The sequence below is a fragment of the Talpa europaea genome (assembly GCF_964194135.1).
Source record: "Talpa europaea genome assembly, chromosome: 5".
NCBI classification, from domain to species: Eukaryota; Metazoa; Chordata; class Mammalia; order Eulipotyphla; family Talpidae; genus Talpa; species Talpa europaea.
In genome coordinates, this window is record NC_140071.1 from 8,443,054 (window position 1) to 8,515,142 (window position 72,089).

A 72,089-nucleotide genomic window follows, 5' to 3' on the forward strand; every position below is an offset into this window, starting at 1 on the left:
GCATTTAAAAAGAAGCATAGCTCAGTGAAAAGGAAATTTTAGAGTTCTCAATTGTGAGGTTATTTCTTTCTGCCAAATGCATTAGTCTCATTATAATCATTTGCAAGTTGATTAAGTTGATTATTATGATACCACGTAAGTGGTACCATAATTGCTATAATACAATTTGGTATATGAGAAGAAGGAAAGAAAGCAGCATTTTCCACTGGTGATTCTCAGAAAGGAATATGGACAAATTATAATGTATGCATTGTTCTGTAAGATGAGCATTATCTTGAAAGACAGACATGTGGAATGTTATAGTTTATCCCTCAGTAATTGGAAGATTCCAGTTTCTCTCCCTCATGGCTCCCTTCAATGCTTTGAAAATAAGCACTTGGGGAGAGGTGGAATTTATTTCCACATAGTTTTTCTTCCTTTATCAATTGAGTCAACACTTATTTTCAATGATTTTTTTTTTGATACCTTGACCTCAGTAATATAGGAGAGGCAAATTTTAAGATACATAACAAATAAATGGAGATTTAACCTTTATGCAGTTGTGATTAATTTTCTCAGACAAGCTTTCCACCTCTACCTATGATTTATGTGAATTATAAGTTGGCTATATCCTGTGGTCAGGACTAGAGTGGAGAGCAAGATGAAGACAGGAGAGCCAGGGGATGCAGCCTGTGTGCATATCCATGAGACGTGGCTGGGGAGAATGTTGGAGATTGACAGCTGGACTATCAACTGCAGACTTGTCAAACTCGGTCACCCAATTCAATGTTCTTTTATTTTCTTCTCAAAGTAAATTGTTTTGGCAGGTAAGAATTATAATATATCATATCATATCATATCATATCATATCATATCATATATAAATAATATAATATAATATAACATAACATAACATAACATAACATAACATAACATAACATAACATAACATAACATAATATAATATAATATAATATAATATAATATAATATAATATAATATAATATAATATAATATATATGAGGTGGAAGTGCAACATAGGAATATGGAAGGAAGTGAGAACGGTAGGAAAAGCTTGGCAAAGAGATAGCTGATGGTCCAAGTGATGGACCACACAGGTGACTTGAGAGCAGTGATGTTCAGTGGCACTTAGTAAAGCAGAGGTCAGCATCTTGTGGCAATAATGAGAGGAAGTGGTGATGACAGCATTTAAAAATCAAAGTCAATTGATCAGTCCACCACTAGTATCTTCATCTGGGGGATTGTGGCCCAGTGCTGGGGGCCTTTTCTGTGTTCTGATATTCTTGCCAGCATTATTTACAATAGCCAAGATTTGGAAAGACTTGAACGTCCCATCAATGGATAAGGTGTTTAAAGCAATTGTGGTATATATGAATTGGTCCATAGTTTTCATTTTTGTGGTGTCTTTTTTCTGGTTTTAGTATTAAGATGATTTGGTCTCATAGAATAAGTTGGAAGTGTTCCTTCTATTTTTTGGAAGAGTTTAAGTTTTTCTTAAATTCAATATGACTTGTTTTTAGATCTAAAGGGGACTGTACTATGTGCTCTTGAGAAGATCATAATATAATATAATATAATATAATATAATATAATATAATATAATATAATATAATATAATATAATATATATGAGGTGGAAGTGCAACATAGAACTATGGAAGGAATTGAGAATGGTAGGAAAAGCTTGGCAAAGAGATAGCTGATGGTCCAAGATCTTAAGATCTGTGGAGATCTTAAGAATAACAAGATGGTATCTACTCATATAGCATCTACTAGGTTCAGAAATCTTATTTTACTTTTTATAATAACCTCATGCAGTAGGTCCTTTTATTTACTTTTTCAAAATTTGAAGCTACATTTTATAGTTTATTGTTTAAGGACAATTATTTTAGAAATAGATTCACAGAAAGACTGAGAGGCTGGCACTCAGAGTTCCCATATACCTACTACCCCCTACTACATGCATAGCCTCCTATTTATCAGCATTCCCCTCTGGAGTGGTGCATTTGTTACAACTGATGACCTTCCATTAACACATCAGTATCACACCAAAAAGTTGACATTATGTACACTCTTGTTGTACATTCTCTGACTTAGATAAATGTAAAATGATATGTATCCATCATTTTAGTATCTGAAGTAATATTTTCACTGATCTAAAGATCCTTGAGCTCTGCCTATTCATCCCATATCAAACCCTCCAATATTTTTACTTTTTAAACTTTACAGGGGCATATGCTGAGACCTGTAGTTTCAAAACAACTGTCTGAGTTGACACAGTAAATAATGGAATCGTGTTTAGATCCAAACAAACTACAGAATCTATTGGAAATACTATACTATGGTGTGTTAATAAAGGGCTCATCATTTTAGAGAGTTTCAATTTAATGGCACATCACTGCTGGCTTAGAAATGAACTTCAATGCTATTCCAATAAAATTTCAATGTCATTCTTCAAAGAAAAAGAACAATTATTGATGAAATTCATATGGAATCACCAAAACCCCCAAATAGCCAAAGGTCTCCTGAAAAAAGAAGGGAATGGAATCATCACACTCCCAGACTTCAAACTAAACTACAAAGCCATAATCATCAAAACTGCATGGTATTGGAACAAGAACAGACACACAGACCAATGGAATCAAATAGAAAATCCAGAAATAAACCCACAGATTTATGGTCAACTAATCTTTGACAAAGGAGCAAAGAATATGCATTGGAGCAAAGAAAGTTTGTTCAATAAATGGTGCTAGGAAAACTGGGTCATTGCATGCAAAAGAATGAAGCTTGACTACTACATAACACCATGCACAAAAACCAACTCAAAATGGATTAAAGAACTAGATAGAAGACCTGAAACCATAAAATACATAGAAGGTAATACAGGTGAAATACTACATGATATGCACATCAAAGACATCTTTACAGACACATCACCCAAAGCAGTGACAGTGAAGGCAAAGATAAACAGCTGGGACTACATCAAATTAATGAGCTTCTGCACAGCAAAAGAGACAATAACAAAAACAAAGAGAAACCCCACCGACTGGGAGAACATTTTTGCACACAACACTAATGATAAAGGACTGATCACAAAAATCTGCAAAGAGCTGATGAGACTCAACAAAAACAAAGAAAATAATCCATTAAAAAATGGGCAGAACAGCTAAAAAGAAACTTCTCTGAAGAGGAAATGCAAATTGCCAACAGGCATATGAAAAAGTGTTCAATATCACAGGGAAATGCAAATCAAAACTACCATGAGATACCATCTTACACCAATGAGAATGGCACATATTAAAAAAACTAGCAACAACAAATGTTGGCGAGGTTGTGGAGAAAAAGGAACTCTCCTGCACCGTTGGTGGGAGTGCAAACTGGTCCAACCACTATGGTGAGCTGTGTGGAGATTTCTTGACCTACTAAACATAGAGCTTCCATATGATACAGCAATTCCAATCCTAGGTATTTACACAAAGGACACAGAAACATCAATTCCAAAGAGCACCTGCACCCTTATGTTTATAGCAGCACTATTTACAATAGCTAAGCTTTGGAAATAACCCAAATGCCCAAAAATAGATGACTGGATCAAGAAGATGTGGTTCATATACACCATGGAATATTTCTAAGCATTCAAAAAAGATAAACACATGCAATTTGCAGCAACATGGATGGAGCTGGAAGGGGATCAAGCTCAGAGAAATAAGCCAGAATGAAAAAGAAAAATACCGGATGGTCTCACTCATAGCAGGAATCTAGAAAACTTAAATAAGGAACCAGGAAAAAGAATAACTATAAGAAAGGAAAAATCAAAATCAACAAACAACTATGGGGCCTTCCCGGTGGCGCAGCGGTTGAGCGTTGGGTTGCAAAGCTGCCCACAGCCTCTACAGCCCCGGTTCGATCCCCGGCTGCATCCTGGCCCCGGAGGAGGGTCCCACATGGCGCACAGACCTCTCCTGCCGCCCGCTGCTCCCCTCAGCAGTGTACTTTGGTCCTTCCGCCTGCTCTGCTCCCTGCTCTGGCTCTGGTGAATTCTCTCACCCTCCCGCACTTCTGACTGTACCCAGTGCTTGTATAAATAAGTAAATAAATAAAATCTTAAAAAAAAAAACAAAAAAAAAAACCAAACAACTATGAACCAGAGACACTCTATGGGGGTTGGGGTGCGGATAGGAGGGGTTGGGGTCAAAATAAGGGGGTTGCAATTGTATGGGGAATATAAAAATAAAATTTAAATAATAAAAAATAAAATAAATAAAAAAACAATTAAAAAGAAATGAGCTTCAAATTACATACTCTGATAGTCTATGATTGATATCAGGAAGTAAAGAGAAAGAACAACACAATTTTAAAATTAGCTATGTCCTCATTCTCTTTTAAAGGTGCTACCAACTGAATAACTTTACATAATAAAATTATACACAATATCTCTGTATAAATGAATCTATACAAATCTTAAAGCTGACACACATATCCTAAGTTTTGTTAGGCACTCGTGAGTCTCCAGAGACAGAGTGGGGAGCAGAGCAGGCAGATCTACTAAAATGTATTGCTGAGGGGAGCAGCGTGCAAGACAGGAGAGGTCTGCTGCGCCATGTGGGTCACCTCCCCAGCCTGGGATGGAACTCAGGCCATAGTGGTGATAGCGCTGAGACTTAATCCCTATGCTACCAAGCACGCCCCTATACCCCAACTTTTAACAATCTGAAACTTTCTTCTCAAGTTAGTAACAGTTTTTATTTGTTACTCTTATACCATAGTATTTTGGGGGGAAATTAAAATATTCATGTACAAAAAAATGAAAAGTTATAATTAAAAATAAATTGGTTAATGCAATTGACTCAATTGTAAAACTAAGATGTCTTCAGGAAGTCAGGATTTTTTTAAAATTTTATTTTTTGTAATATTCATTAGGTGAAGTAGGTTTATATCACTGTATCTGGCCTCCAGTAGTATGTACTTTTACACCCTGCCCACCACCAGTGCCCCAACAATCCTTCACCATGTTCCATTGGGCTCTGGTTACCTTAGTTTTGCAGTTAGATGTTAAGAAGGAGATTTTTTAAATTCTCTGCTATATTTAAATGTCATAAATTAGATTCATAATTCACTTAAAACAGAGGTATGGATGAACAAATATTTTAAAAAATTGTTACTAATTTAAACTCTGAGTATTTTATATAACACATAGAATATTGCTGTATAGTAAAAAGATTTTATATTTAAATGTCAAAGCTCATTTTCTCATCATATTCACATGGTTATTCTAACAAGATTATTTACTCATTTTGAATAAATATGTATTTTTCCACTCTATGCTCAAAAATATTATCATAATTTTGAATTTATTCTTAATCTTGTCACGTTATTTGGTTTGGATATAAATTTTTCTCCTTAAAAACATGTTGTTGGGCTAATTAATATCAACCACCTTTTAAAATTACAAAGCTATTATGCTGAATATAAAGTGATGATTGTTCTTCATGTGTGAATTTCAATTGTTTGGTAATATTGTTTTTAGTGGAGAACAACAGATCCGGAGTAAGAGAACAACAGATGGATATAAAATGAACAAACCAAAATCAAGAAAATGATTATCTTTGAGGGTAATAGGAATCTAATTCATTCTCTGACATATTTATCTTTCTCTTTACAAAGCTTAACATGATAACAAATATATTAACAGGAGTTTAGTAATTGGCTTTGAATAACAAAATTTGTGCTACTTTAAATATAAACTAACAACCTTTCTAAAATAATTATCTTCCCAATGCTTATCCTAAACATAGTTCCAATTCTTTAACTTTAATCAAATTAGTCAATTCACATATTGTAAGCATTATATAGTATTACATGATTATAAAATATAGCCATGTCTTTATTATCTACATTCTAATTCCCAGTCCTGCTTCTCTGAGGCAATCACCCAACCTCCTTTATTCTTTTTCTTTAGTACCTCATTGTTCTCCATTTCATAATTTATTGACTGAGTATTATCAATTGACTTATTCGACAAGTTATTGATTTTAGAAGCTAAAGGTCCCTGATCTGTATTTCATTATCACCTATGACTTAGAAGTAAAGTTTCCTGCCAGTAATGATGCCTTTACTTTCCATATAAAGGTTCATGATGACAACACAGAACTAAAAAACTCTGTTCTTTGAATTCCCCTGAAAGGTACACTCTATGGTAGTCAGGTGTTTATGTACACCTACACATTAATATACATGCACTGAACATAGTAAATATAAAATATGTTTCTATAAAGACAAACTCTATGAGGTTTTATTCTCTGGCCGAAGTTCTAGCTAAACACTACACACTACGAAAGATACTACAGTGTGTTAGAAAGCTGGCATTTGATGTAAAGAGGACTACAAATAGACTACTTTTCAAGCTACACTGATGCTATTATAAAATGGAATTTTTTTTGTACATTTGCATTTAAGAAACATTTGCATTTAACACACATTTACATGTAGCTGCAAATCAAGTTACTATAACTTTTCTGAAAAATAGGGAAAAAGTGACTTTGAATTCTTATGAAGAATAGATTTGGGGGAAAATAAACTATTTTAGTAATGGAGAAAAAAATCCTTAAAGCAAATAATGAAAGAGGAGAAAGATGAAAAAATCCTTGAGGCAAATAATAAAGAAGAAAAAGGAGAGAGTGAAATGTTAGGATAATTTTGAACATTGATCTCAACCTATGGTTTTATAAAATATTTATTGAATATCCACTGAAATATCACCACAACTAGAAAAGAAAGACCTTCAGTGATTGATTTTTTTTCTTTGTTATTATTAACTGTATTCTGGCACGACTTGCACTTTTCAAGTTATTCTGAGCAGGAAGAGTCTGAATATTCAGACTACTTATTTGTAACTAAATACTACTTATTTGTAGCTAAAATATTTCTTTACTTTCATGAAAATCAATGACTTCTCTGTAAATTCAAAAATCATTATTTTATATTCTATATTTTTCCTATATTTATTGAGATGCAATCTGTTTTAAAAGATGTCTCTTCACATATATTGTCTCTGTATGTCTCTTCCCCTCTGTCTCTGTCTCTATTCTTTTCCATTTTGGAAAATCGATTTATGTAATTCATTATGTAAATTGATATAAAAGCAATAAGTAATATGTCCATCCCTGTAATTGGTAGAAACACCATCAATATGATTCAATATGCATTACTTAATGAGTGTTAGAGAATACTTCCTTAAAATCATAATATTACAACATCTATTGAACTACAAAGGACTTAGCTAATTGTGCTTAAGAGATTTGCCTTTAGAGTCAGGATGCTCTAAATCTGGATCTGCTTAGTTCCAAAATGTATTTTCTGTGTTACCTTGAGGAATAAAGAAACTCTCTGCACCTCAGTTGCTTTATCTGTGAGATTAGTTAAAAGATGTTTATGAGTTGGGCTCAATTCAGGGTGCATAATGTTGAATAAACACTAATAGAGTCACTAATATTATAATTACTACTTTGTTATTTCTTCAGAGATTAACTCAAAAGGGGACATAAGTAAACTAATTAGTTATATTTTATATAAAATTATGAGTTAAGGATTAAGCTGCTTCTGATATATAACAGTGAAAGAAGGTATTCCAATCTCCTTTCTAAACCATTCTTGAACAATGAAGACCTGATTCTTCTTTCAAAGATAAGAATTAAGGAACTCACAATCTAAATCATAGTTCAGCCCAAGGCACAGATTGGAGTGGATGCCGCTGAGATTAGATCCATTCTTTATCTTTTTGTTGATTGAAGCTACAGATCTAATTAAAAAAAAAAAATAAAGCAACCTCTCTAGGATGGTGAGAGAGCTGGGGCCATGTTATATGCTCTGTATCTTTCTTAAACTAGCAATCTCTACTCTCACCCCATAGCAATCTCCTTTTATCCTCCCAATAAAATTTGTGTGTGTTCTCCACTCCCCCCAAAATTGTTGCCTTGAAATGGGAAACTGTACCTCCTGTTCCTCTGAAATGGTAAACAAGAATACGCAATGACAGCAAGTATAGTGAAGAAGGTGAAATGACAGATGTGATGGTACAGTGTGGAATGTACATATAATCATGGAGGCAAATATTCCAGGACCTATAAGACATCCGTCCTGTGGCAAAGGATTATTGTTGGGATTGAACAATTTGTATCTTTCATCTTTGGTCACCATTGCAGAGAGGACACCTCTTTCTTCATAGATGTTCTAATATTAAAATAGTAAACCAATGGAAACAAATGCATGGCTATTGACAGATGAAAAATTAAGAACTATGTTTACAAATATACTGCTAGCAGAATTGTCAATCTTAAAACAAAGAAACCATGCAAAATACAATGGCATGGATGAACCTACAGGACATAGACATTGTATTAAGTGAAATATGAAGAACAAATACTGTACTTCATGTGTCAAATGTCATTAACAGGTAACATGTTAAAACACAAATGTCAAAGACAAATACTGGATGAGTCCGTTTATCTGATGTAGAGAATACAATGGTGGTTGTAATGACTGGGAGGGAGTGGAAATGGTCATATTTCAATAGACATTCAATCAGTTATGCAAGGTATATGGATTCTAGAGCTCTGTCTAACCTCTCAGCACCATGCTCATCAGTACTATATTCTGATAAAATTGAATTGAAGACAGATCTCATATTAGGTTCTTACCATAATAAAAACATTAATCAATTAAAAGATTCTTGTTACTTTGGACATCTCTGAGGACTACATTCTGTGTTATTCTTTGTAACTCACCTGATTCTTAAAATCTCACTGGGGTCTTGCAGAGTCCTGTAGAGGTTTGTTGAATTAAACAGTATCAATCTTGCTTATAATTAGTTTAGCAGAAATTTTTAACTTACATAAGTTAAATACATCACTTCAATATGTATAAATTACTTATGGGAGAAAATGTCAACTTACAAATAGACTAAGGGTAAATTTTTTTAAGAGAACATTAATCAAAAGGAAATGTCTGAGAATTACAATGCACACCATAAAACTTTTACCTACATTAAAACAATGATAACACTTTCGTGTGTACACATCTTCTACATTCTCAAATATATGCAAAATTATATGGTTAAAATGCAAAAATGCTCTAAAAATTAGTAAGATATTTGACCAGTGGCAAATATCTGATAAACTATGAATAGCTGTGCTTTAGTCCTAGTCTTTATTTTTTCCTTCCTCTTATATTCACTTACTAACTTAATATATATGAAATCTATAATGTATATATATATGCATGTATTAATATGCATACACGTTGCAATGACTAAATTTTATCATTAAAGTAAAAATGTTTAAAATAACTTCCTTGAATTCTTGGAAGAATGGTGTAATTTTAAAGCCAATATTATCTGCTTCTAAGAGAAAATTACTATGGTATGTATATTTAAATTACATTAGGAATTCCATATATGTGCATATATGCACACTTGCATTTATTTGTATTTGTATATAAACTGCTATTCTCAATTTTAAGACACTATAGAGTGTCATAATTACTCAATGATTTACAAAAGATTATAATAAACTTATTGTACATGTGTTTATAGCAAATAGGATACAGTTATTCAGTAGATCATAGATTTATAGAGACATGAGAACATATTATTCATATTCACAAATAATGCTTGTATAAGATGTAATACAAGACTAGAAAATGACCTTTTTATGAGGTGTTATGTACTTTAATGGCCTTTATTAGAATAGGATTCTACAGATAATTTCCTGAAGGGTCACTTGTTACCTGGGTGAGCAATTTCAGTCTTTCAAATTATGAACCTCATTCTAAATCTCTGCCTATTTGGTTGATGGTTGAGCAATTCTTGTTGAAGTCCAAAAATAACACTCAGCTGAATGCACATGGTCTGGATGAACTATATGGGGTACAACTGGCAAAGATTCAGAAGAATCAATTGCTCCGATTTCACCACTCAGTAAATGGACCGAAGCTGATGGTCTAAATTGAAAGTAATAGTTGGAATATTCTCCACTGGCTTTGCTCCAGAGCATGTAAGACAACTTCACTGAACAGTTTAAGGACTGGACAATTACATTTCAAAATTCAGTTAATACTTTCCTGAACTATTTATGTACTTTACATAATGCATTTCCACAACATAAATACATTTACTCACTGTGTACAGCTAATTGAACCATTGTTATTGGATGTCATAGTGATTGGAAAAAATGCTTCTAGCAAAAACAATTACTACACTAATTATAGCCTAGTACAATAGCCTCTTCCATTTCACATCTTTATGTTTATACTCCAAATTGTCTTATATGATTGTCATCCTAATGTTAACTGACTTACATCAGCAAATGTGGAAGCAACAATGACACTTCTTTAGTTTAAATTTTATATATCTTTACTAATCCATTTAATATAACCATGGATTTCTATGGGAATAATTTGATAAGTAGAAGCTAAATGATCCATGATTTATCATCAGTAGCAATGTTTCTTTGGATTTACATGTGAAATCAGTTATATTGGATTGTTCATAGAATTATTTTTTTTAGCCCAATTATCTTATGGAGACTTTTTGGTAAAATTCCCATAAATATGGCATATAATAAATTTCTGTTTCTAACACAATCAGGTCTTTTTTTCACTTTAGTGTTGTGAAAGAATGCATTTTGAAACTATGTGTATAAGGGTTATTTGTTTTCTAAAAATCTACAATGAAGTTCTTGAGCATCAAATTCAATACATAGTACACTAGAATCAAAAAATCATAATATATTTCACTGAGTACAAAAAAAGTGCCATGCGACAGAAGTCATTCCTTGGTTTCTGATGTATATCTGGTGCTACTTACCTGTCAGGTAGCAGAAGACATCCCTTAGGTATTTGCTGGAAGCTGAAAGAATGAAAAAGGAAGAAGAAAACAATTGATTACCTGGTATGTGACAACTCTATTTTGGAGAGAGACTGAATATAACAAGTTACTGAATTTAATGGTCAATGCAAGTGTGTATAAAAATAATTATAGTAAAAGTTTTCTAGATTTATAATATTTTAGCTAGTTGCCAAACATTCCTATCAGTAGAGTATGTTTCAACAAGACAATGTTAAGAAGCTATTTCAACATATTATCTTCAATTTTATCATTCTTCTAAACATCTTTTGAAAATGTAAGCAGAGATGTTTTATGCCAAATTTCTAGGGAAATTTTATTTCTTTATGAAATGCACCTTTGTGGCAATTAAAGGAAATTACAATATATTTGTAATCTTTAAAGTCATAAAAATTCTGTAAAAAGCTTGTAAAACGGTAGCTAGGGGATGAGAGATGAGATCGGTATGATGGTTTGGCAATTATTTCACAATATTTATAACAAAACTTTAAGTTTACATCTTAGATATGTACAAACTTATTTTTTAATTTTGCCTTTATTGGGCTTCATTGAGTTGAAAAATATCAAATTAAGTCCTTTACAAGGTTGTCATTTTGTTAGTCACATATATCTCCTCTTTAGAGTAATTTTTTGAGGTTTTTTGCCTATTTTTAGTTGTGTTATTGCTAGGGTTTAGCTTGTTTAATGTGTGTCCGTGACATGATTCTTGACTACCGGCTCATACATGGCTTTTATGTGAGTTTTGCCTCTTTGGCCTTCTTTCCCCACAGCTCCATATGCTATTGCAAAAGAGTTATTCTAGAAGAAATATGTAATTATATAATGTATTGTTATGCCAATGAGCTCAATGATCTTTATGTCACTTTTTACGAATTTTAGAATGAGAGCTGCTTGCTATTGTCTTGTTTCATTTCATTTTTACCTAAAGTGAAAACTCTAAAAAAATTGATGAGTTTTCACCCAAAAACAAGTCAATATGATCAAGTCTGGTCTATAATCTCACACATTTGTTATGCTTATTCAACTAATGATCCTCTAATCTTTTGTTCATTCATCCTAGAAAAAAAACTCTTTTGTTTATATAATTTAATTGAAGAATTATGAAACCGATCATTTAAGGAAAGTCAAATGTTAAAGTATTCCTAATTATAAAGATGCAACAATAATTTCATTGAGGATGCACCAAATTATCTTTGAGACAACTTTAGTTCGCCACAAGCAAAAAGGGGAAAAAATGATCAAATTTAATTTTGCCGAAGAGTTAATGAAACCTTACATAATTCACACTAAATTATTAGCATAAAGAACCATTGGAGCATATCAGAAACTATCTGCTACAGTTACCTAATTCTATGTTATGAAATATACAACTACCAAATGACATTGTCTAGAAATTGAAGTAGTTTTCAAAATAGAGAACTCAGAATTAAAATAATATATTTCCTATTTATAACTTTGAAATAATACAGAAAAATCAAGTTTTAAACATTTCAAGATCAATAGTATTAGATTTATAATTGTAAGCTAAGCAAACTATAAAGTCATATTATTTCCTGAAATAAATTGATGTAATCTAGACACTTTATTAAAATAATCAATGTGGCCTGTGGATGAAAATCTAATTTAAAACATAAAACTATCATATAAATATACCACCAGCATATCCATTTTCATGAAGTATAATAAATTAAAAACTTTAAGGAGAAAATAAATGTAAATGCAGAATATTATGAGCATTTCAGAATGTCATTAAATTTATGACTAAAGAGTGCTAGTAAAGAAATTACATAATTTCCATTACAAATTTCAGATAACCTTCATTGCAAAGTGCCACCATTGTTTAAGTTGGACAAAAGTCAGTTGTTAACAATCAACAGACAAAAGAATATGAGTTGAACAAGGTGAGTTCATTTCTCTTTTCATGAAAGTAAAACACTCAACATAGGGAGTCATGAGGCCTCTGTTTAAGAGGTGTCAGAGAGACCTGTTATGGGATGTCATCTGTGATTGGGTCATCCTGGGGACAGTCCAAGGAACATAAGCTTTGCTCATGATTAGATGCTGTGAGGAAGTTCGACAATCTTATGATTGAGTATCTCAACAAATAAGCTGTAAGAAGGATGGCCTAGGTAAAGAAACAGCTGTCACTTATTTTTGCAGAGGGAAGTTTGATTTGTATGGCTTGCTCAGTGACCTTGTTTTGTCTTACTTTATCATCCACTCAAAGTGACCTCATGTTGGTATGATCAGTGGATTTTTTATGTTCACCAGAATAACAACACGGTCTAGCTGTGAGCTGCAAGCCAGTTTGTAATACATGGAGTCCTAAAAATTATGTTGAGTCTGTTGGATAATTCTCTCATATTTCAGATAACTACATTAGTCTCAAAAAGTTTAAATGAATTGCTAATTGATCATTACTAATTCCAGACTGAATCACGAAGTAAAATCATTTCTTTTGAACAGAACATTGTTTGATACCTTCTATACAGGTTATTTGTCTTTTTTCAGAGTTATTGAGATATAATTGAAAAATGAAAATTATATTTATATATGTGCAAAAATTGATATCTTTATATAGGCATACAATGTGAAATGATTACCAAAATCAAGCTAATAAAAGATCACCTTATACAGTTACATTTTCTTATTTTGAAGGGGTGGGAAGTAAGCATATATAAGATCTACCCTTTTAGCAAGTTTCAAATATATAACCTACTATTATTAAATATAATCACATTATCCTACATAAGATCTTATGTAACTGAAATGTTGTACCTTTTAACCATCTCCCTATCTTCCTGTCCTCTGCCAGCAGACACCTTTTCTACCTTCTGTTTATGCATTTGGCTACTGTCATTCTACATAAAATTGAGATTATATATCATTTGTCTTATTGAGCCAAGTTTATTTCACAAAGTGTAAGTCCTCCATGTTCAAACTGTCATGCTGTCCCAAATGGCCGATTTCATTCTTTTTTAAAGAATAATAAAAACTAATATTTCACCATGTATGTATGGATAATCATTCAGTATATACATATATATATACAGTATGTATATATATATGTATATATATATACACACATGCACACACACAAATACATATTACATTGTGGTAGATGCAGATACACATATGTACATACAATATTCCACACAACATGTATATATATATATATATATATATATACATATCTTTATCTGTCTGTCTGTCTATTTACCTATCTATCTATCCCCTTTATCCATTCAGCTATCAATGGACATTTGTGTTGGTTTCATATCTTGGCTATTGTAAATAATAAATGAACTTGGGAGTGAAGACATCTTTTCAAGGTTTTGGTTTCATTTCCTTTGTGTATACTCCCAAGAATTGCTGGATCATAATCCAGTTCTCTTTTTAATTCTTGAAACTCCTCCATATTGTTTTCCATAATGGCTGTGCCAATTTTCATTCCCACCCATAATGCACAAGGGTTACAGTTTCTCGACAACATCTATAAAATTTGATATCTTTTATTTAGCTATCGGGCATTACAACTGGTGTGAAGTGATTCACATTGCTTTTTTTGATTTGCATTTCCCTCTGAGAAATGGTGCTGAATACCTTTTCATATGTCTGTTGGCCATTTGTAATCTTCTTTTGAGAAATGTCAATTCAAGTTGCTTTGCTCATTTGTTAATCATGTCCTTTGTTTTGCTTTTGTTTTTGCTATTAAGTTGTAGAAGCATGTTATATATTTTGAAAATTATTATCAGATGTATAACTTGCAAACAGTCTGCCTTTCCATTTTATTGATTGTTTCTTTTGCTGGACAGACATCGATGGAAAAGTCAATAAAATGTTAACAAATCGATTTCAAAAATAAACTAAAATGGCATATTAAAAGGCTCATATACCATGATCAAGTGGGAGTTATCTATAGAATGCAAGAATGGTTCAACAAAATTTAATCAGTCATCATATTAGCAGAATGAAGAATAAAAACCACATGATATTCTCAGTATATGCAGAGAAGACATTTGACAAAATTCAATACCCTGCTATGATGAAAACTCCAAAGTAGATATAAAAGAAATTTACATCCTACTAATAAATTTATCAAGAGTCCACAGTTAACATCATACTCATTGTTGAAAACACTGGAAGGTTTTTCATTAAGATCAGGAATAAGAAAGCATGTTCTACATTCTCTACTTCTTTCCAGCACAGCACAGCCTTGACTAGTGTCTTACAGAAAGTTGTCTCGGTCTATACAAATCACCATTATCAAGCACAAGCTGAACAAGATATTAACAAAGTCACAAAGGTCAGAGAGAGACATCACCTTTTTTCCAAAGTGGACTATATATAAAGATACCTTGAAAAAGTAAAATTGAACATAGTAACTGGAAAAGAAAGATAACGCGTTGTCTTCAATTAGATTTAGAGTTCACTGGAATTCACTAGTAAGGCCATGGCATTTACAAAACAATTTTAGCCAGGGAGTTAGGTTGTAGCATTAATTTACACTCAGCTATCTTTGCAATAGTCCTAACATTAAAGATAAATATTTCCCTTGCAAAAATTTCAAAACTGTATAGCAATATTTATTTGAAATAAAGTATCTCAGCATGAGGCAAGGAATATGGAGATTCACTAAATGTCAGCTGTAGTAATAAGGACAGTGTGGAAATAATAGAACCATCATCCAAATGGGAAGAAAAGATGCACAGTGGTTGCAATTTAAAATATCCTTCAATACCCTAGTGGAGCCTGCTTCTCTTCTATCTGTATATTCAGGCTCAAAAATAAGCAGTATTTTAAAAAACTGTATAAACACTGAACAATAACTTGTTTCCACCATTGTGGGTCTTCAAAGGGGCAGCCATGATGAGGTATAATTACTTAAGTGCATTTCTGGGTGGACACTAATTAATGGAACTCTGATCTTACTGAATGACAAATGGGTTGATTGAAACATAGTAGCATTTTGGCATTAAGGAAAACACTAGAAAAAATTTTAACACTGCAGTCCAGAGAGAAGCACTGACATTTGTACTTATCTTATTTCTTTCTAAAGACACATGACAGAATAATCATATGGAAAAATATGATATTTTTGTCAAGAATCAATCTTTACTAATGGCCAAAATGACTACTTTATTAAACTTAAATATTTTATTCTAAATTCTCTGAAATTATATATAATAATAATGTTTTTATCAGAATTGCCTTTTTAATTAAAGTACATTATAACATTATGTAAATTTCTGGTGTGTATCATTAAGAATTAAGATCAGTTCAGTAAAGTGGCAGGATACAAAATCAACACGCAAAAGTCAGTAGCCTTCCTATACACAAACAATAAATCTGAAGAAGAAGAAATCAAAAAAACCATCCCTTTTGTTATTGAAACAAAAAAAAATCAAATATTTGGGAATAAATCTAAAAAAAGAGGTAAAGGACCTATACAAAGAAAACTATAAAACACTGTTAAAAGAAATAGAAGAAGACACAAAGAAATGGAGAGACATCCCCTGCTCATGGATTGGAAGAATAAACATTATTAAAATGGCCATCCTTCCAAAAGCAATATACAGATTCAATGCTATTCCAATCAAAATTTCAATGTCATTGTTCAAAGAAATAGAACAATTATTGATGAAATTCATATGGAATCACAAAAAACCCCGAATAGCCAAAGCTCTCCTGAAAAAAAAAGAAGGGAATGGAGGCATCACACTCCCAGACTTCAAACTATACTACAAAGCCATAATCATCAAAACTGCATGGTATTGGAACAAGAACAGACATACAGACCAATGGAATCAAATAGAAAATCCAGAAATAAACCCACAGATTTATGGTCAACTAATCTTTGACAAAGGAGCAAAGACTATGCATTGGAGCAAAGAAAGTTTGTTCAATAAATGGTGCTGGGAAAACTGGGTCGCTACATGCAAAAGAATGAAGCTTGACCACTACCTCACACCATACACAAAAATCAACTCAAAATGGATTAAAGAACTAGACATAAGACCTGAAACCATAAAATATATAGAAGGAAATATAGGCAAAACACTATGTGATTTGCACATCAAAGACATCTTTACAGACACATCACCCAAAGCAGTGATAGTGAAGGCAAAGATAAACAGCTGGGACTACATCAAATTAAAGAGCTTTTGCACAGCAAAAGAGACAATAACAAAAACAAAGAGAAACCCCACAGACTGGGAGAACATTTTTGCACCCAACACTAATGATAAAGGACTGATCACAAAAATCTGCAAAGAGCTGATGAGACTCAACAACAACAAAGAAAATAATCCAGTCAAAAAATGGGCAGAAGAGCTAAAAAGAAACTTCTCTGAAGAGGAAATGCAAATGGCCAACAGGCATATGAAAAAATGTTCAACATCACTTGTCATCAGGGAAATGCAAATCAAAACTACCATGAGATACCATCTTACACCAGTGAGAATGGCACATATTAAAAAAAACTAGCAACAACAAATGTTGGTGAGGGTGTGGAGAAAAAGGAACTCTTCTGCACTGTTGGTGGGAGTGCAAACTGGTCCAACCACTGTGGAAAGCTGTGTGGAGATTTCTGGACCTACTAAACATAGAGCTTCCATATGATCCAGCAATTCCACTCCTAGGTATTTACCCAAAGGACACAGAAACATCATTTCCAAAGATCACCTGCACCCCTATGTTTATAGCAGCACTGTTTACAATAGCTAAGCTTTGGAAACAACCCAAATGCCCAAAAATAGATGACTGGATCAAGAAGATGTGGTACATATATACCATGGAATATTACTCAGCATTCAAAAAAGATAAACACATGCCATTTGCAGCAACATGGATGGCGCTGGAAGGGATCATGCTCAGCGAAATAAGCCAAAAAGAAAAAGAAAAATACTGGATGGTCTTACTCATAGCAGGAATCTAGAAAACTTAAATAAGGGACCAGGAAAATGAATATAAGAAAGTGAAAATCAAAATCAACATAAAACTATGAACCAGAGATACTTTTAGGGGGGCGGGGGCGGGAGGGGAGGGATTGGGGTCAGAATGGGGGGGCTGCAATTGTATGGGGAATATAACAATAAAATTTATAAAAAAAAAAGAATTAAGATGTGTATGTATTACATTGACTTCATCTGGTTTGCTATTTCAAAAGATACTAATAAATGTATTCGTTCTTCACTTTTCTTTAATTAGGGGAAAGGTACTAGGGTTACAGAGTTAGATAAACTATAATCCCCATTGGCGAAGTTTCTTTTTAGCTCTTCTGCCCATTTTTTGACTGGATTATTTTCTTTGTTTTTGTTGAGTCTCATCAGCTCTTTGTAGATTTTTGTGATCAGTCTTTTATCATTAGTGTTGGGTGCAAAAATTTTCTCCCAGTAGGTGGAGTTTCTCTTTGTTTTGGTTATTGTCTCTTTTGCTGTGCAGAAGAAACTTCTCCAAAGAGGAAATGCAAAGGGTCAACAGGCATATGAAAAAATGTTCAACATCACTTGTAATCAGGGAAATGCAAATCAAAACTACCATGAGATACCATCTCACACCAGTGAGAATGGCACATATTAAAAAAACTGGCAACAACAAATGTTGGCGAGGGTGTGGAGAAAAAGGAACTCTCCTGCACTGCTGGTGGGAGTGCAAACTGGTCCAACCTCTATGGAGAGCTCTGTGGAGATTCCTCAACCTACTAAAGATAGAGCTTCCATATGATCCACCAATTCCACTCCTAGGTATTTACACAAAGGACACAGAAACATCAATTCCAAAGCACTATGTTTATAGCAGCACTATTTACAATAGCTAAACTTTGGAAACAACCCAAATGCCCAAAAAATAGATGACTGGATCAAGAAGATGTGGTCCATATATATCATGGAATATTACTCAGCATTCAAAAAAGATAAACTTATGCAATTTGCAGCAACATGGATGGCGCTGGAAGGGATCATGCTCAGCGAAATAAGCCAGAAAGAAAAAGAAAAATACCGGATGGTCTCACTCATAGCAGGAATCTAGAAAACCTAAATAAGGGACCAGGAAAAAGAATAACTATAAGAAAGAAAAAATCAAAATCAACAAACAACTATGAACCAGAGACACACTATGGGGGGAGGGGGGAGGGGAAATGAGGAATTAGGGTCAAAATAAGGGGGTTGCAATTGTATGGGGAATATAAAAATAAAATTAAAAAAATAAGAAAATAAAAAAATAAATGTTCAAGGACTTCCTTAATTAGCATTAAAAAAACTATAATCCCCCAACATAATAGATTGTCCATTGTATTTGAATACCATTTACAGAGTGTAATCACATATGTGACACAGGCTATGGAAACACAATGATTAGAATAGCAAATTCTAACTATTAAGTCATTTCTGTAAAAAAAATGTACATTTTGAAAGGAAATTTAGAAATATTTCAAGATACAGGACCTAAGCACAGTATACATTTTATGTCTAAGTCATTTATTATTTTATTTCTCTGACATATAAAGATGAATGTTGAGGTTTTATTTTACCTATCACTTTACCCTTTTATCATATCTGTACTTCTGATCATTTATATTTCTGATAAAATAGATTTCTTTGGATGCAAATGAGTTCTCTTTTATTTTCTCTCTGTCTCTCATACACACACAGAGAAAGAGAGAGAGAGAGAGAGAGAGAGAGAGAGAGAGAGAACAGATTGCACAGAGAAAGCATTTAACAGCCATATGTAAAAACAATCCAGATGAAGCCTGCTGTAGAGTTGACTTCAGTTGCCAACGAAGTCTGGACACTAACCTAACTTTCTTTCTGTACCCTTTGACTATAAAGAGGCTGCCAATGCTCCAGACATCACCTCAAAACAATAAAGTCTCTAAAACAGGAAGACAGGAAGCAGTGAAAAGACTTTCTCTTGTGTACTACTCCACTTTTAAAAATAACAAATATTTTTTAGCAGTGAGTATATTCCAGCAGAGCTCATCTGAGTTTTTATTGCGTACCTCCATTTAATCTCTCAGTGACTAGATCAACATGACTAACACTGACTAAAATCCAACAACTCAGGTCATCCTTTGGAGCTGGGAGAGTTTTAGTCTAGAACCCACCACCATCTGATACCTGAACACAAGGCAGGTTTGTTAACAAGGAAGAATGATGTAGTGAGTGAGGACTGTCTGCCACAAAACTTTGGGAAATGGTCTTTCCTTGCAGTCTCTGACAATGCTCACTCATGTTTTTCCAAATTCTTTGAGGCTTTCTTTCAAATTTTCTCGAGGAGAGCCAATGTTTTCCTAGTCCTTGCCTCTTGTCCTTCCATATATGTAGCTTAGTTTCCATCCACTTGCCAGTAACTCCCGAAAATCTTTCATGTGCCCGGATCTTTCTCTGACTTTACAGAGATGTTTTTTAATGATATCTTCTCTGTTTTTAGCCACATCAAACACTTCTAATATCCTTATAATTAACCCAAACTGTTTGGCATTATGATATAAATAATGGACAATCACATTTTTCACAGCCTCTCAATTCACTGCTACTGCAACACCTCCCATGAATCCCATTAATCTTTGGCCGCACACTTTCATCCTTTCAGCTAAAGGATCTTGGCAAGCTCTTTCTAATGTCTGAATTTTGTACAGACTTCATTATTTGTATTCTAACCAAGGTCAATCTTATTGACCTTCAGGATTCAACATGTGTCTCCTCAACATGTTCAACATGTTCCTCCTTCCATCCCCTCTTCAGAGACCCTTACATATTTCCTTACACACCAATGATATGTTTCCATTGAGCGCTCTCAATTTATGCTGTAAACTTTTTTCAGTGCATGTGTAATACGTTGCAATTTTATATTTTTCTCCTCCCTTAGTAATATTTGAAGATTTAATGAAGCCATCAATCTTTCAAAGCTCATGTTAGTATGGTCATTCAGTAACTTATCCTTGAGTTTAAGTTAAAGTACACTAAAATTTGTGATATCGTAGTCAAGTGATATAACTAATGAATGCATTTCTGAATAAGATATTACACAATATATCATTTGACTTGCATTAAGAGATGTTAAACAAGATAAAATCATTTGGTTCTAAAGTCATTAAATGGTATAATTTCTCTATTATAAGAAAAAAAGTTTTAAATAAAATAAAATTGATATTTATGACTAAGAAGTCCCGAAAAGTAGCATAGATAATGTTACAGAAGCAAATGAGGCAGATTATGAAAGTGAATATGGCTCATCTAAGATAAAACAAAATAATTCAGCTGTTTGTCACACAGCAATTCACAGACAAGTCAGTAGAGTATTTTCCCCAGGCTACTACTTAATAAAGGATGTGCAAATGAATTGATCCAATTTGTGTTCTACATGCCACTGTAAAATGTGTAGGCAGATGCTATAAAATACCAACATCAACGAGAAATTCTAAAAGTTATATTCTCAGTAGCAACAAAAAAATATAAGTTTTACTTTTAGCATCAGGTAGTGGAATACATTTTCTGTCCCCATTGATCAGGCATTGTGCTACTTTATATATAAACAGTTTATCTATGATACACATCCTGTATCATATATAATATGAAAGTTATTGTGCTTATTAACATATATGGATAATATAAAGATTACGGCATGTATATGTAACATACATTAGCATAAAAGGTTGTTGATTGTGAATATTCCAGTAAGGAAACATAAATACATATCCATATATTATTATAAGCTATTAAAAACACAAATTGATTCCAACTGACTGCTTTGTTGGTATCTCAGAAGTTAAGCTACATACTGAATTATCTGGGGTGGATCTTACTGAGGCAGTAGATAATTCTTAGTTATAAGTGAGTATCAACTGGATAAATATCAAAGAATATTGAGAAGTCATCTTGGAACTAAATGGAGACATCTTTTAATTTAATAGATTTAAGTACTGATTTCCAGTAAAAAGACAGGCTGTCCTCAAGGTCAGAAAGCAAATTAGTCAGAGATGGGATTAGATGAAATATTCATCAAACCCGACCATATGCCCAACATTGTACAAACACTACACAAAGATCCAGAAATATCATCAAGCACGCCCTTACTACAAGAGCTTAAAGGCAAATAAGACATACCAAGTTGACTTATAATAATTACATATCATATTGATGTCCTGGCCAAGAACTCATGTAGACAAAGAATTAACTAGAATAACTCAATGTAAGGATCTTCATTTCACCATTAGTCTTTTCAATAGTCTTTTCTTTGCGATGCCATTTATTGGAAGGCTATTATTAATTTATTTAATGATTTTATATCTATGTCTTCTTATGTGACAAGCAAAATTCTATGTTTTGTGGGTTTTTAAAATATATTTTAATTACTATTAAGATTTTTACATAATCAGGGCAAGTTTTATATAATAGGTGACTTTGGAATAAGCTCTGAAGGAGTTGATGAAGTTAGCTTGTTGTAACTTCAGCAGACTTTTCCAAACCAAAAACTAGCTTGCTAATTCAAATATTTCAAGTTTCACCACTTTCTGGGACTAATTATAGTTAAAAGACTTACATATTACTGAGATCTTAAGGAAACAAGCAGAGTTTGCATTAGGTGGTGTTTCCGTGTTGTTTGTATGCCTGACCTTCAAAGGACACCAGTTGACACCCTTCATGGATGCATTTTAATAGTTTGTAGGCAAAATATTATTTTGAGCAGTCAGCTAAAAGTTACTAAGGTCAATAAAGGTCACATTAGAATGTCTGACTTGGAGTCTATGCTTACCGTCTTCACAGTCTTAACCAGACAACTCAGAATCACCCTCACAAGACAGCTGCTCAATCTGTGTCAGTCTGGTGCCCTCCGATGCCTTGGCTCTTCTTCAGAAGGATTCTAGACACCACCTAGCTCAGCAAATGCCTCTGTGCTGGTTAAATTTGGGTGTTACACCGGTCAAAAAAAAGGGGGAGAGTAAAAATTATACTTGGTTCTAAGATTCTGAATTTTTAAATTCTCAACATGATTTATATTTCTTGGGGGGCACACTAAGACTCAGATGCTTATTTTCAAGTTGGAATTGATATGATAAGGATTCAAGCCAAAATTATGAAAGATCTTCCAAACTCAGTATGGCTGTGCCTGCTCTGATCGTTTTCCAAGACTCCAAAGGGCTGTGATAAGGTGAGGCTGGCACAAGCGACTCCCATATTTCATGTTTTGTCTTGAGGAATACGATGGAAGCACATATGTCAGAGCAGATGATTGCCAAATCATTTATTTGAAATTTTCTGCATGAACTATAAAGGTCATGTATTTCAGGAATTGGATCACCATGGATTAAGCTTTCTGTCGATATTTCTATCATAAGAGAGTCCTATTTTTATATCCTCAACTATATTTCCGCTGCCTCCTTTTGATGAGTGAAAATTTCCTATGAGCTAAATATTGTAGATAGCTTTAAAGGATGAGGTTATTATAATTTTGAATTATCAGAGACAATAACCTGTGGTTTTTACATTAATTTTCTATCAGTTGTGGGACTTACATATGAAAACATTTCAATTATCAGTTGATATAAATTTTAATTTTTTAAGAGCCATAGTAATTTCTGCTTTTGCTAAGCAAGCTTCCGTAGTGTTGGTGAATCAAATTTGTTGAAATTACTGTAAATGTAACTGTAACACTCTAGTCTAATAGGAGAGATATGACAAATTAGTAGTTTTCAAGACAATTCTGATATATTCTAACAAGACTCATTTCCTTTGAACATGGTACATTCCAAGCTTACCAAAGTTTGAAAGAAACTAGTCACACAGAATTTGAACAAATACTGCATTAGAAAAAAAAAAAAAAGATATGTTTGAGAAATACAGTACAATTCAACAGTTTCCCTCTTGCCCTATTTCTCACTGCTTTTGATAGAAAAATAGTTCTTTGTGTTACCCAAGAGGGAATCAAGTTCACGGAACTTTTATAATTCTGGTCCTTGGATCATCCCTGAGAAATGATGGTGTGGTGGAATGATCAGAATTTAAGACAAAGTCCTTGTGATTTAGAAAGTGCATGGGGGTGGGAGGAAATTATATGATTTTAGTTTTAATAGTTTTGTATTTTTAAGAATGTTGCAACCAAGAAGGTGACTTCATGGTCCTTATCCTTAGACTTTATGTGTTAATAATAATCACAATCATAGTAAAAATAACACTAGTAATATATTTAAACATAGTATATAATTTGGAAGCCAAAATAAAATACCAATCCCTGCATACTGGTAGGTTGATCATTATTTTAGCAACTAAATCTGTGTTGTTTAATATTAATTTTCCCGGGCCTCCCTGGTGGCTCAGGTGGTTGAGCGCAGCGCTGTGAAGCTGTCTGCAGCCTCTGCAATGCAAGTTCGATCCCGGCCAGCAGCGGAGATACCCACATGGTGGGGCAGACCTGTCCTGTCTCCCGGCTGCTCCCCTCAGCAGTGTATTTCAGTCAATCTGCCTGTTCTGTTCCCCACTCTGTCTCTGGTGAATCCTCTTACCCTCCCTCACATCTGGCCTGTACCCCAGGTCTTGTATGCATGAATAAATAAATCTTAAAAAAAATATTACTTTTCCCTCTGTATTTTATTTTTAAATATTTTCCCTTGATGTGAGTTGTCTTTTCCAAAGTGACAAGATCATTCAAGGCAGGGGAACAATCAAAGCTAACTTTGCTTCAGGCTATTTGCAGTTGATGTCACTTGAATTTAAACCACAAAGACATTTCAAAGAGAAAACATTTTCATCTCCTATTATGGAACCCAGGAGATAAGACATCATGGTGTCCCTTGGGAAACTCCTTTTAGTTATGTCAACTTGGCAGCTTGCATCTGCTTGTCAAATGAACAAAACAAAGGAGTTGGATGTGACAGTCTAAAAATCATGTTTCCTTAAACTTTTTACCTTCGACTTGCAAAAATGAAACAGCCCTGCATTTCAAAAGGCTATAAAAGGCGATTAGCTCTCTCACAGTTGTGTTGGAAAAGTGAAAATAAAATGCTTATTATGGCTTCTATAGCTGAGACTCAAGCTTTGGCTCACAGTTACGGAAAGTAAAAGCATCTAAAGGATCTCTCTGTTCTCATGACTCACATATGCTTCTGCTCCGAATAAGGTAGAACAGGAATTTAGCACCTTGGCTGCAGTGCCTCTTCCCCCAGACAGCATTTCTGACAAACAACCATGCACATTTCAGAACAAAGTGACTCAAACCCTATTAGTTCATCTCACTCCAGGTAAAACTTGTAAAACTTCTATCTTTTCTAACTAACATGAGGTGGGGGGGGCAGGTGAGTGATTTTAATAATACCACTAGAAGGGGGTAAGCAGAAGCATATGAAGATATGAAGTGAGGGGGATTATGAGAAATGTCTAGGATACCTTCTAGATTTTGATTTGAACTAAAACTTCTCTGAAGTAATGGCTTTAAAATGCATGATGAGAAAAATTTAGGAGGAAAAAAGGTGGGAACTGCCAAGTTTGAAAAGACTGATTAATTGCCAAGTAAAAAGATACAAGGAATAAAAAAAATGCACAGATCAATTTTTCATAAAATAGGCAATTAAACCTCCCACTCAAGATTTCACAGACTATTTCTACAAATTAAAAGTCAATGTTATTTACATACTTTGATGAAAAAGAAGAAAGACTCCAATTATATTCATGAAAAGTAAGTCTAAAATTATACCTTAATACAATGAGAACTAGATAAAAATATGAAATACTACAAATATTTATAAATATCAACAATATATTTGATCAAAGATTTTTATATATTTATATATAGGGTATTATTTATCTTATATATAAAATATCCTATATATAGGATTTTATTATTTATGTATATCCTAACTAAAATGTTAGCCAACAGAATTAACAACTTCTATGACCTAGTGAATTTATTTTAATATCACAAACAAAATTTCATTTTAGGTAAACCAATTATATAATAATTTCAGTTAGATTAACTAGAAAAATATATAATCATCTTGTCAAAACAGACATAAATATATTAGAAGAATTTTATCAAATAGTAATGTATCAGAGAGAGAAAAACTGAACTGTTCAATAAATGGTATTGATTCAAGTGATTACATATTTTGAGTGAAAGCTGATTCTAATTTATGTAAGTATACAATTTAATGGGTGAAGCAAGTTGAAAACAAAGTCACAAAGCACATCAAATATATGCACATTTTAATTTTATAAAGCCAAGATAGGCTAGTGATGTTTAGCTATATTACAAAAGTCCAAATGTCTTACGACTTAGTAAATTACTATATTACAAAAGAAAAAACCCAAAACAAACAACTAGGAACAGCTATGCATGTCAAAAGAAAAGCAACAAATTGAAAAGTTATTTGCAACTCATTTTAGAGTAAAACTTTAACCTTACCATTTTAAACAAGTCTATGCAATCCATAAAAGTGACTGAAATCAATGTAAAATGAGTAAATATTTAAGTAGAAATCTCATAGGAAATGAAATACTGATTACTGTTAGAATATGCTCAATTTTCCTTAAAATATGAATAATGCAAATATAAAGCACAGAATAAAGTATTTCACTTATATTTTGACATTGATGCAAAATTTGCATAATATGGTTTCTTGGAGACTTAGGGAAACCTACCAATAGGAAATACATTTCCATAGGTCCTATGGAGAACAATTTGATATTAGCAAACAAAATTTCAATGTAAAAATTCTTTGAGCAATACTTCTATTTCTAGAAATTCAGATATAAATCAAATAATGAAATTAGGTATGGTAAGATTTATGTATTACTATAGAACTGCTTGTAGTAAAATATTTTATACAACCTATGCTGATCGATTAAGGGCAACCTAAACAAATTATGGTGTATATGTAAATGAATTACCAGTTAAAAAATGAACCAGGTCATTATATGGTTGTACCATTAAAATATATTTAAAATAAATAAAGATAGAAAAATATATGTGATATGCTTCTAGTCTTGAAACAGAGCAAAATAATTATAAAATCATTTGGTTCTACATGACAAAATTCACTGCACACAAAGACAAAAACTAATAAAAGTGATGATTTCAAAGGCAAAAAGTGGACTGGGTGACAGAAGAGAATTTTGTTTTTATTGAGTGAGTAATACCTATACACTTTTAGGTACTCAGAAACTAAAGGAAATTATACTGGGACAATAGATATCAATGAACAGGATTAAAAACTATCACATATTTAATACATTTTAAAATTAGTTATTGAGGGCCTCCCCGGTGGCGCAGCGGTTGAGCGCTGGGTTGCGAAGCTGCCCGCGGCCTCTGCGGCACCGGTTCAATCCCCGGCTGCTCCCCGGCCACCGGAGGAGGGTCCCACATGGCGCGCAGACCTCTCCTGCCGCCCGCTGCTCCCCTCAGCAGTGTACTTCGGTCCTTCTGCCTGCTCTGCTCCCCGCTCTGGCTCTGGTGAATTCTCTCACCCTCCCACGCTTCTTACTGTACTCAGTGCATGTATAAACAAAACAAACAAACAAACAAATAAATAAATAAAACATGCCTCTATTAAAAAAAAAAAGAAAGAAAAAAAATAAAATTAGTTATTGAATAAAAGATGTAATAAATGCTAAGATATTTCACTGCTCTGCCAACATTTTTTTTAGATAATGAATGGAAATAATAAAAAATCATCTTAAAAAATAGTCAGATAACATACAATTAAGTAGTTGCTTCTTAACTTAATATTTCTGATAAAAGTCATTTAAATAAATACCTGAATTTTAGGGCTAGGGGGAGAAATAAGTAGTAATCCATCTTCAAGTTATTCTTGCATACTCTGTTTACTAATACACCCTGGTATCCAATTTATAATTCTAAGGGTTATTGAAATTTCTCTCTCTTTGACTCATCATCATTATCAACCAGTAATCAAATTCTGATTATAAAAATAACTGGAGGGGATAATGCTAAGCAAAATAAATCAGAAGGAGAAAGACAAATATAGGATGATTTCACTCATATGTGGACTATAAAGAAAAAACAACAATAAAGGAACAGGCAAATCTAAACCAAAATAAAGCCTGGAAATCTGACTATAGAATTGAGGCTACCAGAGAAGGAGATTAGGGTGTGGGATGTAAAGAGAGGGAGGGGACCAAGTGGACTAGGGTGGAGGACTATGAGTCTGTCCATGGCCAGTCTGGTGTGGTAACATACATTTGAAAAGGTCTGATCATGTACCCCTAAAACAAACATACAGAGCGGTGAACTATTACTTCTGTAAATATAATGCAATTAAAAGCTAAAACAAAATAGAGATATTAAAATTACATATCGCAAATAGTGTGTATGTATGTGCATATATTTAATGCTCTTTATTATTAGGTAGGCTTAAAGGCTTTTCTCTGTTCTGATATTGTTACTTCATTAATTTAGTAAGTCAATATCCTAATCAATACGTCAAACTTTGCATTGTAATAAATATATATATAAAACAAACTTTGCATTGTAATATATATAACAATGCAAAGTTTGACATATTCACCTTTCTCCCATGGTGTTAGTGAGATTCTCCTGGGAAAGGGTTGTGATTTTCCACCAGTCTGGGCTCAGCATGTAACAGCAAGAGTGCCAATATGAGTTGTTTAAATAATTTGAAATAAGGTCTATTTCATAAAATACAAATGAACACACTATTTAGACTATCAGGATAACCACACTGAAAAACCTGGTAGTGACTTTGCTCTTTCTGCATTTATTTTGGTTTGGTTTCAGAATAATTCTTTCATTCTAGCAATGCCATAGAAGATACTAAAGGTCTAGTGCAAAATGCTTATCTCCTACCTGTTAGCCAACAGCAGGAGGCCTCAAAGCTATGTATTTTCAATTACTTTATAATTACATACATTTCATGATTGAATTCAAACTGAGAAATGTTTCTTTCATAGATAGAAAATGTCTTACTGCCAAGGTGCAGCTACTCTGTCATTTAAAGCTTTTTACATCAAGAACTGCACTTTAAAATTTCTATCAAAGATGCTAAGAGGAGCAAAATGCAAATTTAAGTATTTTTCTTCTTTTTCATTACAATCATGGATTTGTTATGGTTGAATATTAGTAACGGAGGTGAAGAATATTTCTAATAGTGATATAGAAATCTCAGCGAACAGTACATTTATTAATACAGTGTTTTAGGGAAAAGAAATACCCAACTTTCACTCTCTGCTTTAGTTCTAACAGATCTAAATAAATGCTGATTAAAATAAATACCCACTTTCCATATAACTTCTGTCATCCCTGTGAATCTGGTCACTGAGGTAAACAGGCTTACACTAACTCCACATTATAAAAGTTTCCAGTCCCATTCCACCCTAAATATAAAACTATAGCTACCCAACTCTGACTAATACATGTCATTTGTAAGTCTGTGTGATTTTAAAGTTCGTCTTTGACCATTTGTTTGACTTTTCTGTAGTCTACATGTAAGTGACACCATCCAGTATTTACCATTCTCCTGACATATTTCATGTTGCATAATCTCTTCTAGCTCCATCCATGTTGCAGCAAGTAGCATGAGTTTATCCCTTTTGATTGCTGTGTAATATTCCATGTTGACCAAAGAACTGAGGGATGGGCAGTGATAAGAACAGGGTAGAGAGAGAGTACAATGGACTATAGTGGAGAACTATGAATGTTTTGGTAGTGTGTGCAGGTGTGCTATGGTGACTACACTTGAAGGGGGATATCTTATCCTTCCAAATAAACTCCACTTGGAAAATCGAATGTGAACTTTTAATTTACTTTCTAGTTGATTTTCGTATAGACTTGAAAGTATAATCCTTCTAAAAACTGTTCCTTTATTCAATGTCAGTAACAACACACTTCTGTTCTCTTATATGTAGCTTTTATTTTTTAAAGATTTATTTATTTATGCATACAAGAACTGGTAAAGGCCAGAGGTGTGGGGGTGGGGTGTGAGAAGATTCACCAGAGACAGAGTGGGGAACAGAACAGGCAGATCGACTGAAATACACCGCTGAGGGGAGCAGTGGGGAGACAGAAGAGGTCTGCTGTGCCATGTGGGCAGCTCCACAGCGGGCTGGGAATTGAACTTGTGCTGCAGAGGCTGCGGACATCTGCACTGTGCTGTGCTTAACCTCTTGCAACACCAGGGAGGCCCTCTTATATGTAACTTTTGCCACTTTCTCCTTTTCGAAAAGCAAGTCAGGAGGAACACAAGTACTGGATTGTCTCACTTACAGGTAGAATATAGAAAACAAAATAGTCAAAACCAAACTAAAAATAAACTTTTGACATCTGACTGCAAAACAGAGGCAACCAAAAAGGTTGTGAAGATTAGCGGGGTTTAATAGATGAAATGCCTTAATATTTATAGATTTCGGGGGTAAAAGGGAAATAAATGTTAAGGAGAAATAGGAAGGAAAATAGGGAAAAATAGAAAACCTCTTCTTTTCAGGCCTATTAAATATTAGATTTAAAAAGAATTGAACTCATATGTGCACAAATTTATAAGGTAGGAGGATAAATGTATATCTGGAAAATCAAGTGTCTCTCAACAGAAATGTTAAAAAGAGCAGGTTGTTTGCCTGAATCAGAAATTTATACTTTGTTTTAATTTGTGAGCAGGCGTGGTTTTTTTAGGAATATTGTCAAGAAAATTGTTTTTAGTCATTAAAAGAGAAATTGAAAAAAATCAAAAGGCAAAAGTAATCATTGTACTCCAACAAGCAGTTTTAAAAGTTTTTTAATTGTCAGCATTTAAATATCTATTTTGAAAGGGTACCTCTCTGATTAACATAACTCAAAGAAAAAGCTTGATAATTAACAAAAATACCCTCTTAATTAACAATTGTTTTTTCATGTCAGACTCTTGCAAGTGCTGGCAAATTCGTGTTTATTCAAGATTAAATGCCACTGTCAATCCAGATTTCTTAGTTAGAAGAGGCAAATCTGATTTATATTAACCTGAACACCTTAATAGCTAATTAAAATCTCAGTCTTCTGGGCCAAGATCTGAGACATTCATTCTATTTAACTCGGCAGTAAAATGTTTTAGTCGCTTTTTTTCCGAGAAAGGTGTCTCTAATTTATTGGTGCTATTAGGGCATTTTATAATCACCAAGCTAATCAGCTTTAACATAAGAGTTTGTACTTGTCATGGTTCAAATATTTTGCTCAATGACTTACTGAGAAATACCAACTTCCATTGCTTTTCTGCCTAATTTACTGCAGCGATTTTGCATTTGCCTTTATTTGTCATTTTCATAGCTTTCAGTCTGAAAATGCAAAATAAGGAAAGCAGATATATTTTAATATGATTCTCCCAAATTTGCTCACAGATAATAAAAGTAAATAGGGACCTCCCCCTTACACTCCATCCATTACTCTTTCTGGTAGCCTGAATTCTGACAGGAATCAGATTTCTAGATTTAGATTTGGCTTACTTTTGTGTGTTCCCTTATTTTCTAATGAAATATGGTGGAGGATTATTATGGGTGCCTCTGTGGCGGGTGCAGTAGGGTAACATACATCTGAGGAAATGTCAAGCTGTACCTCTAAATTTTGTGTGGTGTTGTGAATCAACATTATCTCAATAAAACACAACAATACAACTAAAAAGTTCAAAATAGAAATGTTTACATCAAAGGCACAAAGTAAAACTAAATAGGTTAAGGTTATCATTATTTCTATTGAAAGGATTAACAGGATATCTGAACTGAAATCACATCTTATAGTCCTATATATCACTCATCTCCATTCCTATTCTACTTAGATTTTACATAGCAAATAACCCACTTGTGTGTATGAAACCAGCTGTTTATAATTTTCACATGTTGCACCATTGGGGGAAACCCCATTCTTTGATTTGTGTTTGTCTTGGTCTCCTGTTATGCAGTTACTGCTGTAGAAAGTATTAGTAGCTTCATTTCATATAAACATAAGTAGTTTCTAAACAGAGGATTGATAACAAATTTGGCATTTAATTAATAAATTTGGGCCTCCCTGGTGGTGCAAGGGGTTAAGCACTGTACTGAGAAGCTATCTGCAGCCTCTTTAGCATGAGTTCGATCTCTGGCCAGGGAGCTAACTCACATATGGTGCAGCAGACCTTTCCTGTCTCACCCACTGCTCCCCTCAGCAGTGTATTTAAGTAGATCTGCCTGTTCTGCTCTCCACTCTGTCTCTGGTGAATCCTGTCACTCCCCCCACATGCACCTTTGGCCCGTACCCCAGTTCCTGTATGCATAAATAAATAAATCTTTAAAAAATATTTATAATTAATTAATTTTAATACTCCTTTTCTAATCTTTTCTCTCAATTGTGGTAACATCGGTTTACATCATTGTTAGTATTTTAGAAGTATAGAAATCCCGCCTCAGGTATCTCCACCATGGCGCACCCCCACCAAGTCCCCCGCAGTCCAACACCACAGTGCACTCTGCTCTCTTCTCTTTTATCTCATTCTTCTTCTACCCTCTCTCCCTCTGGATGCTTAGTTCCCATGAGGAAGCCTTCAAGGAGTCTTCCCTCACCTTAATCTAATAGAGTTATTTACTTTCATTGGCTTTTAATATATTTGATGATACTGGACTCTCTTCTGCCCTCTGTTGGGTTCCCACTTTGTAGATACTTGTCTTCTTTTGTTTACTTTATTTTGTGGGGTATGCTTTCAAATCATTTCATCAGAAAAGATACAATATTTTAGATCTGCCATTGTTAACTTTTCAAAGCTATCCACTGGCTATCCAAATGATTCAGGACCTTGATTGATGGTGTTTCGTCAACAAAGAACCTTCCTTAGGGGTGTGTGTGAATCTTGTAATTTTAGTTTTGTTCTGAAACTATTATTTGAGCCATTGATTTATTTATCAAAGCTTTCTCAAATTTCACCATCTTTATAATGTCTTAAAACACATAGTATAAGTATCCCATAGATGTATCACCTTTAAAATATTGTTTTGTTATTATTGTTCCTTTATGTCTACATATATATTTTAGGATCAACTTGTAAATTAATATAAGAAATAAAGTCTGCAGGGATTATGACTGGATTTGCACTAAGTCTACAGATCAAACTGGGGGACTTCAAGGAAAAAAGAATCCCAGACTCTAACTTAATCAAGGAATGTTCAACAGTTGTTCAGAATTTCTGTGGAACTTCTATGACATTGATGTCTATTTCCTCCTTCTTGAACTAGAATTTCTATCAGTTAAGTACTCATTTTCTGTTGTTGAAGGTTGGTTGTCAATGGGGCAGATAATTTGTCTTTTTAATTTCACAAATTTGAAATAAAGAATATATTAAAAGAAGTTCACAAGAGTATCTCATCCAATCTGACCCTCAATGACTTATATTTCTTTCATTTGCAATTTACTATATTCATTTCCTCCCAGGAGTCTCAAGAATCCGACAAAATTAGAGCATCAGTCAAAGTCTCAATATTTCTTTAAGTTGCTTTGGAGCATATCAAAAGAATTAGATTTTAAAGTTAGACTTCAATTCCTTATAAAAAATTATTGAATCAAAAAATCCAATCATACCTAAAGGTATATGATGACTACATTACAACTTGTAGGGTTTGATTTTGTCTATTTAAATCAGTCTCTCCAGCAGTCAATGATATAGTCCCCCATCCTCAATCTGAAGAGGTATATTGAAAGAACTTGTTGTTTATACTTGACTTCTTAAAATGAATATTCATTTTATATGTTTTGATATTTTTGATATCTACCAATATCTGGGCAAAATTAAGATTATTATACTTTCTTCTCTTTTGTCCTTTAAATATTTCAATAGAATTTTCTTATGTGAATAGGAATTAGGAAATAGGAATATTTATTCATTGTAAATATATGCCATTAAAATTATTTCAGGCATATACAATAAGACTAGAATGAAGATCCTCAAAATACAAGTCATTATTCTGATAGTCAAATTTAAAACTTTCCCCTATCTTTAAATCCACATAAAAATAATAATTTGTCTATAATATTTAATGTAATGAAATAATAATTATGAATAAAATCAATGCGTATATGAAAAAATGTCTATGTATTCAAGAGAAACACAGCATAGTTTCATATAGTTTTATGAAATTGAAGTTAGGGAGCAAATAACTCAATGAACAATGTGAAGATATCTTAATATATTGGTAAAACTTTGGTTTTTATTTTAAGATAATTAAATTTACCGGTTCTTAAAATAAAAATGCAAATTAAAATATGGCTTTGATATTGAGGTTATTTATTTAGAAATTAAATTTATCTTGAGAAAATTGACCTTGTTTATGTTAATGGAATTATATGGAGTTTTCAAATATTCATTCTGAAGAAACTGAAAATCAGAAATTCATTTGGTTATTAATTTGCCTAAGGATAAATTCTTCATTTTGTTTTTATTATAAAAAAATCTATTTTGTGTTTATCTTAGAGTTGCAAAAACAATTTCAAAATTAAGTTTATGTTTTTCTGCTCCAGGCTTAGGAAGAGCAATGAAAACTCCCACTGTTTTATGAAGAAAAGATTTAAGAGTTAGGAAGCTGCAGGCCAGTTAAAATGCTTCATTTAAATATTTTGAAGACTCGCAGTTAAAATAACGCTAATATTATATGAAGTTCTTTTTAGAACTTAACCGGTTGTTTGAAAGGAAGAAGTTAGAAAAATCAACACAAGGGAAATAACTGTAATGGAAAAAAGGAACTTTCCTCCCTCAAGATTAGAAAGGTTTATTCAACTCATTCCCTAGGTTTTCTTAGGGCAAATTCTCTCCAAAATGAGAGACATTTCAGGCCTTTCTCACAATATTCCACAGAGTAAATAACAGCAATCTAAAACATCCAGCCCCAAAGTGAACTTAACACACTGAAGTCTCCATAAAAACACAAAATCATATACTATGATCTTAATTTGGTGACAAGTTTCTTAGACGGTGATTTTTTTTTTTTTTTTTTAAGATTTATTTATTTGTACAAGAACTGGGGTATAGGCCAGAGGTGTGGGAGGGTGAGAGAGTTTACCAGAGACAGAGCAGAGAGCAGAACAGGCAGAAAGACCAAAGTACACTGTTGAGGGGTGCAGCGGGCGAGACAGGAGAGGTCTGCCTAGCCATGTGGGAATCTCCCTGGCCAGCCAGGAATCGAACCAGCGCTGCAGAGGCTGAGACAGCTTTACAGTGCTGTGCTCAACCCGCTGCGCCACCAGGTAGGCCCCAGATGGTGTTTTTTTGCATTATTTGATCCTATGACTCAGTCATAACAAAACATTTTGTTCTCAGTATATATATTTCCCATCATTTCTCTTTACTGTGTCTTTGAAAATGAAATGCTTCCTTATTTGCACTTTTAGCACAGTAAAATTCAAAATTTTAATATTGGTTGAATGGATGAGCAAGTTAAGTAACAAAAGGGGTGGAACGCACCATGAATTTCAAAGTATGGTCTTTACAAATATTTGCTCATGTGCACATGTTTTTCTTAAGAATGTTCTTTGCTTTGCTAAAAAGATCTAAACACGGAATCATTATCACACAGCTTGTGTACCCAGTTCCAGTATCTTCACAATGTGCATTACACAACTTTTGGATTGATAAAATATTTAATCCTTACTGGGCCTCCCTGGTGGCACAAGGGATGAAGCACAGCACTGTGAAGCTATTTGCAGTTTCTGCAGCACGAGCTTGATCCCCGGCCAGGGTGCTACCTACATGGCGCAGCGGACTTCTCCTGACTTGCCTGCTGCTCCCCTCAGCAGTGTGTTTCAGTCAGTCTGCCTGTTCTGCTCCCTACTCTGTCTCTGGTGAATCCTCTCACACCTCTGGCCTATACCCCAGTTCTTGTATGCATGAATAAATAAACCTTTAAAAAAAATTTAATCCTTACCTTATTACCCCTAGCTTTTCATGGTGCATAGAAGCATCTCATAAGAATATTTGAATGTTTGAGCAAACAAAAAACCCAGAAAATAATGTGACAGATATGGAAACTGAAGCATAAACGGTTAATTGCGTTGTTCAAGGTCACCTAGCTAGTATATGTGAGCTGAAAGATGCACCCCACTCATAGGCACCTGTAAAAGCACAAAAAGAGGACAAAGGACTTAGACAGAAAGATAAAAAAGACATGAGAAGAAATTGACCAGTCATTAATGGGATTCAGTAAGAATCCAGGGATGTGTGTGGCCTGTGGAAGTTAGGATGAAAATTTTCCAAAGGCCAGTAAGGACACTAGGACTTCATTGTCAGACTTCATGGACCCAATTCTGCTGATGGCTTGAAAGTGGCTAGAAGTGGATTCTTTGAAAGACTCAGATAAGAGCCCAGACTGACTGGTACCAGACTTTTGACCCATAAACCTGTGGATCATTTAACAGGTGTTAAGTAGCTAAATGTATGGAATTTGATGCAGCAGCAATTCAAAACTAATATAGTGGGTATAGAGAAATATGTCTTAGAGTAAAAAGTCTTTGAAAGTGGTTTAGAGATGTGAAAGAGAATTTCAGAATATTTCTCAGGCAATCCCAGGAGTTAACTGCAGGAGACGCCATAACACATGAAACAAAATGCCCCCCAAACTCCACCCCCATGAGGTAGCAACAATGAGTCCTCTACAGACACAGGTGATGATAGGAATGTTCTGACTCCTATTTAAAAAACAAAAAAAAGTCTTTTGCTCTGGCCAACCTAGCCTGCTGCACCTCTTCACCAACTTGTTTTTACTTCTTTAGGAAAAAAACTATTTAAACTCGAATTTCAGTTTTTATTTGCCAATTAAACTTAATTTCTACCAGGCTTGGTTAAGGAATAACTCACTGTGTCCACTGTTCTTAGGTTGCACCCACATAAGTAAAGGAAAATATAAAAGCATATAGCAACGTGAACAAGCAACAAGGCTGGAGACAAGAATCTTTAATGCGGGCTGAGAAGATGTGATTGTCTTCTAGTCTGGTGTTTTAAAACACTATGCTTAATTAGACTTAAAATTACTAATATGTGCCTTGTGCATGTGATGCAGATAAATGTAGTTAGATTTTATGGAAAGACACACACACATTTAATTGTTTTAAAAGATTTCTTATTTATGCATATAAGAACTGGCATGTAGACCAGAATTGCAGAGGGTGAGAGGATTCACCAGAGACAGAATGGGGAGCAGAACAAGTAGATCTACTGAAATACACTGCTGAAGGGCGCAGCGGGGAGACAGGAGAGGTCTGCTGTGCCATGTGGGTCACTTCCCTGGCCGGGGATTGAACTCATGCTGCAGTGACTGGGGATAGCTTGATAGTGCTGAGACTGTAACCCCTGTGCCACCAGGGAGGCCCCATTTTAAATTTTTAAAGGACAAATGAAAGATCATATATGCTGTAAAATATATACCTCCCTGATACCTGTAATTATTTTGTAGTGAATAAAATTTTTATGTTTTAATTAGGATTAGTAAAATGAAAATATAACCAGAAGAAATTGCATGCTCAAGCATCAACCAATTAATTTTCAAAAAGTGAATTTATGAAGGGGATTGCAGGCAGACTATCATCTAATCAGAATACCAGAGATTTTGATTAGGTAATAGTCTATCACCTTGGAATATTTACACATAAATATACTTTGACTGGTAGATTAACAAGTTGCTACTATGAGCTCTACACATGCTGGCTACTGAAGATATTAAAAAAGAGGTATTAGATTTAGTTCCTATTATCCATAAAGGTAGAATTTAATTAGAAAAGGATGACTAATGCATAGGAGATAATTAACCAATCATGAAAAATGGTATGAATTTATGTGATAAATATGGGACCAACTTTTAGTTCTAGTGCTATCCTGCTTTTTCCTTATCTCAATTACTAATATAAACCCTCTCTGAAGAAAAAGAAACAAAAAATAGCAAGTAGCAAAGGGGAACGCATATGTGCAATATTCTATTAAGTAAAATGTATAGTAGCTTCTTGCTACTGTTTTAAGAATGAATCTCTTCTATTAGAACTGGAATCACAGTAATTACTATTTTTCTTCTCTGTACCATCTTATTCTGATTGTTCATATGGATTTTTAGGCTTCTGTTTATATAACATTTTATTCTCTTGGAGAAAAGAAAGGTTTCATTACTGAAGAGAAACTGTAATCATTAAGTTCTTCAAATAAAGACTGTTCAACTTTCTTCCTGTATTTTCAACCAATTAATCAGATTCCACTCAAAAAAGAAGAAGCTTCGTTATTCACATAGTATTAGAGCAAGTAGAATTATAATGTGACTCTGGAAAGGAACCCACGCTTATCTTACAGATTTGAAAAAAATATATAGCAGGGTTTGAAATCATTATGATGAATCAAAGCTATAGGCGATAGTTTTTCTTCTATTTTTCAATTCATGAAATGATGAATGATTGATAGGTAACGTAGCACTCACTTTGGAATGACAGAGATAAAAAATCAATAACAATATTTGAATTAGTATTCTAAATAATAAAAAGAAAATCTAATAAGTGCTATCCTCACTATTCCTTTTCTCCTACCCAACTATTCTTGGGTTTACTTGAGACCCAGACCTGTCAAGGACAAGAGGCAGTTATATCCCTGATTACATTTTAATTACCCCCTGATTTCCAGTTTATCAGGAAATCTGTGGAGTATAATTGGCATCTCATTTAGTGTCCTATCTCAAGGGGCACCCTGCTGACCAGAACAAGTGTGTATCCGGTCCCACTGGCAGTTGTATTTCTTATAAAACTCTCCTAATTAACTCTCTGGCTCATGAGTCAATCTATCTTGAATCAAATTTATGCAAGTATTAAGATTTTTCAGTTTTATGGAGTTGGAATAATTGTATTATTGATTCTTTAAATGGAAGACTTATTGAAATGTAAAGCGTTTTAGGATTTAGTTCAACTCTTGGCAAAATAACTTTCATCTCACAGTCCTCCATGTTCTTGAAGACTCGTTTTTTTTTCTTTTGTTTTTTTAGATTTATTTATTTAGGCATACAAAAACTGGGGTGTAGAGCAGAAGTACGGGAGGTAGGGGGAGGGTGAGAGGATCCCCCAGAGACAGAGTGGGGAGTAAGACAGGCAGATCTACTGAGGAGCAGCAGGCAGGTCAGGAGAGGTCTGCTGCACCATGTGGGTTAGTTCCCTGGCCAGGGATTGAACTCACGCTGCAGTGGCTGGTGATAGCTTCATAGCTCTGAGACTTTAACCCCTGCACCACCAGAGAGGGCCTTGAATTTTCATTTTCAACAAAAATGTGAATTCTTGTTTTATTTTCCAAACTGCACCCCTCCCCCGGTATCTTTTTATAGAAAATTACTTATTTATTTTAAGGAAGTGCCCTCATTTTACATTTTTGTTACTATTTTAACAGCATCGGACCTCTCCCCTCAGGTGTTGTCTCCACAGCTTGCCCACGCCCAAGTGCCCACTGTCCTTCTCCATAGTCCCTCCTCTGTCCTCACCCCCACTCACTCCTGGATGCCTAGGGTCAGCCTACAAGGGCTGGTTTTACAGTTTGTCTTTGATCTTAGAGAAAATTATTAAATTTGGCTTACATCCTTCAGTTAGAAAGAAGTTGAACTTGATCCCTTTTTTATTTGAAATAGTCCCAATTTATTAGTTAGTTGTCTTAATTAGGGTTTCATGCTTTTGCGTTAATTTTGTCCACTTCTGTTCATCTGCACTGCCATTGTATAAATTTGGGCCATGAGCATCTCTCCACTAGAGATTTCTGTTTTTGCACCTACCTTATATTTTGCTGGTTTGGCATCTACAGACTGCAGACTTCATGCAGTTCTGAAAAGTTCTTTTCAAAATGTGAAACTTAAAGTGGGACAATCTTGGTAAATCCTCTTAATGACATTAATTGGAATTAGCATAAGATCAATTTGAAACAGAGCTATAGGGGTGATATGGGCCCTGGTTTTGAGTTTTTCTCGTATGCCCTAAAAGAACCAATATCTAGCTTTCCAATAGATCTCTTAATGTGCATTAGTTCCACCAGAAGTTCCATCTCTTTGATTGCCAAATACTTTTCTATCTCAAGGCCTTTGTAATATTCCATCTGTCCGGAAGACATTTTTACAGCTCTATTAATCTCGTGTTCAAATGAATAAAATATATTTGTGCTTCAAGATTGTTTGCAACTGGTAGACATTAGAAACACTCAAGGACTGAATAAAACAGGAAAGTTAGCAGAGTGCAAAATTTGTTACAAAAATTCATGGTTACATAGATTATACATACTAGTGAAGATATTTTATATATTTATTATTACACTCGTCTAAGTCATTTGTATTTTGAGAATTAAGTGTGTGTCAAACTCTGCTAAAGATTAATGCCTTTCTCCACCACATACCTCATCTGTGCTGCCATTGTATAAATTTGGGCCATAAGCTCCTCTCCACTGGAGATTCTTGATGTGTTACATTGATACATTTATGTATTGTATTGCATTATACATTATACATATATTAGATTATACATTATGTATTTCCACACGACCAATATTTATCACAGTGCATCATTATAGCACAATATTATTGTCGATTCATTATACTACACATTAGGTCTCCGTGACTTATTTACTACTCATTACAAATTTGTACTATTAAACACCATCAAAGTTATCCCTGTATAGTTCTTAAAATACATTTTGGAGCAGTTTTAGATTTCTGTCTTCTGCTGACATTGCCCATGTGGTTTTGTATGCGGCTTATGTCATCCATTAGCACCTACGGTGTTAATCAAAATTGTTTTGAAGTTCCTTTCTGATAATTCCATCATCCCTACTGATGAATGGTTCTGAAATTCACGCTACTTCTTTAAATTCTGTTTGTGTGTTCTTTTGCCTTTGGGTACACTTTACACATTTTTATTGATATTGTATTGGCTGAGTGATGTGCTGGGGAGATGTCTTAGAGGGGAGCCTCCTCTAGTCTTTTGGCCACCCTTCAGTCTTTGTTAGCTTTTGCCTCTGTGAACTCACAAAGATCTCAGTTTTATTTATTCTTTGGACAGGATAAGCAAAATGGGTAGAGTTGGGTATTTTCCATCACCATGTGAGGTTAGAGCACACAGGTGTTGGGGATTTCCCTTGCCCAGGTTGGGGCTGGCGCTATACCCGCCAGTGAGCTTGGTTCCAGCTGAGGGCCCGGGTGTGTTCTGGGATATTTCAAAATGGTTCCTTTCTCCTTGTCCCTGCTGGTAACCTGATGGGCTATTGTTTAGATTGTTATTACAGGCAGTTAATCAAGTTGCTGTTAAACACACAGCTCCTATGAACCTCATGACTGGGTTCCCCTAAAGCTTTAACTCATAACTGTCTACACTGCAGCTCAGGTTTCCTGACCTCATGGTCTCTGCTTCTGAAGCTCTGTGCAGAGGCCACAGCAGATTGGTTGCTCTCAGCATTTTTTTTCTAGTTCCTTTGTTCTATTATGGTATTATGGATACCAGAGTGTTGGTTTTTCATTCTACCTCACTTTTTACTTATAAGGATAGAGTGGTCACTTCCAGCTCCTTTTATACAGAATTGGAACTTGTTTTTTATTTTGGTTTCACATCCAACTACCTGCTCAAGTCTCATTTTTTAATCAGTTTATCTCCACAATACTGCAAATTTTCCAATATAATCAGAAAATCTGAAAACAATTTATATGCCCTTATTTCATACATTTTCTTATTTTATCTTTTAAAGATTTATTTATTTTTGCATGCAAGAACTGAGGTATAGGCCAGAGGTGTGGGGGGGTGAGAGAATTCACCAGAGACAGAGTGGGGAGCAGAACAGGCAGATTGACTGAAATACACTGCTGAGGGGAGCAGCGGGTGAGCCAGGAGAGGTCTGCTGCACCATGTGGGAATCTCCCTGGCCAGGGAGCCAACTCATGCTGCAGTGCCTGCAGATAGCTTCACAGGTTGCATCTTAACCCCTTGTGCCACCGGGGAGGCCCCATTTTCTTGTTTAATTATTCGGTGGTCATTGTTTTAAAATTTCAAAAACACAGTATTCCAAAAAGTAATAAAATGACTCATTTTAGAAATAATATATATTCTACATATTTATGTACATATCTACATATGTGTGTATTAAACTTTCCCTTCCATAGTAATTAAAGAATGTAAAGAAAATTTGGATTTGCACTATATATCCATCTCACTCTTGTTTACTATACTGATTTATTTTTTTGCCTCTGAATTTTGCCAGAAGGCTTCTGACCTATAAATGTCATGGAGGAATTGGTAATTATTTAGTCCACATTCACGTTATCTGAACTGTCAGAACCAATTCGCTACCCTGGACATTTTAATCAATTCTATGTATCTAATGGTTGCTGGCAAATAAAAATTATGTTTGGCTTACCACATTTAAACACAGTCAAATATTTTGCCCAACAAATTTAACCTTTGTAACACACATTCACAAATCTTTGATATTTCTTTTGGTCACATATGCTTTCCAACTAACACTTCACAAATACACTTCTTAAAGGAATTGTGAATTTAAATACTAGGCTTTGTGAGTTTACTGACAGGGAGAATGGATGATTATTAACTTCTTTTAAGAAGAAAGATTCAGTGGGAGATAGATGAGACACACTTCTTTGTATTTCAGTCTTTTATAGCACACCGAACCTCTCCAGGGTGTTTCTATTCCAACAGAATCATGATTTAGAGATACATGAAATTGCTTTCTGAACTAGACTTTTCAAGATCCAGGTATAAGAACCTCAGGTAGTATTTTATTCAAAAAATGTAGAATGGAAAGATATGAATTTACTTTCTTGTCGTTCCCAACTGTGCAAAAGTGTCAGGAGCAGTCCTGTGGTCTGCTTCAAAGTTTCATCTCCTCTAACCAAATTAAGAGCAGCTCTGGATGAAGACTGTGAAATTATTAGTATTTACAGGTGGGGTCTGTCACTTTTCCCAAACTGAAGTAACACCATCTTTAGTTGGTGTAATAATAAATGTTCCACGACATCGAGTTACTTCTTGTGAGCTAGAATGTTTTGACTGACTTTGATACAACTTTTGACATCTCTGCTTAACGATTTCTTCCTTCTTAAACATCACACATTTTCTATGAAGGTAATCCAGAATTGGGTTATTCAAACTGGAAAAAAAGGTAAATGTAGCCTGGGAGAGGAGCTCCGTGAAATTGAAATTTAAAGACAAAGCACAAAATTACGGTTTTCAAGACATTTAGAATAAAGCACGATGGGAGGGAGGGATGTCCTCTTGCATCTTATTTTTGTCTTCTTTGATTTAATGTATTTCACATGCATTCACCATGGATACATTTCTATCATTGGCGAATATGTAAAATTTGCATTAATCCTTTATGTATTTCCAATGAATATTATAAAGATTATTTAATGCTTATAATGAACACCAAAACTAGTCAGGAAATTAGCATTGAGAAGACAAATAAAATAGTCCTTTATGTTGAGCTTGAAAAATTAGGTAGCATTTGCTTAGATGTCTATTTTTTTTATATATTCTTTGCTACACTGTTCTGTTCCTCTGCCCAATGTCCAAAAGTGCGGCAGTGAACTTACTGGAAAGTGAACTTACTGGAAAGAGGGAGGCTTTCACTCAGACACATCAGAGTGAGTAAGACCCCCTTCCCCTGTGCACTGGACTGGACAGTCAGTGATGGGTAAGATGGGGGCAGACTAAAGAAGGCACTGGCCAGCCTCATGTCTGTGACTCCTGATGACCTATCACAGGCACAGTCCCCGAGGGGCTTCATTATGATAAACTTTGGCGTTCAGATCAAACAAGGCCCACATGCCTATAAGCCTAATTTAGGCAACAAGCCCGCAGTAATTAACCCCTCCTTGGATGGAAACAAGGCTGCTAAGAGCTTCACCTGCAAACAAGCCTGATGGAATTACCTACAAAGCAGTTTAACCATTAACCAGATAGTCATTGTTTCAGAAATAGTAGCAACTTAGCAACCTGTCTATAATCATACTACTTTTTCACTTACTTTGCTTTTTCTTTATATGTGTACAGTTTCAGGAAATGCATGATAAAGAAAATAGTGTGTGGCAATAGTAGTTTTATAATAATCATAATACTTCTCACATGAGACAACACCATAAAAACCAAAATGCTTACGTAGAGAATATATTGCTCGTGATCACTAAAAGTAAGAGGTGCCAGTAGGTAAATATCAATGCTTTCTGATCATTGTGGTTTTGGGATACAAATCTAGAAAAGCTAGCTTAAAGAATGCCGTTCTGTGTAAGCAAAACTGATTGTGTAGATTCAGTACCTTGAGGTTGTTTACTGTGTCATGGAACAGCAATCACATGCACATGAATAACAAAGTAAATGTCTTATGCCTTACAAAGTATTTTATGCTGAGAAAGAATTAAATTGTATGAAATCATCCATTGCTAAAAAAGGTATAAAAGTGTATGATGATTTTGAGCAAATTACATTCAGATCTTCACTCTTGAAGTGTGTCTGTCTGTCATTTATGTGTCTGTCTGTCATTTATGCGCCGATTCCTTGAGCATCCTCACAGTTTCTCAATCCTGAGACAGTCCTGCAAGTCTACCGCTGAGCTGGTCCGCGGCACAAAAGTTTATTGCCAATAACATCTAACTTATTATTAGTATTTTATCAATGAAGTCTTGTTTTAAAGTTTAATTATGTAGCTGGAAGACAATTTTTGTCTGCAAGTTCTGATTTGGCACATAAACAGAAATGTAAGCAGATGATAGAGGGCAGTAATTTTTATTTTGTTATTAAATTTTTGGTGTTTAGTAAGATGTTGATTGTTTAGTTTCAAAAGTTACAATGTTTATAAAAAATGTATTGCATTTTAAAAAGAGGAAAGGAATCCTCCAAATTGTATGCATAAATCAATAGTGGGCAAGAGGTCTTCCGATGTTATACTAACAATTATTTTTGAAAGAAACCTAAATCTGTAATTTAGATACATCGTGCCTTTCTAATATTTCATTGATAGCAGTATTTTACAAATATTTCGGGAAAATGCAAGCTAAACAGCATCATACACATTCTTATTTGTATGACGATAACTTGCATAAACAAGATGATGCCCCTAAGAGTAGAATGAACTGGATTAATGGAGCTGACTCTAATGCAAGGTCTCAGAGAAGGGGATAAAATCCAAGATCCTAAACTTGTGATACCCAATGTTCTAAGTGAGCTGATGCAACTGTTATTAGAACAGAGACATGTGTCCTGTAGCACTGCCTGGTTCTTCCGTATGGCTGAAAGTTTGCATCCTCCCAAAATTCATATGCTGATGCCTTAATCCCAAATATTTAAGGTTTAATGAGGTCTTATGACCTCATCAGGGAGGAGCTCCGGTTCAGTAAGAAGAGACTCTGATGGTGGAGCCTTCTCTCAGCTCACAAGGAAAAGCATGTGAGGCCCCAGGCAGAGGGTGAACATCTACAAGTCAGGTAGAGAAACTTTACTGGGAACTAAATCAGCAGGCACCTTGACCTGGGAATTCTGGCCTCCAGGATTGTGAGAAAATGCATTTCTATTACTTACATTGTGGTATTTTTTATGATACATTAGCAGATTGCTACATCTTACAAGTAAAACTTAAAATGAGGGAGGAAACAATGACCAGGTAGGGTAGGGAGCTGAAGGAATATTCCATTGCGTGTGTATATTTTTTTTAGCATAAAATTAAGAGTTTTATACACTTAAATGTTCTTTTTAATGGAAAAACAAAGTCCAAGTAAATGGCTAAATTACTTAGCAGGGAGTTAATTTTCTTCTTACATTTTAAACTAATATCTTGGATCCCAAATTACTCAGTGGAAAAGTAAATTGATGGCATGAAATTAATTTCCACTTTTTTAAATCTACATGGATATAAATCTCTGCAACTAGTGGGAGGTTGAAAAATGACTGTATTAACAAAACTTCATGTTTAACAGACAAATAAACATCTTCACAAATCCAAATCACCTCTGCATATTTACCCATCATTAGCCATAATCTACTTCAGATGATAATGATAAATGAACCAAGAAACTATATCCCTGAACAATACCTACTTAATGATAACAAACAACTAAAAACACAGAAAGACTTGCCTGCCCTGAAATTGTTGTTTTTTTTTTTTTCTCCCTGATGGGAGCCTTACTTAACTGCTGTGTCCTCTGGCATAATAGTTTCCCTTTATTTTGAGGGTCTCTTTCCCATAATCTCACAGCTTCATTCACATTTGTATGTTAATCTTTTCATGAATATCATTGAGGTTAACATACAGTAATAAACTTTCTCAAGGTAAACTCATATAAATACATGATGGATAGATAAACCAATAGATACACAGATGTAGAGACCATAATTAAATATTTTATGTTTTCCTTTTTTTAAATGATACTAGGAGCTTGACAATCTTGAAGATATTATAAATGCTCTGTCCTTCAGGTTTCTAAGCTAAGTCTGAGTTTAGCTTTGACATTTTCATGTTTAGGACCAACAAGAACTAGAATAAGCTCCCTGGGCACTGGGTACCTGAAAAAGCAGAGCCCTTTGTTTTATGCCTCTAGAAAGCTGAGAATTACTGTTTGCAGCATGAGTATTAATTACAACTGAATGCCTTCAATTGTATTTACAGTTTTACATATTCATACTTTCACCTTTCTTGTTTGTGGGCATAACTCTCTATTCTAATAAATTCAAAACTCTCTCTACTCTTGTCTCCTGAATTTTTTGAATGAGTTAATTAGGTGAGTTTCTGACCTGTTCCTGGATCTTGACCCATATTCCTAAAATAATTTTTTCTCTGGAATTTGATTATATTGTTATCATTGCCATAAATTTTCTCAACGAGCTGTTTTTTGAAGTGTTTCTCATCTTATACTCCATCAAGTATTCATCACAACCTCTTAATCATATGGGGAAGCAGAGAACTAATCAACATGACAAAAGACATTCATTCTCATTCCACACTTGAACGTAGAGGGGGATTCCCTTTATGAGCTTTTTCTGAGAAAATACTGTGTATTATAATCAAAGATGCAGTTCGATATTTTTTATATATGTTGTTAAAATATTTAAAACAAACAGAAATGACTCAGGTCAAAGGGGAGCTACATAAACATAATTTATGCAAGAAAATAAATTCAAGCACAAATTACCAGACTGAGGACTAGAACTCAGGAACAGCTTCCTGATGACTCTGCAAAAATTCTGAGTCTCTCAATGAGGTTTTTACACAGTTCGTAAGAAAGCATTTCAAGTATTTTACAAAGAAAATGTGGACAGGTGTCCAGTTAATATATCTGCTTAATGTCTATGCATTGAGAATAACAAAGAGTTGTTACAATTTACCCTGTTTAGAGTCTTATTATCTGATTTGCTTGGAGGCAACTTTTCCTGTTGTGGTCGTTGATACAGCATCTTCACAAGACCATTCCCAGTGTATCTTGACTCTTGGCTTGTCAAAATATATGCAGTTAAGTGAGCAGTATACTAAAAGTATGAGTCATAGGCTTCATAGGCTATTATATGTAGATAACGTCTCATGTGCTGCCTTAATCTGTTCAGGCTGCTGTTAACAAATTACCACAACTGTGTAGCTTATGAACAATGGAAAGTTATCTCTCAAAGTTCTAGAGGCTGAATGTCCAAGTTCAAGATCAAGGTGCTACCACAGTGTCTATTTGGTGAGAACCTCCTTTCTGGTTCTTAGCACTTTATTTCCGGTCATTCTGGAAGTGGTTAGGGACTTTTATGGGGATTCTTTTATAAGGGCATTAATCTCATTCAAGAGCATCCACCTCCATGATCTGAATCATTTTCCAAAGGCACCACCTGCTAATGTAATAACATTGGGCCTTAGGATTTCAACACAGAAATGTGAGGAAGCACCAGCATTCAGAACTCGGCACACCATGAGTCTCTTTCATAAAGAAAATATGAAATTAAAATAAGAAGATGTGACCTCTCAGCTGTGCAGTAATAGGATTTTTTAGATAACATGCAAAACATGTTTATGTAAGTTAATATTGTTTTGTTGCATTCTTATAAAAAAGCACAATGAATTAAAATTTAATTATTTAAAAAATTCAGAAATACCACTGATGTGGGAAAACACATATTTTAACAGGTAGAACTGATTTAACTTCTTATATCTTCATCTTTTCCTTTTCAGGTAAAAACTGATTTTGATTCATTTACATTTTTAGATTGTGAATGTTTTTCTCATGCCATTTATTCTTAGCTACTGCTGAAAAATTTTAATGAGATTTTTCTTATGAAGAGTAAGCCATTGTAGTTCCAAACTTAACTAGCATATCTAATATTGTGTGTGAGGGGGAACTATAAAATCAATCAGTCATATTTCTAGATGGATTTTTCCTGAGTGAAGGAATACTCTGCATTTTCAAAGTGGTATTGATAAAAGCCCTGAACTCAAAATGACATTAAGGCAAAACATTCTAATGAAAGTAAAACTTACAAAGGTTTGAATGCAATTAAAGGTTTATTGTTCTGTTGAAAGAATCATTTTTTCTTTATCTTAATCTTTAAATGATAATGAAATTTTTGAGGGTACTTTAAGAACACAGTGTAAATATGATTATTTCCAAGAATAGAATAATTTGATATTGTGACTTTCCCCCCCTTGTAGATAGAGCAATATTTTTGCATTTTAATATGAACTATATTTATGAACTAAAATTTTATTTGATTTTTAATGAAAGATTAATATAATATATTAATATAATTATTCATATATTAATAATACACATACATTGGACTATTATATAATATAATGTATATTATTGCATATCTATATATGCACATTATATATCTATTATAATATATTGTAAATGTATTAAATATATTTAACATGGATTTTTGAATTTTTTTATCAAACTATATGAATAAAAATTAAAAGGATGTGAGCGCTAGAAAGAAATGAAAATTAAGAAAAGAAAAAATGGAAGGAAGAAGGACTAACTTAGGGACAGAAGGTCAAAATGAAAGTAGGAGTAGCCGATAGAGAAAAGAAGGCAGGAGTAATGGAGAATGATAGTCATCTGACAAAAATCATTCTTGTGTCATAAATATAGATTTAAAAACTTTTGAAAACCAGCACTATTGCATACATTTGATTACAGCCAGTCGGAGTCCTAACCATCAAGTATAAAATGAAATATATCACCGCTCAGGTCTAAAATATGCCCTATGCCTCTCATTATAAAAGCTGTAATTCATTACATTAAAAATCAAATAAGAGATGGTTGCTTCCATAGTATCAGCTGACTCAGACAATATTTCTACCTACAAAGAATACACTTTTGTTTGCTTGTTAGTGTGTGGAGAAGTTTAATATTTTATAGTTTTTCAAATGTGCATTTTTTATGGCCATGCTCTTTATAAAACTTTCTGCCTTCAATTTCCAGTTCTCCAAAGAAAAATTTTCTGTGAATAGATCTGTGTCGAGGCAATAATTGGTATTAATCAGATATAGAGGAAACAGGTGAGGCGGTCTAATAATAATTGATGTAAGTTTTGGCATTTAACGAGGAAACTTTGTAGAAGAGACCACTTAGACTTTAGACTTATTTTTTTATTTTTTTTTTAAAGATTTTTTTTTTTTTTTTATTTATGCAAGCACTGGGTACAGTCAGAAGCGCGGGAGGGTGAGAAAATTCACCAGAGCCAGAGCGGGGAGCAGAGCAGGCAAAAGGACCGAAGTACACTGCTGAGGGGAGCAGCGGGCGGCAGGAGAGGTCTGCGCGCGCCATGTGGGACCCTCCTCTGGTGGTCGGGGAGCAGCCGGGGATCGAACCGGCGCTGCAGAGGCTGTGGGCAGCTTCGCAACCCAGCGCTCAACCGCTGCCCCACCAGGGAGGCCCTAGACTTTAGACTTTAGAAAGCTGAGACTTGTCAACAGCAGAAAAGCTGTTTGTTTTTTTTTTTTTTTGTTATAAGGGAACTTTGCAGCTTTTGCTTTCACTAGTACACCTAATTATTACTGTGCATGAATTTTTTTAAATTAGTCCACCAGGGAGTTGGGCCTTACGCAGAAATAATAAAGCCAAATAGAAATGCCGACCTGAGGTCAGCAAGCAGTTAATCAAATGGGCATTCAGCTATTAATTTTCTTTTAGATTTGGAAATAAATGAGCATAGATAAAAAGGAAATAGAATTTAGTCAAAGAAGAATATTAAATGAACCTCTTGCATGAACAGCATGTTTTCCAAAGTAGTTGTTTACTTCCGAATTTATAAAGTATCCTTTATAGACTTAATCCTGTTTCAAATGTCAGTAAAAATGCTGCAAGTAAATTCAAAACATGGGTGAAGGATTCATTGATTTAATTAAATATTTTATTTTTATGATGGCCTACAATAATGTATTGTTTATATGTTTATATGTATTTATGTAAGTCAATTAGTTGTTAGATTGACTAATTTAAACTGAGGGAACAATATTAAAAAACAACAAAATGTGAAATCCAGAGTTGTTTGAGTTCAAATGTCATTGCTGTCTGGCATTAATTAGCTTTATAATCCTGAATTTGCTACTTCAATTCTTTTATCTGACTCATTTTCCAGCATTCAGACTTTAGCACAAAAAGAGTAAAATAAAATGAAAGTTATGAGATAGATTATGTAAATTATACAGGGAAACCACATTAAGAAGATGCAAGTTACAGAACAAGATTTTAGGGGCCTCCCTGGTGGTGCAGGGGGTTAAGCAGCCTACAAGGCTATCCACAGCCACTGAAGCACGAGTTCGATCCCTGACCAGGGAGGAGACCCACATGGCACAGCAGATCTCTCCTGTCCCGACCGCTGCTCCCCTCAGCAGTGTATTTCAGAAGATCCACATGTTCTTCTCCCCTCTATGTCTCTAGTGAATCCTCTCACCCCATACAACTCTGGCCTGTACCCCAGTTCTTATATGCATAATCTTTAAAAAAAAAAAGACTTACCTTTACATCTTTTCTCCTGTTTCTTCATTTTTTAAATTGAGGTAACTTCAGTTTTCAGTATTGTATGCTATTTAGAGTCTTAGGATCACCCCCCTCAGATGTATGTCACTCTCCCACACCCACCATCAAGGCCCCCACATTCCTTTACCACCATGCATTAGGCCATCTCACACTTTTCTCTCCACCTCCTGCTCTGATAGCCTCATTTCTACAGTCAGATTTCTAGAGTCTGTTTCTGGTTTTGTCTGACCCTTTTTTGTTTTGTTTCTCTGTATTTCACAGATAAGTGAGAACATCTGGTATTCATATTTCTCCTCCTGACTGACTTCACTCAGCATAACCGTCTCCAACTTTTTAATAAAAGTCTCTTGCTTTTATCATTATCTTCATCATCATCATCTCAGAATACCAGACTGAATTATTTTCTTAGGTAAACCATTCTTTAAATAAAGATCAAGCTATTAAACACTACTTTCCCATAAAAGTCTGACTTTCAAATAAGTTCTAGTGTGGACTAGACATGATAACTTAATAAAACACAATTAAAAAAATGGAAGATAAAATTGTTATTCAAATTTACACAACATAAATTTGAATACTATATGTAAAAAATATAAATATCTGAAAAGCTAAGACATTTTAACTTTTTAAGTTCTTTACATTCATTGCATGAATTCAATATTAAAGCTTGTTACAAGCTTCAAGTAATGTAGTCCCTACCTGGTAGGAAATTTTAAATCATGAATCTTTCAAATAGAATGCCTCAAGGACACTTTTCAAATAGGAATGAGTGAATCCAAAGTATCCCTTGTCATCAATCATGGATTGACAGCTTTCTTGGGAGTTGGCAGATTTTGTCAGTCAGTTGGATACTTGAATTACTGACTTACATTTGATCTTCTTGGCTCTGAAATTTAATGGCCCCGGGTAACAACACACCTCTTTGTGTGTGGATGCTTGTGTATATGTGTGAGTACAAGCTTTGCACTTGCCCTTATTTTGTATAATTTTGTTCTTTGAAATTTAGTAAAACATTATTCTGATTCCTTGGAACAGAGATGCAGAAAATAAAAAAGAAAACAATTACCTCTATGACTTAACTGCAATAGGGATAAAGTTCTCAAAATAGTTTACTCAGTCCCTCTCTAGGAAGTGAAGAGGCTGTACCATTGTGAAATACATCTCAGACAAGCAGGCAAATATGGCAAAAGTAGAAAAATCTACAGAGGCTTAACACTGTTCCATTTTCTCTCATTCTATAGCATTGGGGTTTATTTGTTGGTTTGATTTTCATGAATGTTACATAAGTAAACCATTTAAACTGTTGCCCTTAACCAAATGCACATCCTAGCACTACTCAACATATTTATCATTTCCATTTTAGAGTATTACATTATGAACATGATCCAAAATAGTAAAAAAAAAAAAAGAAAAAGAAAAATTAAATAAAGCACTATGGTTGGGAATGATTATGGATTCTTCCATGGTAGTTGATAAGAAGTTTTAATTATCTAATACAACCAGGTCTCTGCTTCCACGAAAATGGAATTATTGGATATTATCACAAGACCAAAGGAACATGCACTTGCAAATAAAGATGCAAGTTAGCCTTCCTCAATTTCTCTCCCTCTTGAAAAGGGATTGTATCCCAGCTTTGACCTTGTTATGAGCCCAACTGGTTGTTATCTCCTCCTGGTGGATTAACTGTTGACATATGCTGCCTGTTTTTGGTGATTTCAGCTTATCCCTAGAACCAACCATCTTGCACAGCTTCCGAACTCCCTAGATATCTTGAGCTGGGAAATGTCCCCATCTGTGTGTCTGCGTTGTATCCTACTCTAGTGCCTTTAATAAATTACTTTTGATTTTTTAGATGTTCTAAGGGCAAGCTATGAATTACTGCAAAAGATTATTTGGTATTAAAAATAAGTTTTTTGAATTATACATTCAAATATTTTGTCTATGATATGGTGTGTTGAGGAATTCTGTATGGATTGTAAATATTAATACATTTATATTATATTAATTTCTCCTATTTTTACCCTGTAGGTCACTTTTCCTGAAGCTTTGTTAATGATTGCTAAAGTGAAGCTTATATTAACGAGATTTCAATGTTACTTCTTATTTTATAAAGGTTTGTGTTTTAAATTAATCCAACTATCAATCCATTGCTACTTTGTTTTTTCACATCTAGTTTATAAAAATTCCATTTGGATGTCATAGTAAGTTTTGCCCTCCGACCTCCACTATATCATAACAAGGTTGCTACTTTGTCTTCTTCATTGTATATGTGTTTGGAATGGGGTGGAAACAGCAGGTCAGACATTTTCCCTTTCTTGAGATGAAAATCATTTTATATTTTAAATGTTTATTGTTTAATTACAATATAGTCACTGTGCACTTATGTTCTCTTTTGAGAACATAAAATTAAAATTGAAAGATAGAGTACATGTAGCGAGAAGAAAAATCCATCTCAAGGTATTTTATTGTTCAAGAAGTCTTTTAGGTTGCTTTCCAAGTAGATAGAAGGAAAAGAAAAAACACCTTCAGTGTTTCATGCTCTGAAAAGACCCACCCAGAAGCCCTTCATACACCTGGTGCTTAGAGTTAATGCTGTTATGCAAGACCTTCCTAGGAGGACAGGATCTCCCTGGTGGTGCAGGGTTTAAAGACAGCACCGTCAAGCTATCCGTAGCCTCTGCAGCACAAGTTCAATCCCTGTCCAGGGAGCAACCCACAAGGCACAGCAGACCTCTCCTGTCTTGCCCACTGCTCCCCTCAGCAGTGTATTTCAGTCAGTCTGCCTGTTCTGTTCCCCACTCTCTCTGGTGAATCCTCTTACCCCCTGCACCTCTGGCCTGTCCCCCAGTTCTTGATGCATAAAAAAAAGGGACCTTCCAAGGAGTCCAGAAACGTATGCTTAGGGTTTCCCACTTCCATTAGAAGAATGGAATGGGTTATGAGTGGATTTGGGGTTACCAATCTATAATGCCTCCCACAAAGTTCTAAGAGAATCTGTAAATTTAACAAAAAGTAACATTACTGTTTGCACTCTGAAATGTTAAAATAGAGGAGTGATTTCACAGTCCTACTTCTGCTGGTTCTAACCTACTTTATCATCTCTTTTTCCTAGAAATTTTAGATATGAAATTGAAATTGTAGGGATGGAAAAAAGGTAATTGTAAAAACAGGAACTGAGTGCTTTGAACATTTAGAGTAGAAATCTGGTCACTACAGGGTAGATAACTTAATTTTAAGGAATTCATATTAGTAATTTTGTTCCACAATATGTTATATAAGACATTGTGAGAGTCTCTGAGAAGGTGTAAAAACTTAAAATCCACATTTAAATTCTAACACATGCAAATTTAGACCTATGCAGATGGGATTATTAGATTAGTGTTAGAAAATCTTAAAACTCCTATTCAACTTTATATAGTCTATTAAGATGAAAGTTCAGAGACATACCTGTGCTTTGAAGTTAGCTCTGAGAGCAACCTGTTTGAAATGCAAAGTCGACTTATGGGCATATGTTCCAGGAAATCGTGAAGGTGGTGTTTTAACATTCTTTTACTGCAGCCATAGATTCCTATTTTAACCTCCTACTTTCCAGTTTCCCATCTTCCCCATGCCAATGCTGTCCTTTTATCTGGAAAAGAAATGAGAAAACTAAATTGCTTGGAGGTAACAATTAGCAGTTGGCATGATCTTGGCCTCAAATGAAATAAAACTGAACTCAAGACTTATTACCAATGTTAGAATGTATATTATCTTGTGTAATAGAAAGCCCAGGCATTAGTAAGGCTACAAACATCCTCAGGTTAACCAGGTTTATCATTTCTTTTGTCTTCTCATATTTTATCTTCAACCCAGAACCAGGAACATTACTTCAATTTTTTCCAGAGTTTACATTCAGGTCAAATATTAATAACATCCACAGACAGAGAAGAAGGTCTCAGTTCTTGGATTTGTTTCATAGAATAAGATTAAGGACGCATTTCCCAGAAAAAAATACAGAAACTATTCCCTCACATTACATTAGTCATAATCAATCATAAACACTTGCAAATTCAGTCAATGACAACAACAATGGAGCACCATAGTGGTCAGAGATATTGATTGGGGAATCAATCTCAATCAGTTAACAATCCTTATTATAAAGGACAATAAAAGTTTTATAAATTAATGAAGGTGCTTTATTATTGTTAAGAGTTCAACTTGGGAATTAATTTGGGTTAGATTTCCTGGGTTTCCTTACATTGCACTGTGAGAAAAACCCTATGTTCTAGCTCTACATTAGAGAAATACTTTTACGTGAAATATCAAATACTAGTTCATTTAAGCAAACATACAGGAGAATAATTATATTTCAATAAACTTGTTATTTTTAATGATTCTTTTTGACAAAATTATGGTTAAAAATAGAAAATTTTTACAGTATTAACATAGTACATGGATCATCTACACTCTATATGCTAGTTTCAGTGCTCTTTTAGCATTCCATGATGATGCTTGGTTCTAATTATACTAAATTGTAGATTTCTATTCAGGGGACTATTTGATAATACTAGAAAAAATGAGTCAATATGGTTATGCTTATTTGTTAAGATTATTAGCAGTCTTAATAACTGCTCAGAACATACTAGTATATGTTCCATAATAGTAACTAAAACATTTATTTGATGACTACATCAATGACTACCTTTTACTGGAGACTTCCTATAATCCAGCAACTTCACTGTCATTTATTTAATACTAACAACAACATTTCAAGAGTAACACCATTTTCCCTGCTTTATTCATGAGATGTCATAGACTAAGACATTTTGTCTAAAGACATATTTTAGCCAATAGTCCATTTTCTTCACTAATACTTCCATTTAGGTTGACAATTGGTATTCAAAAGAAACCAAATCCATGAAAAGATGATTGAAAAGAATGGTTGAAAGGATAGTGACTCTCCATTAAATGGAATGAGATATATTTACATATTTTTTTAATATTTCTCCCATCAGGTGCAGTCACCAGTTTTCCCACCAGAGTCCTCCACCACATTCTACTGTACTCAACTTCTTCCCTATTCCCCTTCTTCTTTCCACCTGCACCCTGACCCGCCCACCCCTCCCCACCTCCAGTGTCTCAAATCTAAGTCTTGATTTTCAAGGGTCAGTCTTACAGTTTGTCTTAGATCCTTTCTTTGCTTTCTCTAAATTCCACATATAAGTGATTTCTAAATTAGTTCTCACCTATGTGGCATCCTCAGTGGGCTAAGTGAAAAACAAAATAGCATCAAGTTTTCCTATTAACATGACAGAAGTCTTTTAGCATGACTAACAATACGTGACACCCATAACTATGACCTAAATGATAACTTCATTTCTTCCACCATCTCAGAATATAAACCGGTTTAAGCTATCATCAGATGTATTGTAAAGTATTTACACTTAATGTGAAGTGACATCAATCTGTATAATAGAAACAGGACACCTCATAAATCTTTAGATACAACTATACCGTTGTGTGCTATGTTAATATTTTACTCTTGTAATCTAAAGCCAATTGCACTTGAAACATCTTTACTTTTTATTTTTCTATTGGCGTGATATAAAAAAGGCAAGATATCTCATTTGAATAGAGTAAGAGGATTAGTTATTACTCATGCATAGAAAAATTTTAAGGATTCAGCTGCGTCAGTGATAGATGGATAGACTACTGAGAAACCATTTGAGATTTCTGTGATTAGGTTAGACAGGTCCCAACTCCTATTAGTGAATGTTGCCTTGTTCTGTTACAGAGAGGAGGCAGCTGTCTTCTTCAGTTTTCCCCCTGGTGCTGCCTGCTTTAACTAAGCCTATAACACTTTCGACAAGCAAATCAGGAAGGACTTTGCAGACAGATGGCAAAGCTGCCTGTGCATCCTCATTTACATGCAACCTTGGTTCCTAACTGTACTTGAGCCATATGCAGGGGTTTTGCATTCCCTTTGGATTGGTTTTGAGTGCTAGGCAGACAAGTCAAATCCAACTTGGTCCATGTTTTCCTAATGTGATTTAATTCAATGGAGCTATGCAAAGGGTTTTTCAAAGAAGTTTGCAAACTAAAACCTCGGCTAAGATCAAAGTAACTATACCAACTATGGTTACTGAGGAGATTGCCCTCGGTAGACCTATTCATAAAGGAAATGGAGACAAGATAGATAGTTTAAACCTAAAATAAAATGAAAACATTAGCAAGCCATCTCTACTTGGGATTTGAACTGCTGAAGCCTAATGTTGGTCTTCAGTGCCTGTATATGGTACTTAATCATAGATACACTAATCAAATTGTGTTTTCTATTATTTAATCATCTAAACATAACTCACATTAAAAATATATAGCCAGTCTAACTCACTTTTAATCTTACATATACTTTTGGTAAAATGACAAATTAATTTTTGTAAGTTTTTTTGTCCAATAATTAGATATTTATTTCATATATCAGAATATGTAATGTCTCATATGAAAATAAAACAAAAATAAATTATATTTCATTTGAAATATTTTTTTAACTATCAGAAAGGAGAATGATGAAAGGAATACTCTTTTAATGAACCTTAAATTATGACCAAGTGTATAACTGTATTTTAATCCACAATGGAAAGAAATCTAGTTCCTATAATTTTCTTGCTTTGGTGTGACATGGTCATACTTATTATAAAAATATATGCACAATTTTTCCATAATAAAAATATATTTTCATCGTAAAAAAATGAGGGCATAGATTTCCAAAAAAAAAAAAAAGAAAAGAAAATTCTAGCTATAATTTCATCTCCCACAGATAATACGTTATTAAAATAGCTTGAGTGGAAAATCAGAACAAAGTTGCAGCTCAGTAAATATTGAATGAGTTTTTTCCTGTCCTTTTAAGAAATGTAATATCTGAACAACATCAAAATTGTAACTTACTAGGAGAGTCAAGGCTGAAATTAACACAATGGCTCATTGTCATTCATAAAAAAAAAAAGAATGTTTTCATGTTTTCATTCATGCTTTCAAGATGGCCATTTACCAGTGAATTGAGCAAAAATGTGAAATGGTTGATGAATATGTATTTTGTAGTTTTGCGCCACATCCTTAGTGTTTCCCCTTTCATTGTTCATTCCAGCAGACAACAAATATGAGCATGTTTTTCAATAAACTTTTCTTTTACACAAGCTTTAAACCTACAGATCTAAAGAAAAATTGTAAAGATGGTATACATGTGAACTTTTGAACATAACCATTTTTTCTTAGAGGGAAGAAATGGTATAGAATAGTCCTTACGGACATAAATAGACCACTGAGAATCTAAACTAAATTGGCTAACTGTCTTGTCTTGTGATTTGGAGTCTCAAAAAGAAAATCCTTCAGTTTTCTTTAATTTTTCCTTGGAGAGTATAAACTGTGGTGATGTCAAACTCATTCTAAGTTTAGATATTCCACAGGCAAGTTGCTTGCTCTAATTAAAACAAAATGAATACAAATCTCCTACACATAAATCTTTGATGGTGGGGAATGTACTTTAATAATTCTAAAACTTCCTCAGTAGTGAAATGTCTCTCATTCTGATTAATCTCATTTTCAAAACTACCTAAAATAATGATCCAAGTATATTTGACACCAAAATCATTTCACAGTTGTTTGCTGTTTATTAATTGGGATCCTCGAGTTATTTACCCCAAATATTCCATGGTCTCTAAGAAAAACAAAAAAATCTCTATCAGGAGACATGGAAAAAAATACTTATGCCTAAAAGTATAAGTTCAATTATCAAAAATTATTCAATAAAACTGTATTATTTTCAATAAGACATATGCTTGATTGTATTAGCTAAAGTCTTTGTTCTACTTCCATTTATTGAAGTATTTTAATGACTGATGAAAATGTGAGGAAAAGAGGAAGTTGAAAAGTATATAAAATAAAATTATTGAAATAATTTAGAAAGTTAAATTTTGAAGTTATACAGACAAAACTGTTACATAACCTATTTTGCATTTTGAATTTATTGTGCAAATCTAAGTATTTTAGTCAATCCATTTCACTGGTAATTGTAAAGTGCTAACTTTGGGATATTTTTTCCAACATCATTTTTCTCCTTTCAAAGGAAAAATTCTGGTGTGCCATGAGAATCAGCTATTACCACTTGCATTTCTAAATTAATTAAAATAATTTGGGGTCATTTTTCAAAATTGAAACCCCACAAGAGTAGCTCTAGAGTCTAAAAATATTGAAGATATAATTTATAAAAATTGTTATCATAATTATAATACATCTAGTCCAGGTGGGAACTATTCTTTTGGTCAGTATTCAAATTCTTCATATCCTTTCTGTACATTCTCTTCTACCCCAGAGTACCCAAAGCTGAGAACAAGAGACACTTCAAAGAAAATAGCAGAAACACAATTCTTTTTTTTAATTTTTTACATCATTGTTCATTTTTAAACAACATTTGCTTCCCCCCACCCCCTCAGGTATAGTCCCCATAGCGTTTCCTTCCCCAGTGCACCCGTGCACCATCACCTCAGCCCCTGTGCTCCTTCCTCCCTCCCTCTGATCCCTCTCCCTCTTCATCTGCAGGATGTCTCTGATTTATAATTGTCTGTTTTGCTTTGTTGTGTTTTGCACTGTTATTATTTTTTGCAATGATGTCTTATTTGGTTCCCCTATATTCCTGCTATAAGTGAAACCATCCAATATTTTTCTTTTTTCTTCTGTCTTATTTCACTGAGCATAATTCCTTCTAGCTCCATCCACTTTGCTGCAAATGGCATGAGTTTATCTTTTTTTGATTGCTGAATAGTATTCCATGTGCATATGTACCACATCTTCCTGATCCAGTCATTTATCTATTTTTGGGCATTTGGGTTGAGAAACACAATTCTTGTCCTTCCATGTGTGATGCCTCCATTGCAGTCTCCCTAATTTTGGGGGGATGAAACATCTCCTTCGAATGTAGATTGAGTAGGATACATGCTGCTCCACTTGGAAAGATTGAGTGTCTGCTAGAGTTCTACTTGTATTCTGGTACTAACTCTTTGCTCAATTGTGGAAGTAGTGCTCCCATGAGTGGCACTATTGGAAGGTGGGACCAAGCATTCCTATCTCCTCCCATGCCCCTTCTTTAAAGTTCTAGTCTTCAGCTGGAAGGAATTATGCTCAGTGAAATAAGCAAGAAAGAACAAGAAAAATATCAGATGGTTTCACTCATAGGAGAAAGTGGGGAACCAAATAAGGGATCAGATCAGGGGAAAAATCATAATAAATTAAAAAAAACAAAATTAACAGTCAACTATAAATCAGAGACATTTGCAGGGCATGGAGAGGGAGAGGGATCAAAACAGGGGAGGGAAGTGTGCAAAGGACGATGGTGATGGTTCACAGGTGAATTGGTGGTGGGAATTTTAAGGGGATTACACCTGAGATGAGAAAACAAACATTGTACAAAAAGGAAGAATGATGTAAAATATATACAAAAATATAAAGTTCTAGTCTTCAGTAAACTATGTTGTAAATTTAGCAATCAAATCCCTGAGCTGTATTTGACTGACTGAAAAGGCTGCCATCTACTGATACGTCCGTGGTGGGTGTAAGGAAGTCCTTTTTGCTAAGAACTGAGGCAACAACTCCATGAGATATACATTTTTAGTTCATCCTGCCTTAATTCTATAGTTATCTTGAGAGAGTCAGAATTCAGACAGAGAAAACAGGGGTGTAGGTTATCAATACTCTTCACTGCAAAAAAATTTTATAAGGTGATCATAAGTTTTGCATGGAGGATGACTTAAAATTTATCCATAAAAAACAATGGTAAATTAGAGTTGCTATACATATATATATATATATATATAATTGTATTTGTATATAAATTATATATAATTTTTCCATACATCTACATCAATGATTTACCAATATTTCCAGGTTATTTAACACTAGCTTTTACATTTTTCACAATATAATTAATTAAATGACCTATGAGACTTTCAAGAGTTTAATTATATAAACAGATCTGGAGAAGTTGAGTGCTGGGCTATGAAGCTGCCTGCAGTCTCTGCAGCGCCGGTTTGATCCCTGGACACCGATGAGCATCCCACATGGCGCGACAGACCTCTCCTGCCACGCCTGCTGCTCCCCTCAGCAGTGTATTTCATCAGTCTGTCTGTTCTATTCCCCGCTCTGTCGCTGGTGAATCCTTTCACCCTCCCGCACATCTGACTGTACTTAGTGCTTGTATAAATAAATAAATATTAAAAAAAAAGATGGTGGTGGTATAAATGGAGCATGGATAATAAAATTTGTGAAAAAATATGCATTATAAAATATTTTAAAAATAATTGCTTTTATATCATTGTGTAGTCTCAGGGACCTAATGATGTACATCAAGCAAAATATTAACAAATCATTAAAAAGTCAGAATTTTGAAAAAAATTCCACATAATTTTAGATGAGAGAAATAGTAATTAATAATACCAATCTTTATGATGTATAAATGAGTGAGGAAAATAATAGAAGCTTTGGAATGAAAAATGTAAATGAGCACTATCTGTTCTCTCAAATACATTTTAATTTACAAACACTAAATTAGTACATAGAACTTCATTTTGTAGTTTTTATAATAATGTTCTCTTATTAAGAATTTTATGTCCTAGGAATATGTGGAAATAAAACTTTATATCCTCTATCCACATGTAAATGGCTCAAACATTTCATGCAATTTTATGTCTATTATATTTGTTTGAATAAAGAAATAAAATTTGCACCATGAAGTGAGAGTTAATATGCTACAGATTGATAAAGAACACTATCTATATATAAACAACCCACATCTTTGTTTAGCAAACTCACACATTGATGTTAAGTATGACAATCAAGTTCCACTATGTTATTTCTGGATTATTGTGGAGACAGGAAAAACAAGTGTTAATTTCAGTGACTGCTTAAGGAATCACCATCATCCTTTAGTCACAAAATATGTTCATCTCCACCGGGAAGCAACCAGGGCACTAAAGAGATCATCCCATTCACGGGAGACATAAATTGCCCATTTTCCCATTGATACGTCACAGACTTATCATGGACAAAGGAAATTCTTTTATAAAAAAACAAACAAACAAACAAACTTAGTTTTGAGTTCAAAAAGACTACATGAAGAAAACAGATTTTCAAGGATAAAGGTACAGCTGCTTTATAAATAAAAATACACCATAATTTTGGTTTTACTCAGATGGTTCATGAAAAAGCAAAATGGTCATTTGATTACCAAAATGATTTCAATAATGTCTTTATTGATACTGAAACTGATTTATAATCCTAGCCTTCTAAAATCAACCTCACATTTGAGGCTCTCTCCAATAACACATTTTAACATTTGTTTTTCTGTTAAAAAGTAAATAATCAGAGAGGTCTCCCTGGCAGCCTAGGGGTTAAGTCTCAGTGCTATCACTTTGATTGCCTGAGTTCTATCCCCAGCCAGGGAGCTGACCCACGTGGCACACCAGACCACACCTGTCTCACCCCCTGCTCCCCTATTCTGTATTTCAGTAGATGGCCTGTTCTGCTCCCCACTCTGTCTATGAGGAATCCTCTCACTCCCCTCTCCCACTCCTCTGGCATACACACCAGTTTTTCTATGCAAAAAATAAATGAAGAGGCCAATATGAAAAAAAAAAAAGCAAATAATCAGAACGCATGAACTTATAATACATTGAGTTGGTTTCCCTTAACACTCATGAGTTATGATTAGTTCTTCAAAACTTAGATTTCATAGATCTTGTTAAAATAGAACTATGACAAAGAGATTTTTTTGCCAATAAAAAATTGAACAAGCGAAGAGGCAGATCATGTTTCCTGAATGGAATATCGATAGCAAAAGACAATGTGCAATAAGCATTTATTATGTGGAAAACACTTTCCATGCAGAAACTCATTTATCTCTTGATTTATGAACCTTGCTTTTATATTTCTATTTTATAAATTAAAACACTAAATCTTTAAGTTTCTAATAATTTAGAACTCAATAATTAGAAAACAACCCAATTTGAAAAATGGCCCCAAAATAAGAACAAATATGTAGGCAAAGAAGATATATGGTTAAAAGTTAGCCATCAAGCACATAAAGAGTTGCTAAACTCATTTAACCTTCAGAAAAATGCAAGTAAAATAACAATATACTAGTATTCAAATAGATGAAATAAAGCTTGACCACAGCAAATGACAAGGAACCCTGCCACAGATTCTCATTCATTGCTTGTGGAACTGCAAAATGGTGCTGATATTCTGTAAAACATTTTGACAGATTATTTTGAAGTTAACCACAAATTTAACTAGTGACTCAGTAAATCTTATATTTGCTAACTTCAATGGAATATTTATGTTTACACAAAATACTGTGTCTTGTTCACAGCTCTTTAATCATTAATACCAAAATCTAAAACTCAAGATTTATTTGTACATGTGAACTGTGATATACTTACTCAGTGGAATTCTACCCTGAAATCAAAGAAAGATTATTCGTTCACATTACAATATGAATGCATCTTATATGTCTTTGCTAAGTGAAATATGGGACCCGAAAGCTGTATACATTCTGCAGAAAACAAACCCATGGGGATGAAAAGACATCAGTGTTTGTCATGTGTTGAAGGACAGGAGTGGTTGACCACAGAGGAAACACAAAGGCTAATATGCATATTGCATATAATTTATATATTTACATATGATGACTTTGGGGCTACAAAGGTAGAGTTGAGTATTTTTCATGGAGACTAAAACAAAAACACACGTTACTTTTAGGAAATGATCACTGTCTCTTACATAGAACATCCATTATTAACATACAGCCTTTCTACATTTCATCTATCCCCATTTTAATCCTTCTTCCTAACTGCACAAATCTGCTCCACAAATATACCCCAAAGAGTAGACATTACACACACACATGTTGCTAAAAGGAGGTCCACTGCCTCATGGCACAGAAGCCCAAAACCATGCCACTGGCTTTTTAGAAAAGAACCAATTAATTCAAGGTCATCTGGCAAGGCGTAAGGCTGAGAAGCAAGTAGAGAAAATGCAAGTTTGTAGAGTCTGCTTGGTTACTTTCTGTTAAATCACTGTGTTATTCCAATTTGGATGCAGAAAGGTAACAATATCATTAGCCCTTGAATGTTGTCCATCTAACTGTGAGCATCTTAGTTCTTTCCTCCATGGATATTTTTGGTCTGGACAAGGAGAGTCACCTCAAGGGCAATGAACACACTTCTTCAGGAAACATGAGAGCAAAAGGGGTCTCCACAGTGGTGCAAGGGGTTAAGTCTCAGAACTATGAGCCTATCCACAGCCACTGAAGCATGAGTTGGATCCCCAGCCAGGGAGCTACCCACATGGCACAGCAGACCTCTCCTGTCTCGCCCTCTGCTTCCCTCAGTAGTGTATTTCAATAGATCTCCCTATTCTGCTCCCCACTCTGTCTCTGATGAATCCTCTCACCTCCCACCACATTTCTGGCCTACACCCCAGCTCTTATATGCATAAATAAATAAAACAAATCTTAAAAAAATATGCGATAGCAATAGACAATGTGCAATGAGAATTTATGTGGAGAACACTTTCCATGCAGAAACTCATTTATCTCCTGATTTATGTGCCTTGTATTTATATTGACGCCTAAACTCTATATAATATTATAAACCAAAATCGATTCATAAGAATAGAAAAAAGAAAAACATGCAACGACTTGGTATAGAAGACTGATGAAACCACAAAAATAGAAAAACATGTAACTGACATGATATTGAAGACTGATGAAACTGGATCTATTGATATCAGAGTCTGTGAGTTCATAGCTAATTTCTCCACAAACATGCTCCAATGTCATGCATATCTGCCCTGTATCCATGAATTCCTCATGTAGCTAAATAATGTATTGCTGGGGGTATTATTTTTCAGTAGTACCTTTCAGCACACCTAAATAATGGCATTCATTAGAAGGTATAGTTCAAATGCCATTTTCATTAAATGTCAGAATATAATAGTTTGTCTACTTGACTTATGTTCAGCAATATATTGCTACTACTTGCTATGCATGTAAATACATAACTATCATTTCACATGAAAGTTCATAAGCAAGTGCATGTTTCTTGATTTTCTTTATAGCTTAGCTTTGCTCTGAGGATTTGAGGCATCCATATTTTTCCTAAATTACATTGCTGCATCTTTTCATCTGACTCCTCACTTGACTGGATCTTTTTAAAAAGTACAATTCTGGCTACTTTTGTTCCAAAGAAGATTAAGAATGGAATTAAAAGAACTGTATCCAAACTAGGAGCCACATTCATATACTATAGAGAAACAGCACAAAGACAAGGATCGAGACTACTGAAAGTTATATAATCCCGAGTGTTGACATGCATGTATCTAAAAATGAAACTAAATAAGGGTAAGTAAATAAGACTCACAATATTTATAAATTATGCATTAATTAAAATTTGTGATAATTTAGTATGTTCTCTGAATACTGGGAACAGATAAGTATTTCATTATATTTGGATAACTTATAAGGTATATAATTTTTAAAAAAATCAGAAAAGAAGATATAAACTATACCATAATATGCAATGTGTACACTGGTTAAATCAAATATTTCTAAGATACATACCTTCCTGTATTTCTCTGTACAATTTATCATAATGCACAAGTAATAGAACCCTCTTTAAATGTATCCCAAATGATGGCAAATTTAATAATATGGGTACATTGATCTCATTTGATTTTACATAGTTTTCAACATCCTATATTTATAACCATTGGGTTGATGCTTTATAAAAATCTTCCCTTTAGTAGAATATTAACTATGTGACAATTTGAACAGACATAGAATGCAGTTTCTGAAGCAATATACCATCACATTTGCAATAGTTATATTCAAGTCACAACATGTCATCATATTATGTATCCTTAATTTATCCTGATTATATTTTTCTGAGTGCTCTAATTCATCTGCATTAAAATTATAAATCCTTTAAAGTAGTAAAAAGGAGGAACCATAGCGTTCTCAATATATTTTTTTAAAGATTTATTTTTTATTTATACAAGTGCTGGGGTACAGGCCAGAGTCGTGGGAGGGTAAGAGAATTCACCAGAGACAGAGCAGGGAGCAGAACAGGCAGACTGACTGAAATACACCGCTGAGGGGAGCTGCAGGCGTGACAGGAGAAGTCTGCTCTCCCTGTGGGCTGCTCCTGGATCGGCAGGGATCGAACCCGCACTGCAGAGGCTGGTGGACAGCCTCACAGCGCTGCGCTCAACCGCCTGAGCCACCAGTGGGCCCAGCATTCTCAATATTTTAAAAATGGGGTTGGATACTTCTTTCACCAGTCCCTACCCTCCTGCCCATTACATATTTTAGCAGGAAATTATGAAGGTACTACTGGTAATGTAATTATCACACAATTAGTTAAATTATGTGTTTGTGATAATATTCAAAATGTATCTTTATATTTTTTGATTTTCTTGAATTTTCCAAATTTCAAACAGCTGCCAGTGAGGCTAAAATTCTTTCTAATATATCAACCGTGTATTGAGAAAACATTAATATTTGGCATTATAGAACATTTTAATAATTCAATGAGGCAGGTGAGGTTAGTCAGGATTGATAGTAATAACATACTATATATATGATACCTTCTAAAAGGTGGGCATTATTTGATAATTTACATACAAAAATCCGTTAACCTTTTGTTTCTAAAATCTTTTTGTCTTCTGCACTCAATATCTCTTGAAGATTTAAATGTGATGCAAATGCAGTTAGCTTGTTTGCTTCTCTTCAGAAATACCCATTGATATGTAAAACAGAAACTAAAGTAGTCACAGAGTGAGCATATCTTCACAGAGCAAATTTGGCACCCCCAAAATACTACCTATCACTCAATAAGACTCACTTTTCATGTCTACCATCTCTTGAACATATTTCTAGAAAATAATTTTGTATGAAAACTCCACTGTTTTCAGTTTGTATTTGATTTTCTAAAATGAAGAATTTTAGCATATAATAAATACCATTGATTTAGGGTCAGAATTTCTAGGATTCAATTTTGGCTTGTCAATTTAGGCTCTTAAGACTGAAACTTTCTTGTCTGAATGAAGATTGAGTTATGAAAGTAAATCCCCTATCATGAGTGAATCAAATAATTGAAAGGAGTCAGGGATGAATTTTTTATTCACATTGCTAATTATTTATAAGAAGGAATATCAAATTTGAAATGCTTATGACTTTTGAAGTATATACACAAGACTCTTGTCATAAGGATAATTACATACTTTTTTTTTTTTTTTTTTTTTGTTTTTTGTGTGACCCTTGCTGGTGTCCGGGGATCAAACTGGCACTGCAGAGGCTGCGGGCAGCCTGGCAACCCAGCGTTCAACCGCTGCGCCACCAGGGGAAGCCCTAATTACATACTTTTGCTGTCCTTTTTCTGAAATTTACATGGTACAAATGAGCTAGGTTACTATTATATAAATAAGATAAATTAAGTGAAAATTGTGTGTTTGCATGCACATGTATTGTGGTAAATATAAACTACTTTATAATATTTCAAATAATGGGACCTCCCTGGTGGCACAAAGGGTTAAGCATAGCACTGTGAAGTTATCGCAGCCACTGCAGCACGAGTTGGATCCCTGCCCAGGGAGCTAACCCATATGGTGCAGCAGACCTCTCCTGTCTCGCTTGCTGCTCCCCTCAGAAATGTATTTCAGTCAATCTGCCTTTTCTGCTCCCCACTCTGTCTCTGGTGAATCTTTTCACTCCCCCCACCCCACCTCTAACCTATACCCCAGCTCTTGGTCATAAATAAATAAATCTTTAAAAAAAAATTAAAATAAAATATTCCCTCTACTTTGTATTGCTTGTCAAATATATGCACATTTTTCAGTCTATCCAATTCTAATGTGAGTTGAATTGTACCCCAAAAGTGGTATACTGATTTTCTAATACTACCTACTTATGAATATGACTTTAGTTAGGAATAGATTTGCAGATGTAGTCAAGTAAAGTAAAAGTTTTACTGAATTGGGGAGTGCCCTAACCTAAAGACTGATGTCCTGACAAAAAGTGGGGTGGGGGGGAAACATGGAAAAAAAAACAGTAAGTTTGATAATTGAAAATAAAATTAAATCTGTAAAATCATGTGAAACTCTCCTAAAAAGGGCGGGGGGGCGGGGAGTCTACTAAGAAAGGAAGAGAAAACATTTGGAGGAAAAAAAAAATATTCCTCCTTCTTCTTATCCCTACCCTGAAAAATAATAGCAACAATAATTTTGTCAAAATTATGGTGTCAATTAGATCAAGTAGGCCTTGATATCAGGTCAAACCTTTAACTACAATTATTTCACTTTTTGTTGCTATGGCAATAGGATGCCATCCTTATAATAAAGGCATTTTAAGAGAAAAACACATGAAGTCAATGTTGGGTGTGGGAGGTGGGAGGATCAAATGTGGTATTTTTGGCATTTTATGTGAGGGACAATATAGAGAGATGTTTAGAATTATTTTTGTACCCAACAACAGTATTCAGAAAAAAAGTATTTTCTGCATATGCAGCTATATATTCACATACTTATTGAGCTATCACCTAGATATCAAAACTAAATTATGTCTATATGCTTGAGGGCAAAAGTGAGTTTCTATCTACAGCTGTCCTCTAGGATCTATCACTGACTCTAGTAAGATTCAATGTTCATAATAATTCATGTGACTCTATATAGGTGCATGACATTTGTTTATATTTTGCCCACTCATTTGTCTTGTGGCTGCAAGGAAACCCCAGAACTCACACAGGCAAAATATGGCTGCCCTTACTTGTAATGTTTGAGTGATCCTCCTGTACTTAATATCACTGAAGAGTATATTTGCAAAGAAAAATTTGGGGGGGAAATTAATGGATGATACATATGTTTGTATACTTCTTAATCTTTCTCCTTTCATAAATAATGGATATCTGCATCAATAAGCTTATAAACCTATCGAATATGTAATAATTCAAAATAATTTAAAATTTAATGGTTGATGTAAAACATTTTAAATGAAATGTTGTAAATGATGTAAAACATTTTAAATGAAAGATATAATACATGGAAAACTTAGCTATTTGAATTAGCTAGAATAGATAACTATTTGAAATTAATTTTAATTTTGGTAAAAATATTTTCTTTTCTTTTTTCTTCATAGTCACAAAAATATATATCTGGAAGTAGAAATAGTATATAATAAGGTATTTGAAATCTAATTCCAATCAGACTTCATGGCTGTAATGGGAAGTCACATTAATTCTATGAATTATCTCACTCTTTTTTTTTTTCACCTGTATGTGTTTTTTATAAATGGAGACAATGTCTGATCTTTCTACCTCATTAGGTTTTGGTGAGGATAAATGAAAACATGTTATGAATGTAATTTCTCACCCATGGGACATCCTATAGCTATAAACAATTTTCATAATCTGACAAAATAAAACACACAATCAATCTGAAAACACATTTTTCCCCAAAATTCAACCAAAAGAAACATTAATGAGATGAGATTAGAAGTTTTATATAAAGGCCATTGGTCACTTTCTCAATATCACCTTTAAGTTCAGTTCTTAAGTTGACACAGATAAACTCTAAAAATAAATGACTCTTGTATGGACTCAATAATGGCTGGAGGAAGAAAGTTAAATACAAATTCAGGGAGGATATTTCTTTTGGAAAATGAGATTATTTGTGCTGGTGCTTTTCCTTCTGGTGATCTAATACAGAGATTTAACACTTGGACAGTTTATTTGTTCTGTAGGCAGACATTCTCAAATATTAGATGGACTCATCAAGTCTTTGACAGCTGCTCAATTACAGTCAATAATTGGGTTTACTTTGCACTCAAACATCCCCACATCCTTGCAAGATCTGCTTCTGTGCTCCCACTTCCCCAAGGAGCTGCAGACAGCAATAATTAACATGTCAGATTGTTCTCCATGTATGTTGACCGCTCGGACTACATGTACTTGGAGAACATTTTAATACTATTTTGAGGGTATCACACATAGTTTTATTTTTATGCCTAAGCAAACATGTTTGAAATAAAATTTGTTCCTTAGTTAATAGTCTGTGACAAAATTTACTACTTTTTATTTGACATACACACTGAGCATAGGATCATACAGTTGTAGACGATGTTTGTAAAATATTTGTATGATGATAACAACACAGAATTAACTCAATAGATGAAATATACCTTAGTACTTCACAAAAAATATCTCTATTATTCTTATAACAAAATTATTGCAAGAAAACAAGTTTGCATGTCAATTACATTGTTAAACAAAATGAAACTTATATTAGTGTAGATGCATCAGTAATCTAAATGCCAAAAATGATAAAATGTAAACATTAATTTATTGAAATAGTAAAGGTACATCGAAATTCCATGATATAAGAAAACATTTAGAATATATTACTAACTGACCACACAACTGAGGCATAAAGCAAAGGAGGGGGTGAAAACAGGGGAGGGATGAAACAGGGGAATGTATTGATGGTTCATGTTTGATATGGTGACAGCAGAACTATGGGGACCACAATGACATAAGGAAAAAAGTTAACTAATTTTTAAAAAATAGAATATATTATTAAATGATATAGAGCCTCTCAATAAAGCATATTTGATGAATTAATACCAAAAGAAAAAGTGCCCTTAAATATATCTATATTAGTTTTTTTTTTCCTTCTACATAATTCTCTTTTATCATAGCTTTCTTGATCAGCAGGTTACTTTTAAAATCAACAAAATAGAAAACAATTCTTTAAAATAAATATTAAAAAATATAAGTACTCAAGCAGAGTCTAAATACATTTTAAGCTGCAAAAGTATCAACAAACTTACTGATGTATTTTATTTTATTTTTTTTAAATATATACACATGATGATTCAAGAGTCCCCACTTTTTTTTAAAGATTTATTTATTTATTTATTTATACAAGCACTGGGTACAGTCAGAAGCGCAGGAGGGTGAGAGAATTCACCAGAGCCAGAGCAGGGAGCAGAGCAGGCAGAAGGACCGAAGGACACTGCTGAGGGGAGCAGCGGGCGGCAGGAGAGGTCTGCGCGCCATGTGGGACCCTCCTCCAGTGGCCGGGGAGCAGCTGGGGATGAAACCGGCGCTGCAGAGGCTGCGGGCAGCCCCGCAACCCAGCGTTCAACCACTGCGCAACCGGGGAGGCCCATATTTTATTTTCTTAAATATTGTATTGGTGCCTCCCTGGTGGCGCAAGGGGTTATGATGCATCACTGTGTAGTTATCTGCAGCCACTGCAGCACGAGTTTGAAAACTGGCCAGGGAGGTGACCCACATGGCGCAGCAGACCTCTTCTGTTTCACCCTCTGCTCCCCTCAACAGACCTCTCCTGTCTCACCCACTGCTCCCCTCAGCAGTGGATTTCAGCAGATCTGCCTGTTCTGCTCCCTATTCTGTCTCTGGTGAATCCTCTCAACCCGCCCCACCCCCATCTCTATCCTGTACCCCAGTTCTTGTGTGCATAAATAAATACTAAAAAAATAAAAAATAAATATTTTATTTTCTTAAATATCTTAATGCTCCTTAAACTCAGAATAAAAATTTCACTCAATATTGACTACTTCCTTATTAGTGCACAAATGTACAGAATATATGACTCTTGGGGAAGGCATTTGATACTTACTTTTGGTTAGAAGCATGTGTGACCTCTTGTTGGATGGCATCTAAATTTCCATGGTGTGATCTTCAATTTTCTAGTGTCCTTTCTTCTCTGCTATAAGAGCTCCTGCTTTTCTGTGATGAAGTGTATGACAACTACAATGGCTCCCACGAGCATTTTCCAATGGAATTTGTCATTTTTCTCTAAAGCAAATTCTGTGGACGAAAGTATATGAAATACAGTCATTGGTTATGACAAAATATTTGATAGAAGATATTCTTAAGACAGCAACATCAAAACCTGAAAAAAAACATTACCTATGGCTATTAGTCATGTACCATAGGGACACTGCAATGCCATTTAGTTAGGAGCCTGATGTGAATAAAAATGACCAAAACAATGACAAACAGAGAGCATAGGTGACCTTAAGCAAGGCTTCCCCATTAGCAAAATAAAATATGACAAAGGAAGCAACGGTCTAAAGTTGAATAACCACAGGACAGAGTTGTGTGTTGGGGTGGAGGGTGAGAAG